The sequence below is a fragment of the Palaemon carinicauda genome, chromosome 3, assembly GCF_036898095.1.
Source record: "Palaemon carinicauda isolate YSFRI2023 chromosome 3, ASM3689809v2, whole genome shotgun sequence".
Lineage (NCBI taxonomy): Eukaryota > Metazoa > Arthropoda > Malacostraca > Decapoda > Palaemonidae > Palaemon > Palaemon carinicauda.
Window position 1 is genome coordinate 124,923,251 of NC_090727.1, and position 72,089 is coordinate 124,995,339.

The 72,089-nt window shown below is 40.9% G+C and overlaps 1 protein-coding gene across 1 annotated transcript; it reads left to right on the top strand.

The window, feature by feature from the left end:
• Nucleotides 1–30,883: 30,883 nt before the first annotated feature.
• Nucleotides 30,884–32,335, top strand: LOC137637866 (uncharacterized). Its single transcript, XM_068369977.1, has one exon. The coding sequence runs from the start codon at nt 31,386–31,388 to the stop codon at nt 32,043–32,045; it is 660 nt and encodes a 219-aa protein (XP_068226078.1). The 5' UTR covers nt 30,884–31,385; the 3' UTR covers nt 32,046–32,335.
• Nucleotides 32,336–72,089: the final 39,754 nt, after the last annotated feature.

The window sequence follows — 72,089 nt, forward strand, 5'->3', positions numbered from 1 at the left end:
AATATAGGCTAAGCTTTGCCTCTACCTACATAACTTTAACTTACTAATAGATCCTCCTGTGGAAAATCTGGTAGCCGTTGTGGTCTTAAAACTCCAGTAGAAGCAGGGCCAAAGGGTCAAAACTTCCCACTCTCGCTGTCTGTGGCAAGTGGCATAGGGCTGTTAGGCTTGGCGCCTATAAGCCAAGTTGTTTACTAAATAATAGGTATTTATTCTTGGTAACTGGCGAAATAAGCCAGTATTCAAATAGGGTTAGGAATCAGCTCAAATAAAAACTTTTAGGATTCCACTGAGTTTGCTTATTACCCCCAACCTCCCTACTTGCAGGAATAGATTGCTGGGCCGTCTTGGTGCGTGAACGCAGTAAGAAGGCTCCCCAACAGCTATTTGTGCAGGCTAGTACATAGCTAAAAATGGGTTAGTTTCAGCACTGCTCTAGCAATAGGATAGTTAGCATATCCCCCATATAACTAACGAAATTGTGTTCCATTTTTCAGATTCTGTATTTCGTCCTTATAACTCCTACTATAACTTTGTTTGGGGCCCTAGGGCTTAAAGGGTTGGACAACCCCACCAGACACACTGTCTGTCTACTCGATCTTTGATCAACTCCTTACCTTTCTTCCCACAAAGGACTTATCCTGGAGACCTGTTGATGAGCTAACAGAAATAGAGTTAGAAGCCATGGCTTCTGGAGAGGTGGAGATGCACCCTGACCTACAGCCATGCCCTGAACTCATCGCACAGGCCACGAACAGGAAAAGAACGACCCTGGATATTGACACGGATGAACACGATAACCAAACCTGGACAGAAGTAAACAGGAAAAAGAAGCTGCAAAGAAGGAATCATGCAAGATTCAACGATACAACACCAACTCAGCTACAAAGGAACCCCAACGGACAGATCAACGACCAGCCAGCCAGGGAAAACAAGACTTATTTCTTCAGAGTCCTGGCAGGAAACTCATCGGAGGCCTTCAAGGCAATTGCAGCCTTCGAGCAAAAACACAAGAACATACAACTGGTTGCTAAACCAAACAGGACAGGCCAGTGGACCATATCCACCAAGGACTCACGTGCTCTGATCACTCTAAGGAGCACCTCTGACATCAAGCTGCAAGAGCTCAAAGAAGAGGAAAAAATTAAGAAAGCAGTTGTGGTTGGCTACCCAACTGACATGATGGAAAGCCACCTGTTGAAACTGCCTAACATCACAGCAGCAGAAAGAATGAAGAACAAGGCAGGCTTCCTTACCAAAGCCATTCTCGTAACATTCAAGGGACCACACCCCAAGAGAGTGGACCTAGGCATCTTTGGCAGTTTCAGGGTAAATAAATACTACCCTGATCCCCTTAGATGCTACAACTGCCAAAGATTTGGACACCATAAGGACCAGTGCCAAGCCAAGGTCCCAACCTGTGCAATCTGCAGCCAAAAACACCCCACCCAGGAGTGTATCGACAAGAAGGCTGCAGGAATACCGACTGTTCCTAAATGCACCAATTGCAAAAAAGGCCACACAGCAATGGCCTGGGGATGCCCTGAAAGAGTAGCAAGGGTAATTGCTGCCCTCCCCAAGGATAAAAGGGACCCATCAAGAGGAAGAGCGGCCCACAAACCTTTACCTAGGAAAAGGTTTTACACACAGGAGGAGCTGAGGAAGCACTCAAGAACTAGGTCCACCTCTAGAGCCAGGTCCACATCAAGAGCTCCCAAACCTACAACCCAAGGGCCAAAACCAATGCCCAGGACTATCTTCATTAAGACCACGGTCTTGAGAACCACCCTGACTAACCTAGTCACACAGGCAGTGACTGGAAAACTAAATGAAGAAGCTATTGCAGCTAGCATTGAACAAGTCTTGTTAGACTTCGCCTCAAAGACAAAGTCCTCCCAACCCCGCTCTCATGCTATCCAGCAGATCACCTCTCACTCCTCACCTATCACTCAATCACCCCAATCACCTGTACCTTCCACATCCACAGCACCAGAACCCACCCCTATCATCCCATTCATTCCAACCATCACTCCTTCATCCACTCTCACCCCATCCATCTCATCCACTTCATCCACTGAGGTCAAGGCAATTGCCTTTGCCTCCAGGGACCCAAGACAGTACTCTTCGACATACAACCAGGTATAAGAGTTCTAAACTGGAACTCAGCCGGAGTAAGACCTAAAATATCCTCCCTAATTGCAGTATGCAAAACAGAGGACATAGACATTATCCTGCTACAGGAAACACACTTAACAACAGAAAGGAAAATCAAAATACCAGGTTACAATGCCTACACAACACCACAGATAGGCACAGACAGAGGCCTAGCCACACTAGTTAAAACAAGCATACCAACAAAAGAGTCTCCTTTGCTAGGTTAGGGGCGGACACAGGAAGCTTTGCTTCCCTAGTCCATGTTGGAAGGATTCTGTACGAGATGATTCCTTCCTCTAGTGGCCTAGCAGACTGTCCTGTGTTGTTTTTCTCGGGCTGGAGAATGAGTTTGTTCTGGTTGGGAGGAGGTTAGCAAGTATTACCAATCTTCCTCCCTAATAGACAACTCTTGGTTAGGATGAGCTTCCCTAACGGCAGTGTGTCTCCTGCTAGAACGAAGGCTATAGGACCCTTATCCCTTCCCCACCTCTCTTTCTTTTATTTTCTTTTAGCCGTAGTCCTACTTCCGTACCTAGTATAGGTTAGGATGGAGGACAGGCTCAGCTCTCTGCCGGCCGGCACTACGTGTAGGCCGGCAGAGACCCTTTATTCTTTGCAGAGTAACCCCAGACCTCCCTTGGTCTCTCTTCCATGTCCGTCGGTAGAGCCCGGCAGACTATGAATTCTTTGGAAGCCTGAATGTTACATTCTCCCCTTCCATAAGTTCACTCTTTCTGGATGGAAGGTCGAATGGCATGCCACCCTATAACCTTACATCCATACTTTTTCTCTGACTTTTGTGTTGCACCCCTATCCCGGCTGCCGGCTTGACAGCCGACAGCCGGGAAGGTAGAGGTTCTCTGATTCTTGGCTACTGTCGGTGGCATGGTTTTATTACCTTTGCCAGCCGGCAGTGGAATCACAGCCCGAATTTGCTGGCCGCTACGATTAGCGGCCGGCAGCCGGGTTTTAGTGTTTTCAGCCGTCGGCTGGCAATGATTGCCGGCCGGCACACAGTCGCGAATCAGTGGGCTGCCGCCTATTAGTTAAAGATAGTATATCTTTGATCTATAAAGGGGTAGTTGCCGGCCGGCACGTACCGGCTCGTGCTGGTCGGCACAATAACATGCGATGTACAGTAGTTGCTATATTCGTAGTGTAGTACACACTGCATTAGTAGAAACTCCTGTACAGAGTTTGTGATAACACTAATGTTCTTCATCATACTTAATGTTATCTTGTACAGCCTTTTGTTGAGTCCGTACTTTATATAGAAAGTGAGTTCTTTCTGTATTCCTTCAATCCCGTATATTAAAACTACACATTAAATTTCCATTTAGGAAATTACATAAGGTATTCTAGTATAGAATTAATATGACAAATTCGAAGATAATTTGTATTTTTCCTAACCATACAAACCTTAGCTATTTACACAGGGTTTACCTTTTAGCGCAGCTGAAATGGCGAGCCATTAGAATTTAACGAGGGTGTATTACCCCCGCGCTAGTTAGCGGGGGGGGGGGGGGGGTAGGGGAGTGGTAGCTAGCTACCCCTCCCCTTTCTCACACACAGATGAATGCTCACTTTCACTTAGAGGCAGGACTTGTCTTGGGGGACAGGGCTGGCGGGCAAATGTGTGTAAATAGCTAAGGTATGTATGGTTAGGAAAAATACAAATTATCTTCGAATTTGTCATTGGTTCCGTAACCGAAATACAAACCACGCTATTTACACAGGGTGACTTACCCCTTAGGTAGGGTGGAAAGTCCCCAGCCATACTGGCTTTGGCTTTACCCGGGGACTCAGAATCCGAGTGAGTAGCACTCGATAAAAGGAGTCCCTGCACCTCACAAGTTCCTTGCTTCAAGGAACCATGTGGCCTACGTAAGCTTGTGTGTGAAGGAAGAAGTGTGACCCGTCCTAGGCAGTTGACCTGGAGTTCCAGAAGGAACTCTGGGTTAGGACATTCCCAATACCACCTCGTCAGGGTATGGGGGACGCGACAGTATTGACTCAATACTCGGAACACAAGGAAGCATGGTTTACCTGCAGAGGTTCGAGGTCAGCTATGCAGAGACCAGGATGCTGCTTCCCCGTAGAGGGGATGATGAAGAAAGAAGTAAGGGCCAGACATACTTCTTTCGTTCATGCAGACTAAAACCTGATAACAATGCCCTCAACCTTCTGCTACCTGTCCAAGAAGGAGCCTGAGGTTAGACCAGCTGTTGTGTAGCCACCACAGAGCGATAGAAAACGTATCGAGACTCCTGTGGGTCACGCCCTGCAGGAAGCGGGCTGCGAAGGTCATTAGACGCTTCCAGACTCCAGCTTGTAGCACCTGCGTCACAGAGTAGTATTACTCGAAGGCGAGGGACGTTGCAATGTATCCAACATCGTGCTGTAGGGCGACGTGACAGGGGAGGGTCTGGAGACAGGTCGAGATGAATGTCCTTGAGTCCGGGCTGAAGAGGTATACTGGTGACTCTCCCCCATGTCCTCCTTGTGCTCCCAAATCGGCTGCAACCGAGGACAAACTGCAGCTGTTCCCAGCGCTAACCTCTCGATTCCTTTACTGGCAAGAAAGAGAAGGTCTTGGGACATCAGATACAGAATGGAGACTCGAAATCTTGAATGAATCGGACCGAAGGGCCGGGACCCCCAGATTCTGAGTCTAGCCAACAATTCAGGAGCGAGCCTGAATGTTGCCTTCCCCTCTTCCTTAGAAAGGGGGGAGTCGTAAGAGACCAAGAAGATTGCTTACACACTGGCCGTGGCCAGAGTGAGCAGGAGACCCAAGGCGGAATACAATCCGAGGCCTGTCGTAAAGGGTCTTGAGAAGATCTCATAAAGGACTAAAAGTCTGAGCCATGCTCCAAGTTGGAGGTCTTCCTCCGACTAGGGCAGGGACGATCGTAGCTTCGCATGAGCGAGGATAGATCCAGCGGGCAGGAAAAAGTTATTCCTTTAAGCCTGAAGGTCAGGGAAAGGCTGAGCGACAGGCTTCATTGCCGAGTGCGGAAAGGAGTTTCCTCCCGCCGAAAGGCAATAAGACCGTTATTGCTGGAGAAGAGGCCTCAAGGGAAGAGGTATATCTCCCACGGCACCAACCACCTTAGACTCTTTACTTTGCCTGGGACACCCCTGTGGATGACTATCGCAGATGACGCGACCTCCGTACCGCGACTGTAGCGGGTTGTCTCTTCTTAAGGAGGAGGCGTAGTGTCTCCAGGCATGAAGCCGAAGCGACGCCTCGGTTCGGGAGAGATGTCGCAGTGTGGTTGCTTGAGTAGTCTGCGCCGTGGGAGAAGCTCTCCCGGGAGTTCCGTCAGGGGAAGCAGAGGGTCCAGAAACCGTTCTGCGCATAGTCCCAGTGGAGCTCTCCCATTGAAAGGTTGACAGACAACCTGGTCTTGTTGAGACCCATTGTCCACAGACAAAAGGGAGGGAAGACGCAGGCGTAGAAGTTGTCACACCATCACCGGAATGCATCTTGCCAGAGTTTCGGGGTCTGAGACTGGGGGGAAGAATAGCGGAAGCTTGAGGTTCCAAGCTGTCGCGATCAGGTCCCCCAGACCAGTACTTGCTGGTTACCCAAGGTCAAAGACCCCCAGGTACACTCTCTCTACGAGGCTCTGCTCGGATAGTCTGAGAGAACATTCCCCTGCCTGGAATGAGAGAGCCGATGGTGGTATTGAGAGAATCTCAATCATCCCGGTATCTCTACTGCAAGATGTGACGGTGTGAAAATGCGTCCCCTGCTGGTTAGAATATGCCAGAATCATGAAGTGGACGCGCACGGGGCGACTCGGCAGGAGCTGTAGGATCTGTAGAGGGGCCAGACTAAGGCCCCTAAGCCTGCCTGAATGATGGAGAGGTATCCTTCAGGTCTTGACCATAGGCCTGGACTGTAACATGCCCCCCCCCCCCCCTTTCCTTTGACGAGTCCGAGAACAGCATCAAGAATTTGGGGAAAGGACGAGAATATCCACTACCATCAAGAGGCTCCATAGGTCAACACCCATTGCAGGTCTAATAGTTCCGCTGGTCCCATAGGGGCCAGGAAGTCCGGTTAAACATTGCCTGAAGCCACCGGAACTTAGATCACCCCACGTGGAACTTATCCTGAGGCGACCGTTCGGACTATAGACGGGTCAATGAGGAAAGGAGAACCAGGAAACGTTCCAAGGTAGGGCTGAAAGCTCTGCTTAACTTAGAACAGGTACTGCGACTCTCCTCAGTCTTGCCACAGTCAACCGAAAGGAAGGCTCGGAGGATGTGGTAACAGAATCTGGCGTCCCCAGGTGGTCACCCATCCAAGTACCGATGTTGCTTAACCTCGCTGGACGGACGAGAAGCGGGGTTTCCAACGTGGTAAGGCCGTTGACTCAATATCATGGCCAGATACTCCAGATGTTGAGGCAGAGGAAGAGAAGGCTCCAAGCAAAATACCATGAGCCCACACTCGTGGTAAGCATCCGGAAGCTTGTCCCGGCGCTGAAGAAGGTCGAACCCGAGCCTACCGGAGTTGACCAGCCCTCCAAACAGCAGAGGAGGCGGAAGCCTGCACCTGAGCGGCCAAGAGGAAGGCAGGGAGAGTTTTCTGGGGAAACAAACCTGCTATGCCACGGCGGGATAGCCACACTGCATCATAAGCAGGAATACTTGCAGTCTAGGCTGAATTCGACGAGCACCCTGGAATATGGAAGGAATGGAAACTGAAAGTACCCGTCCTTCCGATCCAGGGTTTAAGGAGTCCTGTCGCCTCGTTACCAGCCTGATCGATTCTGCTGGTCTACGCTGGCCGAAGTTTGTTTGACAAACTTGATCAGGGCTGAGAGGTCGACTAAGGACATCCCCTCTCAGATCCTTTCTTACAAGAAAGGATCGACTGAGGAGGCCGAGGGTGAAGACGTCGATGATCCTAAGGAAGACCTTCGCCTAAGGTATGGATCATTCTGCCCAACCGGACAACTCTGCTGACGCTATGGCATAGAGGTTCAGAGACACTGAATTCGCTGACAGAGACGGCAGGCGCGATATCCTTGGCTGATCACAGAGATTGTGCGGGAATGGGCATCGGGAAGCTGTCATTCGGATGAGTAACCTTAAGCATTCTCCCAGAGAAAAACCTGCAATCCTAGAGTTCGTGAACTCCTTTTAGGACTATGCCCCCCCGGGGGAATCTCCCGTGCCATCTGTTCCTGACAGGAGGAAACTGCAATTGGACACCTTGTCCCAGTTGTCGTAGCCGATAACTTAGGCCGACGTGATTGAAAGAAAAGGGCGCTGGAGCCCTGCAGAGTCTGGAAGAAAGCGCCTTGGAGGAGTGGAAACGGAAGTCGATTTCCTCCGCACAGCCGCTGTCTAAGTCTCTGTCCTTGGGCACAAACAAACTCTTCTTAAGGATGGAAGGGTGTCTGAGGCCGTCGACCTCCACAGATGAGACACCCGAAGGAAGCCCTCAGTCAGCGCGTCCAGATGGTAAAACATCGAGCTTGTCCGCAAGTTAGATACTTAACGACGAAAGGCCAAGGTGCCTGAGCTCGAGAGGAGGAAAGTACCCATGCTCTTCCTGTAGCTTCCTTGAACCAAACCTCGGGCCGTAACCGAGGGAAAGAACCTGGTAAGCTCCCAGAGGAAGGGGTAAGCAGTCACCCCTTGTCCGATGGAGAAATCTCGAAAGGAAAGCCCCCCCGCCAAAAATCCTTCCAGGGAATGCCGGGGAAGGGCTAACCAGGTTCAGGAAAGAGGATTGTTGCTCAGATCTCCCTTAAGTTTCTCCTATTCTTGCAAGTGCCATGCTCTGCGTTTACGGGGTGAGGCCGTGTTCTGGAAATACGCTCCAGAAGAACTCGCCAGGCTGGCCATGCTGCGAAAACCCCATTGGGAATCCCATTGGGAATGGCGGGCAAATGTGTGTAAATAGCTAAGGTATGTATGGTTAGGAAAAATACAGATTATCTTCGAATTTGTCATTTGTTCCGTAACCGAAATACAAACCACGCTATTTACAGAGAATGACTTACCCCTTAGGTAGGGTGGAAAGTCCCCAGCCATACTGGCTTTGGCTTTACCCGGGGACTCAGAATCCGAGTGAGTAGCACTCGATAAAAGGAGTCCCTGCACCTCACAAGTTCCTTGCTTCGCAAGGAACCATGTGGCCTACGTAAGCTTGTGTGTGAAGGAAGAAGTGTGACCCGTCCTAGGCAGTTGACCTGGAGTTCCAGAAGGAACTCTGGGTTAGGACATTCCCAATACCACCTCGTCAGGGTATGGGGGACGCGACAGTATTGACTCAATACTCGGAACACAAGGAAGCATGGTTTACCTGCAGAGGTTCGAGGTCAGCTATGCAGAGACCAGGATGCTGCTTCCCCGTAGAGGGGATGATGAAGAAAGAAGTAAGGGCCAGACATACTTCTTTCGTTCATGCAGACTAAAACCTGATAACAATGCCCTCAACCTTCTGCTACCTGTCCAAAAAGGAGCCTGAGGTTAGACCAGCTGTTGTGTAGCCACCACAGAGCGATAGAAAACGTATCGAGACTCCTGTGGGTCACGCCCTGCAGGAAGCGGGCTGCGAAGGTCATTAGACGCTTCCAGACTCCAGCTTGTAGCACCTGCGTCACAGAGTAGTATTACTCGAAGGCGAGGGACGTTGCAATGTATCCAACATCGTGCTGTAGGGCGACGTGACGGGGGAGGGTCTGGAGACAGGTCGAGATGAATGTCCTTGAGTCCGGGCTGAAGAGGTATACTGGTGACTCTCCCCCATGTCCTCCTTGTGCTCCCAAATCGGCTGCAACCGAGGACAAACTGCAGCTGTTCCCAGCGCTAACCTCTCGATTCCTTTACTGGCAAGAAAGAGAAGGTCTTGGGACATCAGATACAGAATGGAGACTCGAAATCTTGAATGAATCGGACCGAAGGGCCGGGACCCCCAGATTCTGAGTCTAGCCAACAATTCAGGAGCGAGCCTGAATGTTGCCTTCCCCTCTTCCTTAGAAAGGGGGGAGTCGTAAGAGACCAAGAAGATTGCTTACACACTGGCCGTGGCCAGAGTGAGCAGGAGACCCAAGGCGGAATACAATCCGAGGCCTGTCGTAAAGGGTCTTGAGATCTCTTAAAGGACTAAAAGTCTGAGCCATGCTCCAAGTTGGAGGTCTTCCTCCGACTAGGGCAGGGACGATCGTAGCTTCGCATGAGCGAGGATAGATCCAGCGGGCAGGAAAAAGTTATTCCTTTAAGCCTGAAGGTCAGGGAAAGGCTGAGCGACAGGCTTCATTGCCGAGAGCGGAAAGGAGTTTCCTCCCGCCGAAAGGCAATAAGACCGTTATTGCTGGAGAAGAGGCCTCAAGGGAAGAGGTATATCTCCCACGGCACCAACCACCTTAGACTCTTCACTTTGCCTGGGACACCCCTGTGGATGACTATCGCAGATGACGCGACCTCCGTACCGCGACTGTAGCGGGTTGTCTCTTCTTAAGGAGGAGGCGTAGTGTCTCCAGGCATAAGCCGAAGCGACGCCCCGGTTCGGGAGAGATGTCGCAGTGTGGTTGCTTGAGTAGTCTGCGCCGTGGGAGAAGCTCTCCCGGGAGTTCCGTCAGGGGAAGCAGAGGGTCCAGAAACCGTTCTGCGCATAGTCCCAGTGGAGCTCTCCCATTGAAAGGTTGACAGACAACCTGGTCTTGTTGAGACCCATTGTCCACAGACAAAAGGGAGGGAAGACGCAGGCGTAGAAGTTGTCCCACCATCACCGGAATGCATCTTGCCAGAGTTTCGGGGTCTGAGACTGGGGGGAAGAATAGCGGAAGCTTGAGGTTCCAAGCTGTCGCGATCAGGTCCCCCAGACCAGTACTTGCTGGTTACCCAAGGTCAAAGACCCCCAGGTACACTCTCTCTACGAGGCTTTGCTCGGATAGTCTGAGAGAACATTCCCCTGCCTGGAATGAGAGAGCCGATGGTGGTATTGAGAGAATCTCAATCATCCCGGTATCTCTACTGCAAGATGTGACGGTGTGAAAATGCGTCCCCTGCTGGTTAGAATACGCCAGAATCATGAAGTGGACGCGCACGGGGCGACTCGGCAGGAGCTGTAGGATCTGTAGAGGGGCCAGACTAAGGCCCCTAAGCCTGCCTGAATGATGGAGAGGTATCCTTCAGGTCTTGACCATAGGCCTGGACCGTAACATGCCCCCCCCCCTTTCCTTTGACGAGTCCGAGAACAGCATCAAGAATGTGGGGAAAGGACGAGAATATCCACTACCATCAAGAGGCTCCATAGGTCAACACCCATTGCAGGTCTAATAGTTCCGCTGGTCCCATAGGGGCCAGGAAGTCCGGTTAAACATTGCCTGAAGCCACCGGAACTTAGATCGCCCCACGTGGAACTTATCCTGAGGCGACCGTTCGGACTATAGACGGGTCAATGAGGAAAGGAGAACTAGGAAACGTTCCAAGGTAGGGCTGAAAGCTCTGCTTGACTGAGAACAGGTACTGCGACTCTCCTCAGTCTTGCCACAGTCAACCGAAAGGAAGGCTCGGAGGAGGTGGTAACAGAATCTGGCGTCCCCAGGTGGTCACCCATCCAAGTACCGATGTTGCTTAACCTCGCTGGACGGACGAGAAGCGGGGTTTCCAACGTGGTAAGGCCGTTGACTCAATATCATGGCCAGATACTCCAGATGTTGAGGCAGAGGAAGAGAAGGCTCCAAGCAAAATACCATGAGCCCACACTCGTGGTAAGCATCCGGAAGCTTGTCCCGGCGCTGAAGAAGGTCGAACCCAAGCCTACCGGAGTTGACCAGCCCTCCAAACAGCAGAGGAGGCGGAAGCCTGCACCTGAGCGGCCAAGAGGAAGGCAGGAAGAGTTTTCTGGGGAAACAAACCTGCTATGCCACGGCGGGATAGCCACACTGCATCATAAGCAGGAATACTTGCAGTCTAGGCTGAATTCGACGAGCACCCTGGAATATGGAAGGAATGGAAACTGAAAGTACCCGTCCTTCCGATCCAGGGTTTAAGGAGTCCTGTCGCCTCGTTACCAGCCTGATCGATTCTGCTGGTCTACGCTGGCCGAAGTTTGTTCGACAAACTTGATCAGGGCTGAGAGGTCGACTAAGGATATCCCCTCTCAGATCCTTTCTTACAAGAAAGGATCGACTGAGGAGGCCGAGGGTGAAGACGTCGATGATCCTAAGGAAGACCTTCGCCTAAGGTATGGATCATTCTGCCCAACCGGACAACTCTGCTGACGCTATGGCATAGAGGTTCAGAGACACTGAATTCGCTGACAGAGACGGCAGGCGCGATATCCTTGGCTGATCACAGAGATTGTGCGGGAATGGGCATCGGGAAGCTGTCATTCGGATGAGTAACCTTAAGCATTCTCCCAGAGAAAAACCTGCAATCCTAGAGTTCGTGAACTCCTTTTAGGACTATGCCCCCCCGGGGGAATCTCCCGTGCCATCTGTTCCTGACAGGAGGAAACTGCAATTGGACACCTTGTCCCAGTTGTCGTAGCCGATAACTTAGGCCGACGTGATTGAAAGAAAAGGGCGCTGGAGCCCTGCAGAGTCTGGAAGAAAGCGCCTTGGAGGAGTGGAAACGGAAGTCGATTTCCTCCGCACAGCCGCTGTCTAAGTCTCTGTCCTTGGGCACAAACAAACTCTTCTTAAGGATGGAAGGGTGTCTGAGGCCGTCGACCTCCACAGATGAGACACCCGAAGGAAGCCCTCAGTCAGCGCGTCCAGATGGTACAACATCGAGCTTGTCCGCAAGTTAGATACTTAACGACGAAAGGCCAAGGTGCCTGAGCTCGAGAGGAGGAAAGTACCCATGCTCTTCCTGTAGCTTCCTTGAACCAAACCTCGGGCCGTAACCGAGGAGGGAAAGAACCTGGTAAGCTCCCAGAGGAAGGGGTAAGCAGTCACCCCTTGTCCGATGGAGAAATCTCGAAAGGAAAGCCCCCCCGCCAAAAATCCTTCCAGGGAATGCCGGGGAAGGGCTAACCAGGTTCAGGAAAGAGGATTGTTGCTCAGATCTCCCTTAAGTTTCTCCTATTCTTGCAAGTGCCATGCTCTGCGTTTACGGGGTGAGGCCGTGTTCTGGAAATACGCTCCAGAAGAACTCGCCAGCCTGGCCATGCTGCGAAAACCCCATTGGGAATCGTGGTCGCAATCGCCCTGGAGCTCGCGCGACGGTAATTCAAAGATTTTTCGCGTGGGCGAACGTGGAAGCGCCCATACGCGGTAACGCAAACAAAGGTGAGCGAAGGAGCACAGAAGGAGGGCGAGCGTGGTAGGAAGGGCGAGAGCTGGTGGTCGGCGAGCGATAACCCATAGACGAGCAATGGATACTGCAAGAAATAAGCCGACGTTTGTGCGATGGAAAACCGTTGGTTCGCGCGTGGGCGAACATTGGAGAGCATGGGAGCGGACGCGCATGAGCGTAGACGTGCAGGCACGTGGGCGTGTGGGCGCGCAGGAGAATGGTCGCGCGGGCGAGCGGTCGCGCAGGCGAGCGGTCGTGAGGGTGGGCAGGTGGATGAGCGCGAGTCCGAGGCGGAGAACGCAAGCGTTAGCGCGATGGCGAGGAAACGCGCTGCCGCGTGGGCGAGGAAGACCGCTGGCGATATGGATCAACAAGCGATCGGTGGTGAGCTGGTGAGCGCTAACGCGCAGGTTGGCGATGGCGCGATGTGTTATGCCGACGCGATGGTCGAGCAGCATGCGCAGGTGAGCGATCGTGCGTTGGCGAGCAATATGCGAAGGTGAGCGATCGCGAGCAGCATGTGCAGGAGGGCAATCGCGCGATGGTGATCAGCATGCGCAGATGGGTGGTAGCGCTAAGGCGAGCAGCCTCTGCAGGTGGGCGATCGCGCGATGGCTATCAGCATGCGCAGGGTCGTGCGATGGCGATCAGCATCCGCAGTTGAGGGTCGCGTGATGGCGATCAGCATCCGCAGTTGAGGGTCGCGCGTTGGCGATCAGCATCCGCAGTTGAGGGTCGCGTGATGGCGATCAGCATCCGCAGTTGAGGGTCGCGCGATGGCGATCAGCATCCGCAGTTGAGGGTCGCGCGATGGCGATCAGCATCCGCAGTTGAGGGTCGCGCGATGGCGATCAGCATCCGCAGTTGAGGGTCGCGCGATGGCGATCAGCATGTGCAGGTGAGCTAGTAGCTGGCGAACCATGTTCCTACAGAAGAGTTGGAGAACGTTGGCGTGCCGGCTGTAACACACGCGGGCGATCCGGAGATCGCCGTGAGACAGGTGATCGCTGGTGAGCTGATAATCGCTGGCGAGCTGATGATCGCTGGCGAGCTGATGATCGCTGACGAGCTGATGATCACTGACGAGCAGAAGGCTACGCGGTGAAGCCTGCGTATAGAAGAAGAGTCCTTGACCCCGACCTGAACCGAAGTTCTAGATCGCGAGGGCGAACGTGGGCGCACAGGGCGCGTAACAGGAACCAACAGGAACAGCAGGGATGATCATCATGAAAGCGCTGACGAACAGGAGAGCGCTGATGAGCAGAAGAGCGCCTGTGCGTTAACACTGAGCAGGAGCAGAAGAGAACACAGCAGAAGGGCGCGCAGGGAAACCCTGACACGCAAGGGAAGAACCCCCGTGGGAGGCAACCCTTTGCCCCGAAGGGATCGTTGTCCGCCGGGAGACTGATGTCCGTCGGAAGACCGCTGTCCGTCGGGAAGACCGTTGTCCGTCGGGAAGACCGTTGCCCGTCGGAAGACGAGATCAGACTGCTGTCCATTTGCACCAAAGCGGAAGATCGAGAAAAAGGAGTTGTAGGCTGCAAACGGAGATTCAAAAAGGCGCCTCAAGCACCCTTATAGGGAGATGAGAGGCCCTTACGACGAGGCGGACGGTGGGCCTTACGGCGAGGGAGGCCAACAGCAACAGCAACAGAAGAAACCTCCGAAGAGGAGTCTCTATGAGTGTACTCTCTCGCGAACGAAAGAGAAACACTTCGTAGAAGAGACTGGTCAGCAGTGACCTAAAAGGAGCAATCCTCCAAAGAGGAGCTCCTGCAGTTGCCCAGCCCCTTGAGCGAAACTGCAGGTGTGACCGCTCAGCACCAAGAGCATAGTCCCACGAAAAAAAGGCAAGAGGAGAACCCTCCATAAGGGGAAAAACTCAAGCCTGGACAGGAAAAACTTCCCTCGGAAGGAAAGTTACCTGCCCAAGGAGGCAAGCCTCCTGAGAGTTCTAAAATGAACTGGAGAGCTGTCCGTCCTCACGGGAGTACTTCCAGTAGAAGGAGACACGCCCCTGACGAAAACACAAGGGGGGAGGCAGCAACAGCCGAATCCCCAGGACTCAATAAGACAGCTCACACCGTTGCCATATAACAGAAACGAACTAGATCGGTAACTGTAAAAAAATAAAACAAAAAAACATTAGTACACATTCATTCCCCCGGGAAGGCTCCGAAGAGGAATCCCGAGGGAAAGGAAACAAGAATTACACAACAGGCACGTGCCCTCACAACCACTTACACTCACGGAAGGAGAGCTGTAACCAAAACAGAATTATAACAATTATAATTATGTAACTATGTAATTTAAAAATGAATGAACACTAAAGAAAGAACGAAAACCCCGAAAGGAATCGTTCTACAAAGCTGAAAAGTCAACAAATACAATTAGATTCATAAACTAATTGAGACAAACGTACGGCGTAGCAACCCCCCCACACGGAAAGGAAGCTACAAGGGCGTAGTAACACGTAGTAAAAGGAACGACCTCAAGAGAGAGAGAGAGAGAGAAAGACATAAGTCAAACTCGATCGCCACCCATAACGCCGTGGCGGCCAACTGCCGAGGACACCACGTAGATATCGTACACTACACACACAAATCTGAAAAGGAAACTTACTGATTTCTATACTCAAATATGTATACAAACATGAAAACATGTTTACATATATATTGAGTAAATGAAAAGTAAGCGATTAAGTAAAGACAAAACAAACAATGGCTGCCAAGAGAGGACCAAGACAGAGACGTCTGTCACAGTCCGAGCCAAAAGTGAAAGTGGGCATTCATCTGTGTGTGAGGGAGGGGAAGGGTAGCTAGCTACCACTCCCCTACCCCCCCGCTAACTAGCGCGGGGGTAATACACCCTCGTTAAATTCTAATGGCTCGCCATTTCAGCTGCGCTAAAAGGTAAACCCTGTGTAAATAGCGTGGTTTGTATTTCGGTTACGGAACAACTTAGTTTTAATATTTTGGGAGGTTACAGCAATTGACTGAACAGGAAATACAAGTATGTGTCTTTCCTTCTTTCTTTTATAGCTTTTCTATATAAGCTAAATGTTTCAATATAAGTGAAAAGCCTTCACTTAATACTCATAGATTTTTCTTCTCTTTACAGGAGGACCATCCGAAGTGCAGGAGTGTGTTCTGTAATGTACGCAGTAAGAACTTCTGTGGACATCATTATTGCAGGAGGCACGCAGCATGCACAGCCTCCAGAGGTGTTCTCCGCTATTGGGACGCTCAGGTTTGTACAGTTTGTTGTAACCTGATTACCGAGGCTTTTGACGACCCTGAGTCAATGGAGTCATGGGATGCTGCCAGGGAAACGTTACGATCCTGGGCGAGGGGTTTTCAGAAAAACACCTCAGGCCCCTACCTTCCTAATGAGAAGATGAGGGCCTACCTTTTCCCTAAAGCATCGGCTGATACAATCATCCCCCAGCCTCAGGTGGAGATACCAATTGCCCTGAATCCGGTAGATTCTGAAGTCTCAGCCGTCCTTCAAGACATCAAAGTGGACGATAGGATGTCGGAGGTGTCGGATTCTACTGAGAAGAACCTTCTAGAAGAAGGTCAGGAGGAGGAGCTGTTTCAGACTCCTCAAGTAGAAGAGCAAGAAATCGACGAAGTGTCGGTTACGTCGGTTCCGGACCCAGAACCGGTTCCTTCTACATCGTCTGCTATCCCAGATGAACTGGGAAGGACTCTTTCTTCCATTGTTGAGATGAACCAACAAATTCAAAGGAAGAATGATGAGAAGGAAGCTGCAATGAAACTGGAGTTACGTAGACTTGCAGCATCACGTGGGCCCCAGAAGCGGCTCATCGTGAAGGATCTTCCCTTGTGCTCAAATACCAATCCTTGGAAGTATGCCGAACACATGCCAATGACAACCGGGGAGATCGTGATCTCAGAAAAGTTGGGAGCAATTCCCCTGGAAGAAGTGGAATTTTGGCCCAACAAAGATTTTTATCCGGACTGCTATGCCCGCCTTAGGAAGGAGCCAGCCTTAAAGGAGGAGACGGAGCCGGAGGTCATAGTTTTTGACCATAGTAAAGCTCAGACGTTACTATCGAGCTCGATGAAAGAGAGGGGCTTCACTAACTCAAAGGTGCCCGCCTTGAGTAGAAGCTTCCCTCCTTTGTGGCCTCTCCTACCAGAGCCTTTCCCTTCTTGGAAAAGGGATATAAGGCTGTCTTAAATGCGGTGGAGGCAGGGAAACCATGCCCCTCCTTGGAGGAGTGCAAGCCGTTATCTCTGACCTTGCCCTTGGACCAAGAAGACTGGAAGGACGTACACCTTACCTTCTCAGTCGGGAAACTAGAAGCTGATATTGCTGAACGCCAGTTCGGTGAGGCGCTTCCAAAACTGTCGGAGGCTCTCTTGTGTAGAGAGCAAGAGACAAAGGAAAGACTTGCGGCATCGATGTCGTTGCAATCACACTAGAAACGATGGCAAGTGACCCCAAGAACCAGGACATGTTCATGGTTGTGGCCAAGGAAACTGATCTCCTCTCGTATTTGGGGTAAAGACCTCTTTCCCAATGAAGTGGTTAAAGAGGTAGTAGACAAAAGGCCTAGGCCATCCTCTCGGCCGGCTAAACTCTACCGACAGCAACATCAACAACAACTTCCTGTGACCGCGGTGCCTCAGACGGTGGCACAACCTCCAACCACGTACCAGCTGGTACCTCAACAAACGGCGACAAGTGTCGCCAGTTCTTAACCCAGCCTCCGAAAGGCAGACTTCTTCCTTTCGTTCAAGAGCCAGAGGAACAGCCAGAGGTTCTTCTAGACGCCCTTCAAGAGGAAGGGGATCCAGGGGAGGACGCGGTCAAGGAGGCAAGGCCTCAGGTCCACAACAGCAGAAGTAGATACTTCCAGTAGGAGGGAGATTACAGCTTTTTAGGGATCGCTGGACCTTCGATCCCTGGGCCCACAGCCTAAATAAGAATGGACTAGGTTCGAGTCATTCTAGGCATATGCTGTGTCTATAGACTTGTCTGACGCTTATTGGCACGTTCCAATTATTCGCCACCTCTCCCCCTACCTAGGCTTCAAGTTACTTTGATAACTTTACGCCTTCAGAACCATGCCTTTCAGGCTAAACATAGCCCCAAGGATTTTCACGAAGCTCGCGAACGCAGCCGTCCATCAGTTATGCCTAAAAGGGGTCCAAGTAGTAGCCTACTCGGACGACTGGCTGGTGTGGGCAGCATCCAGGACAGTATGCATGCAAGCTTCTAAGATAGTGATCCAGTTCCTGGAACATCTGGGATTCAAGATCAACATCAAAAAGTCTCGTCTTTCTCCAGCTCAAAAATTTCGGTGGTTGGGAATCCACTGGAATTTGGAGTCACATCGACTTCCCATTCCTAGTAAGAAGAGGAAAGAAATAGCAGGATCTGTCAAGAGACTATTGAAATCCATACGGATATCAAGACGCGAACAGGAGAGAGTGCTGGGCTCTCTACAGTTTGCTTCGACAACAGATCCAGTGCTAAGAGCACAGATTAAGGATGCAACAGGAGGCTGGAGAAAATATGCATCAAACGCGAAGAAATGGCACCTGTCAGCAGTTCACATTCAAGAGTTCCGCAATGTGACAGCAGACGCTCTATCTAGGTTTACACCTATAGAGTCAGAATGGTCCCTTGACGCAGGATCGTTCTCCTTCATCTCGAGTCAAGTCCCAGAGCTGCAGATAGGCCTCTTTGCGACGAAAGACAACAAGAAAATAGTTCGTTACGTGTCCCCTTACGAGGATCCGTTAGCGGAGACAGTGGACGCTATGTCCCTGGGCTGGATCAGATGGTCCTGTATCTATCTGTTCCCTCCGCACACCTCCTTTTGAAGGTCCTCAATATGCTGAGATCCTTCAAAGGGAAAGCTGGAATAGTGGCCACAAGTGGCCAAATAGCGTGTGGTTCCCTCTGGCATTGGAACTACGATTAAAATTCGTTCCGCTACCGGATCCATCCCTGTCTCAGCGAGTACAGAAGTCGACTGTCTTCGCTCCATCACAGAAAACACGGAACCTACATCTCATGATTTTCTCTCCTTAACGATGAGAAAAAGATTCGGTGTTTAAAAGTCGGTTTAGACTTTCGGAGGAAACCAGAAGACATTATGAGGCTTCAGGGAAGAAATAGCTATCCTTTGTCAAGGTGAAGAAACTGAAAGAAATCCCGACAGATTCCTATTTATCATTCTTCATTCTCCTTCATGAGCAAGGTTTAGCAGCCTACACAATTCTATTGTTCAAGCCTGCCTTGACAAATCAGATACCATATGCCTTACAGGTCGACCTTTCTAACGACGTTCTTAATGAACTAGCCCTTCAGCGCTTCCAAAGACCATTTGCTTGGTCATTAGATATGATTCCTCATTGTGTATAAATAATGAACAATGAGGAATGGGCTTATAAGGTTTTGAATTTAAGTCATATTTATGTTTGTACTCGCCTTGGGGACCAGAGTTAGTGAATAGTGGCTCTCTCTACAGAGGAAGGCCACGTCCAGTTCTTGGAGGGAGAACTGATTCTATTTCCAGACCCAACGTTTCTTACCAGGAACAAGCTACCCACCAACAGGTGCGGTCCCTAAAGAATCTGCCCTCCGGAGGAAGAGGCATCTCTATGTCCAGTGGAGTGCCTAAAGGTCTATCTTCATAGAACTTCAGACTTTATGGGAGGACAGCTGTTCAGAAGAAAAACCCTGGGTTCAAAGTTATCTATAACTAAGGGCGAAATTCACCCGTGTTATTCGCAGAACGGATCCAGACAGTACACCCGTTAGTCATGATCCGAGGAAAGTTGCCTCCTCCATAAAATTTCTTAATTATATGGACTTTGAACATCCTTGTTTGCACACCGGCTGGTAGTCATCCAAGGCGTTCTTTATGCACTATGCGAAGCAAGTGGAGCAACTTATGAGATCTGTGGTAGCAGCAGGTAGAATTCTTTAACCTTCTGTTTTAAGTCTGTGAGGAACAGTGTAATTAATTTGGAACGATTAATTAAGAGGTTGCGCGTGTAGTCACTTTATGTTACTACACGCTGAGCGATAGGTCATGAAAGTGTCCTTACAAACTGTTCCATTGACATCGGTAATCTATAGCATAATACGGACACTTGTGCCAAGCGTTTTTTACGCTAGTGTATGTAAACAGTATACAGACTATATCATTATTATTAATAATTCTATTGAAGTGGCAAATCTGTTTCCTAGTAGATAAAACAATATTTTCTGTTGACTGTTTTTCTTTATGCTTTTATGCATATCATCCACATTATATAAATTTTATAAATGTGATCTGATATGTTCGTTTATTAAATTTTAATAAACTAGTTCATAGTTCATGTCTTTTCGCCCACACTCATTTTATTAGAAATGTACTGAGCATTAAGATTAAAATATGGATATTTTTATCATGGTATGTCTTTCGAGACTGTTCCCTGATTCAAGCAAAAGTCCACTCACTCTAACCCTTCCTTAGAAGGGTTGACGTGGTACCCTAACGGGTTGGTGGCAAAGAGGCAAAATTTGTTTCTATGCGGATACAACCATTATCCAATAGTTACTAAGAGTGGTCACTTTGGGGAAGGTGTCACAAAATCATTCTGACTTTGGCGACTCTTATACAAACTTTGCTTTATAATGTATAGGGCGAGACCACTATACAAGCTTGTCATTTTGTCATCCATAAGTTTTTATGTACTCCTCGAGACTTTTCCAGAGTCTAGTATGACTCATCCCTGTAGGGGGCAGGAAGCACTAACATAATTCATGCTTAGATGAAATGATCTATGACGGTAACATCAATAGGTCTCTAGGTCTAGACGGACCAGGAAAATACTTTCTTGAGAGTACGGCACTGATTGGGAATCCACAGATAGAGTAATGCTCTGGTAAACTTCCATCAGGACGACATGGCCTGAGCCCAAAAAACGGATTTTGAGTGAAGCGAAAAATCTATTTTTGGGTGAGGTAGCCATGTCGTCCTGATGGACCCGCCCTTCCTTTTATTGTAAAAGGGCTGGTTAACCCCTCCCTATAATACAGTATCTGTACCACCTCGTATATCGCTACAAGGAATAAAGAGGGCGCTACCACCTTCATCAGATACACACTGGAAACGTAATAGGAGAGATGCCTTATGAGCGGCTCTCTTTTCATTCTCGTTTCAGATTCTTGTCACTATTCCCCCTCGAAGCGTTAATAATGTTCGGGGCGAAGATAGCTATGTGACGTGTCAAGAATACGTCCTCTGATCTTATCCCATATCCCTGTGAGATTATTTAGGGATATTCGCTCCAGGAGTTAGAATTCTGGATACCTTACGGTAAAATTCTCTGGGAATATCACTGTAGTCAAATATACCCTCGAAATCTACCTTATAGGAACTTCCATCAGGACGACATGGCTACCTCACCCAAAAATAGATTTTTCGCTTCGCTCAAAATCCGTTAAGTATTGACAAATTTTTCATGAAGATATGATTTCAGTCGTCGCTATGGCTGAGTTTTGGAAATTCTGAGAATTATACGTGGACGAAATTGCTTTTTTAGTCTATGAGGAAAATTCTAAATAACATAATCTTTCGTCTCGCAATTGACCAGCCCTTCTACAACGTAAAAATTTTAAAAACAGAAAATGGCTATGTGACCAAATATGGCTATTTTCTAGGCCGCCGATTCCATTGACTGTACTGTACTGTTTTTTCGCTGTTTTCGTTTGGACGACTTAACTATTTGACAACTCACCGCACACGTAACTTACGTTTACAAAAAACAATAATTTACATTAATGTAATTATGTACTGCACAATATGTATAAAATCTAAGAATCAACAAAGTCTACATATTTTATACAATAATCACTAACCATTTTCATACGAAGTTCTCCGCAGCCTTGAAGAGTAAAGTATGTACTATATACAAATACAAAATTTTCTTACATGAAAACTTGATTCTGCTCAAAAAGGACCAAAACAAGAGATACACACGTGAGGAGAGATGATGTAAGATTGACAGTTGAATAAGTGACACATGAACTTCCAAAACACAATATAAAAGAGCAAAATCATTTTTCTAGATATCACTAAGATAAAGCTGAAGTTGCTTCAATATATCAAATTGGGAAGAAAGATTCTGGAAGGCAACCAGTTTATTATTTTGTCATGTCAGTATTAATGACCCTTAATTAAACTTTTTTTCAATTGTCCTGACTTATATTCGGAGAATACCCCCCAACAAAGAGATAAAAAAATGTTTTCCACAATTACTGTTAATATAACAAAAATATAAGAAAATTAATGGCATTTTACCAGTCGTAAGAAAGTACAGATATTTTCTTGATTGTCTCCAAATACAACTTTCGCATCCCTACTTAATATCACAATATTTACTATCATTATATGACATTACAACCAGAATTATAGTTTGCTGTCTGATCTGACATACCATTATAATTCACCCATTATAGGAAAAGCACACAAGTGTTTTTTTTTTTTTTTTTTTTTTTGTCTTCTAAAGATAAGACCACTTCAATTCACTCGAAGTGATTAATATGTGAAATCAGAAAAAATCAGACTATATTAAATATTAAAATCTAAGGAAGAGTATTTTTATGGAAATATTCAATAATAATTACATAAAATTGCATAACATTCATTCAAACAATATTATATGAAAATAATTCGAATAATAATAATTTTACATCAAAACAGTTTTATGTCTAGTTTTAAGAAGTGTCAATTTCTTGGTCTTCTCACTTCCAGGTTCTTCGTTGCTCACTTCAAACACACTGATTGTGGAATTCACACTATTAGGCCGGGAGAAAACTAGCCTGGGACTTCCTGTCGGCCCAGTCCCCGGCCTGGACCCTGGCCATGAGCAGCTGGTACATGGGGTCGCTGATAGCGGCGTGCCTGACACTCGCCTCATCCATGACGCAGCTCTCGTGCTCTATTGCTGCCAAGACGGCGGCCGCAATGGCGTCGGTGAGGTCTTCGTCGAGGTCCACGTCGTGGGTGCTGGAATCGGCTTTCAAGGCGGGGTATCGTGACAGGTAGTCTGCCGCACTGTTACGCTTCCCGGGCAGATACTTGACCCTGAATCGATACTGCAGGGTTCTCTCCTTCAGCCTGAAGAGAAGGGGCTTGGAGATTTCTGTGAGGGCCCGATCCCCCAGCAACTTGGTTAACGGGTGGTGGTCCGTCACAATGGTGAGGTTGGGGCACCCCAGCAAGAACAGCCTCGCCATCTGGAGACACCAAGCTACCGCGAGGGCCTCCCCCTCCTCGGCAGCGTAGCCAGCTTCGGTGGCGGTGAGATGGCGGCTGCCGCATAGTGCCAGGCGCCACCCACCCGTGCAGCAAAAGGGCGTGGTGGCGGAGCTGCATGCGCAATACTGCTGAAGGATTACAAACCCTATGCCCTCTTTGCTCCAGTCGGTGATCGCTGCTGTGGGGCGGCTCCTGTCGTAGTAGGCCAACCCGTCCTTTGCTAATTGGCAGATCATGTCCTGGGCATGATGGAATTTAGTGCGGGGTGCCTCGTCCCAATACACTAACTTCCCAGTTGGTTTCTTGAGGAGCTCCCTGAATGGGTTCATGATGGGGGCTGTTGCGAGGAGGGGCGCCAGGTGGTTGACGAATCCGTACCACGCCCTTATGTTGGTGATAGAGGGCTGACGTGGCATCGGTAAGTGATTGATAGCCGCAAAACGTTCCTCTGTTGGCTTGTAGGCCTCCCAGTCCAAGTTGAAGTCCACAAAGTCCACTTCTCTTCTTGCGAACTGGAATCTCTCCGGCTTCAGGGTGACACCCTTAGCGCATATTTCGAGGAAGTTGTAGGTGTGCCAGAAAGCCCCTTTGATGCTGTCGTTGTAGAGCAGGGTCATCTACGCACTTACATTTCCTCTAGATGTCTTGTATGGCGTCGTCGAATCGTTGAGTATACGCATCACCGGCGGAGCAGTGCCCCAAGGGGGTACGAAAGTAACGAAATCTCCCCCAAGGGGTAATGAATGTGGTTAGGTCACGACTTTCTTCGTCTAGCTCCATCTGGTGGTATCCCCAGTACGCGTCCGCCACGGTCTTGAATGTGTGCTTAGGTACCCCGGACACCATGTCGAATGGGGTGGGGTTGCGGTGTGTCTCCCGCAGGCAGGAAGCGTTGAGGCGCTGGTAGTCGACTGTACGGCGTGACTGTCCTGACTTCTTGGCGACGACCACCATACTGGCGCACCATTCGGTCGGCTCTCTCTCTCTCTCTCTCTCTCTCTCTCTCTCTCTCTCTCTCTCTCTCTCTCTCTCTCTAATGTTGAATTAAGTAATGCAATGATATTTTCTGTGAGGGTTCTTTAATTAAAAAGTGATATACTAAAAATGATCACATTATATGAGTGAATCAAGCACTCTGTGATTGGTTAACTCATAAAACCATAGTGGATGGCTAGTGTAAGGTTTGGGAGAGAGAACCAATGGACTGAAAGAAGTAATGTTCATAAATGCTGAACTGCTGCTTACCAATTATTGCTCTGCTATCTTAAGAAAATTAATTGTTATTGGACTTATGAAATGTGCATGGGTAAAGTTTTTCAGTCTGACCAAAATTTACAGCTTATTCCAAAAGTCATTATTTTAGCGAAAAACTCTTCTGGTAGAATGTTATATCGAATAACACAACAAATGGGTCTATACAACGTAGTTATAATTTCCAATTCATTGCCAAAAATATTATAATACTGATGAACGATATTGAATAGGGAGCCGAAGTCATGACGTCAGTTAATATGGCAACGGCCACCCTGGTTAAACACTGTTCAGAAATATCCTTGAGCGGGCTGGCTGCTTTCAGCATAACGCAGAGTTGATTTCCGACTACTCTGATGACAAATACATAAGGCGGGATAAAAACCACTAAATTTCAGATAATATACTGCCCTTAGCCTATTCATATGGGATAATGACTGGAAAAGTCTAGTTAAAATGTGGCTATGTTAGAACACTGGTAAAGTCCCAGGTCTGTCAGCCCATGAAGCAGTTGTTGTGAAACGGCACGTGGTAATTTGACATGAGACATCGGTTCTCTATCACTTTCAAATTAAATGCTTCCTTCCCAGTAACAGAACGTTTCCTCTGCCCTACCCAACCATTTTCGCCTTTAGAATCACACTCTTTCGATATATATATATATATATATATATATATATATATATATATATATATATATATATATATATATATATACGCTTATAGACGTAAAGGGCTTCGGTTTGATTTCGCCTGTCGTCTCTATCTAGAGCTTTTAAATCATTACATCTCCATTCACTATCTCCTACTTTACGTTTCATAGTCCTCATCCACGTAGGTCTGTGTCTTCCAACCCTCCTAGTGCTTTTTGGAGCCCAGTTGAAAGTTTGGTGAACTAATCTCTTTTGAGGAGTGCGAAGTACATACCCAGACCATCTACATCTACCCCTTACCATGATCTCATCCACATTCTAATTCGTGTAATCTCTCTTATAATATCATTTCTAATCCTGTCCTGCCATTTAACTGCCAACATTCTTTTGAAGGCTTTCCTCTCAAATCTACAATATCTGTTGGATAGTGTTTCATTGTCATACCATGACTTTGTTCATACCGTAACACCAATCTCACTAAACCGATATATATATATATATATATATATATATATATATATATATATATATATATATATATATATATATATACTGATTTTTAAAGGAAATTTCACGCAATTTCATTTCCGAATTTTACATAACCTACCCATTGTCGGATTTCTTTTTTTTTAATCTTTCATTTAACTCATATTCTGAAGATCCTTTATTAGAGACCATAGTCCTAAATATTTAAATGATTCCACCTCATTAATCCTCTTTCATTCCAATATTTCATCTTCCAATGCATATTCCATTCTCCTCATCTCTGTCTTTCTTCTATTTATCTTGAACCCAACTTCATGTGATATTCATGCATTTTGGTAAGCAGGTTTTGTAAGTCCTGTGGTATACTGCTAATAAGGACAACGTCATCAGCATACTCTAGGTTAGCTAATTTCCTGTTACTTATCCAGTCCAATCCTTCTCAACCATCCCCAACTGTTCTATGCATCACAAAATCCACAGGGAGGATAAACCACATAGGTAACCACGCACTCCCTTGCAGTATTCCACTGTTCACTGGAAATTCATTTGATAAGACTCCAGTAACATTAACTTTGCACTTGCTATGCTCATAAATATACTTGAATCAATTTTACATATTTAAGAGGAACTACATAATAATGTAGGACTCTCGATAAAACTGGTCGGTGCACATTATCAAAGTCTTTCTGGTATTCCACAAATGCCAACAAAAGTGGATTTCTATATTCTACACATTGATATACCACATTTCTTAAAATTAAAATTTGATCAGTACAACTTCTACCTTTTCGAAATCCTGCTTGTTCATCTCAGCTTTTCATGTCTTTCTCTCTAGTCTCTTTAGAAGGAGCATACTGTATATGTTCATGAGTGCTGACGTAAGTGTTGTGTCTCTGAAATTATTGCCATCAGTCAGATCACCTTTAATTGCCATTTTCACCAACACTTCTACCTCTCATTCATCAGGTTTTGGCTCTTCATGCCACATTCAATAAAATAATCTTTTTAGTATTCTGGGAGTCATATGATTTTCGGCCAATGCCAATATCATTTCAGTAGTCATTCCATCGTATCCATATCTTTAGTTTTTAAATGACAACTTCGAATTCAAACACACTAAATTCATTCATGGGCACATCAAGATTTCCCTCAACTTTAGGTATGTCAATCAACTAATTCGCTTCATATCCTCCATCCATGACCTCACTAAAGTGTTCCATTCAATGTTGCCTTTCTTCATCTTTTGTTGTTATAACAGATCCATCCCTCTTTTTAAAGGGTATAAGCTTCTTCTTTGCCCCAGTAGATACAGTATTTTATTAATATACCATAGCCTCTTATTGTATTCATAACTTCGTCAGTCTCATCTGCTTTCCTGTTTAGATACTTTCTCCAGTCATTCGTGGCTTTTCTTTTTACTTCACTATCAATACTGTAATCTTTAGCATTCTCTATCTTGTAATTTTCATTACCTTCTCAAAAACTCGCAACAATCAATTTATGTCTTCATCTTCTTTTCATAGTATTCCAAGTAGCATTTGATATATATATATATATATATATATTGGAGAGAGAGAGAGAGAGAGAGAGAGAGAGAGAGAGAGAGAGAGAGAGAGAGAGAGAGAGAGGACTCCTAGCTTGTGTTTACGAAAGATTTTTCAGTCGGGTCATATTATATTTCCAAACTAAACATCGATCTTTTTTGTCAACAAGTTGTTTGTGAGAATGGCAAAGCAAATAACACAACAAATATACCATATCATCATAAGTTAGAATATTTATAATGATAGAATCAAGATCTGCAGAAATTATACTGAATTTACGTTCATCCATAATTTTTCGTGGTTCCCCTACCATCACCCCCCTTACGGCTCTAACAAGTACTTCACCGGCCCACCGTCGTCCTACCCCCGCCAGTTGGCCTCCCTCCTAACAACCAAACTCTTCTATAGCTGAAATTCTGGAATCTATAGATATTGGGGGTGACGGAAGGGGACTGGAGACGACAGGACATTTGCTTTTGACTGTACCTCATATGTTGTAAGAAGTGAAAAACATTACAACCACTTAACTCACAAAGGACAGAATTCATATCCTTCGGGCTTATTCATGTCTATTATGCCCACACTGATGATCTCAAACATAAGATGTTCTCTGCAAAATGCATGCTAGAAAGACGTTACAAAGGCGTAAGTGACACTGGAAGGCTCAAATCATTATTAGACTTGCCGAAAATTTGTAATCCATAATCCATATGAGTAGACATTTCTGTGGTGTTACCTATGCCGTCGGCTTCTGCAGAGAGAAGCTTCTCTTTTCTGAAATTTATTAAGACTGCTCTCATCGTTGCAATGGACAATGGTAGATTAAACAATCTTGCTGTATTGTCAACTGAAAGTATGAAAGTTAAAAGACTAGATTCAGAGGAATTTTATAGATAGGTTTACAGAAAATCACAAGAATAGGAGAATATTGTAAAAGTGAGTCGTGTCCCAGTAGTCTGTTGCTTCATCGCATATAATGTATGGCAAGCAATTTATTTTTATTTTGATACTTTTTACAGTATATATATATATATATATATATATATATATATATATATATACTGTATATGTTGAAATGACAACGTCCTACAACGCTTACAGCAATATTATCATCTTTGTATAAATTTTTCTGTACATATTATTTATTCAGTCCGGCAAAGAATCATCTGCCCTTCATTTCTATATACAATTCATTATCATATGTCAAGCGTGGGCTTTCATATTTATTGTAATGATAACTGTAGAAGACATGAATGTCCCGCATTTTTCACCTGTTCGCGGTCGGTCAGTCACCTTGCTACTTTGCCGTCCGCACAGGTCAATGTATTTAGCCCGTGTCGGAAATAAAGCATAACTCGTCTATGGTCTGTCATCTCGAACCCTCAAAATGTAATTTCATTCATCCATTTAATTTTTTGATCAAGAGTACCTATTACATAATAGATTTATGAAAGTTATTTTCTTCTTGAATTTCCATGATTATATTTTACAATTTATATACGCACATGAATAAATGCCTTTAGAATAGCTCACTTTATGTTTTTCAGTTTTACATCTGTAATTCTACCACTTTTGTAATTACATATGATAATAATGTACCTGAATGTAACAAACAAACTTCTAGCTACGCCACTGACGCGCACGCAGTCAGCTGCTCGGCTTCATACGTATCAAGGTTTATGATACGCATATTGTATACGTTTGTACACCTCTCTTAATAGTAGGGACCTTGTTGTGAGAGACATCGTTATCGATTTTAAAATTCTACGTAGATATTGCGAAGCGCGTTTGTGTAAGTGTAGACCCTTTTAAACCTATATCTCCAAGATCTTAATTTCATGTAGTACTCTTTGCAACCCAATAGAGGTATGTTATTGCCATTTCTAATGAATCGTGGTAATGTAATATTGATCAGCTATGTTAGAAATTGAAGATAAAGAATATAGAAATTGACAAAACTCCACAATAACTGCATTGTCGTCACGTTTCGCTAAATTTTCGAGTAGTTTTTTACTCGATATATAATGCTATTTACGTCTGTCTTGGGCATATAGTTGGGAAAATAAATCTGACTATTTAATATCTCGAAATAGTTTTGAAACAGGAAATAAGGAGCATCAGCATACGTATGCGTTAATCGTCAGACATTAGATAACACGTAACCTATTAGGTCTACTACATACGTATGAATGAAAACCCAGCTACAGATGAATTTTGAAAGGAACTTATAACCTTTTACAGTTAATTCTCATTAACTTGCATAATGCATTGCGTAATTTTGACGCATCATGCCAATGATATACGCAAGAAAACTACATTTGCGTAGGAAAGTCTTGCATACTATGATCAATCCTTGACCTTCCGTCCACAAGAAATATAATGATATTGATTACTAAAATATTTTCTTCCATATTTTAAAATCCCATTGCTCATTGTATTATCTTTTGGTTGGTTTAACATATTAATTACTAATTGAAAAATTGCATCTTTAAACAATGGCTTTAAATGTTTCCTGCTATATTTGACTTCTAAACGTTAAACTTTCAAAAGTCAGTAACTGGTCTTAGTTTGATCTTGGGCTCAATTGGAATTTCCTTAAATTATTCAGTCTTTATTAATAGCTAAGTTCTTCAATTACGGAGATACAATTAAAGTACAGTATGGCAATGCAAGGTGACACACACACACATCTCCCTAAACAGCAAGAGCCTGGCGAGATTGTATATATATATATATATATATATATATATATATATATATATATATATATATATATATATATATACAGTATATAATGTATATATATACATACAATAATATACATATATATACACAATGATATATATTCAAAATAATATATATATACATATATATATATACATATATATATATATACATTTATATATACACAATAATATATATATATGTATATATATGTGTATATATATACAATAATAAACATATATATTTATACATATATATACATGAATATACATATATATACATATAGATATATATTCATATATATATATATATATATACATATATACACATATATAAATATACATATGTACATATATATTCATATATATTCATATATATATATGCATGTATGTGTGTATATATATATATATATATATATATATATATATATATATATATATATATATACATATATATATGCATGTATGTATATATATATATATATATATATATTCATACATAATATATATATATATATATATATATATATATATATTCATATATAATAAATATATATATATATACATATATATATAAATATATATATATATATACATACATACATATATATATATATATATATATATATATATATATATATATATATATATATATATGCCTGGACGTGCTTGTAAAAGTGAGACACCCTGTACACAAAATATATATACTGTACATACATACATACATACATACATATATATATATATATATATATATATATATATATATATATACATATATATATTCCTGAATTTGTTTGTAAAAGTGAGGGTGTCTAAATACACAATACATTATGTCCACACAGGGACACATTATTATTATTATTTTATTATTATTATTAATATTATTATATTATAATTATTTTTATTATTATCATTGTTATTATTTTATTATAAATATTATTATTATTATTATTATTATTATTATTTTATTATTATCATTATTATCATTACTATTATTATTATTATTTTATTATAATAATAATAATTATTATTATTATTATTATTATTATTATTATAATCGATATTATTAATAATATTATTAATATTATTATTACTTTTATTATTATTATTATTATTTTATTTTTATAAATATTATTATTATTATTATTATCATTATTATTATTATTATCATTATTATTATTATTAAAACTCTAGTTGGAAAAGCAGGATGCTACAAAACTTAGTTATCCAACGGGGAAAATAGCTCAGTGAGGAAAAGATATAAATAAACTATATACAAGAAGTAATGATTAAAGAATATAAAGAATTTTAAGATCACTAATAAAATTTAAATATATATGGCATAAATAAACTTCGAAGAGCAATACTCGAAATATATTAATTCCTCTTTTGCTTAAATGCCAAAATTTCTTCAACTTAAAACTTTTTCCAAGCCAGTCTCCTGAAGACATATATAGATAATAGAATGACTACATTGATAGATAAATGCATACACAAAAAGATAAGTGCACAGATAATGAAACACCAAACAAATAAAAGCTCGGTAAAAATGGACAAATACTGTACGCAATATATCTAAAGAAAAGTATTCGTTATCAAACTAAGCATTTCTTATAAAATAGAAAGTGGTACAGAAATAACTAACGTGAAAACCATCACTCTGTGACATACATAAACATGAAGTATGTTTAAGATTTGCTTACACTGGTAACCAAGGTTGAGCTACTTAGACCGTGAGCACAACGTATAGCAGAACTAGCGTATCCGTATGTTTCTTCTTGAGCGCAGAGAAACGAAACTCCACACCGAGTGAAGGGAAGGAAGTCCTAAGCCGATGAAATGTTTTCAGTTGTATTAGAGCGAAGCCCTGCGTGGGTGGGTGGACTAGTGCAAGAGTTTTCCTTGAGGCATTAAGTTCTCAGAAAGAAGTGGTGCTAAGTAATTAGATTTCCGGAAACGTTCTTAGTAACAGTGTTTAGGGAAAACCCTTCTTGCAAGTAATCGTTTCATGTTGACTTGGACGCTGAAAACTGCCCCAAACTTCAAAAGTATCGATCCCGCTGTCCCCGATGCCGACACCATGGAAGACTACTTGTCAAACGCGCTCGACTACCAGTATATGTTTGAGAAGAGAACGACGCCTTGGGAGATGGCCCAATGGGACCCAGACGAGTTGCAGTCCTTCAAGATAGATCTTGAGAAGGTCGATCGACTGTATCATATTTCCTTCCTCGACGAAGGCTGTGTCGGCCAGGAATACGAATTCATTGCTCGACTGAATCACAAAGGGAGGTTGCTCTACGTAGAACTCAATGCCGGATGTGACTACACTGGGTTCGATTGCCAAGGATATGGCATCATCTTCGTGAGCAGCGACGCCAACTTATTCTTGAACCTCGTCTTGACGAACAAGTGCAAAGAGGATCTCATTCATAAGTCTCTATCGGAGGACGGCGTCGAAACCGAAGAACTGTCGATAGAGTACAACGCCTGCAGCAGGATGTTCCTGAAAAATACCCCGATGTTGAAGTACCTCTGTCACATGAGCATTTACGAAAACAGGATAAAACTTGAACCACATCTTTCGACTTTGCCAAAAGTCCTTAAGAAAAGTGTAGATGAGTTCATCAAATTCAAAGAGGCCAAAGAAGCCTATGATGAGTGTTAGTTAAAGTGACGACGATTACGACAAAAACAAAATGTCCTAAAGCTCAGGTTTACTGTAAGTGGTCAACAATGAAAACAAGAGGTGTTTTAAAGGTGAAAACCAAGTACAAATAAATAAGAATCTCAGTCTTATACACTTTATCTGTTGTTATCTGAATGTTAGGCATCCAGCTATACTACATTGCCATTAGTGAGAATGAAAGGTTACAAATGTGTTAAGAATTTCGTATAAATTACAAGTTACTATGATTATGAGCCTCTGCATCGATTGGAAGGAGTCCTCAAGTGTAATTACAATAATATCACGTTGTCTTTACTAATATGTTCATCACAAATGCTTTACTTGTTTAGATCCGAAAATGGGAGACGTCTCTTTGTCGTCTCCGTATTGGTCACACTCGGTTGACACACGAGTTTCCGCTGAAGGGCCAACACCAACCGTATTGTGACGACTGTTTAGTACCTCTAACAGTAAGGCATTTGTTGACCGAATGCCCCAATTACAACAACTTAAGGAATAGATATTTGTTTGAGGCTCGAGGTGAGGATGGCAGGTTCATCCTTGCCAAGATTCTTGGAAATGATGTGTCCTATCATGCAAGTGGCATTTTTAGATTTATTTCAGAAGCAGGTCTTCTGAAAAATATTTAACTTTTATGACATTCAACTTTTATGATTTTAATTGAATACTCTTTTATTTTTTTATTTTATTTTATTTTTGTATAGATAAATTAAATGTTACCGGCGTCAATGACCTTAGATGTCAGGATGCTTGAAAACTTTAAATCAATCAATCAATCAATTAGAAAACGTGAGAGGGTAACTTTAATAAGCCTGGCAAAGGATAAATACTAATCTAAAATAATAAAGATAAAGTGTGAGAAGATTTATGTCAAGTCGACCCAATTGTTCAAAAGGGGCCACTGAACCTACTTTTCTTACAGTACTCAAGTAAATGTTTACACGTTTACTTCTTAACTTTAAAATGAGACTCCTCATGTTGATGGGATCTTCTAATAGTAGCTTTTTGGAAAATTTTGCTTGAAAGTTGACATATTGATGATTTAACTTTTCATAATACTCGTTGATTTTAACTCTTACTCGACAGTTTCTTTCAAGTCTCGTTCAAGTTTACTACAATATAGGTTATTATCTTTGCTACTGAAAGCAACGTTATCCTGGGAAGAAAAAATGGGACAATTTGGACCTCAATGGCTGGGAAGTAAGCTATACATGTACAAAATATAGCATTCCTCATACCAGTCACATTCTTGACAGGAACTATAAGGACATGGTAGGCCTACATGTTGCCTTCCAATGAAGTTGGGTATAAAGCATTTCATCTTATTAATATGTTGTTGCTGTATTTAAAAATAGTTTTGGTTTCCCTCTACCTGCAACTGAATTATAGGCTATGGTTCAGGTGTTGGGCTGAGGGATTTGTCTTTTCAGTTCCACCACTTTTCTTTCTTCCCTCTATTCCTTTCAGTTTATTTTCCATTTTGTCACATTTAGTATGAATTTATCTTTTATCTTTCTTGATTAATTATTTCTCTCTCTTCTCCTTTCATACCGTAACTTTAACTACTTTATTTCATTCTCTCTAACCTAAGTTCTTCACAGTAAAACAGGACACACACTAGACTTCTGTTCTCTCTCGCTACAGCTTGCACTGCACTTTCTCCTCAATAGTCCAAGCTTTAATATGTACCATAGAAAACGATACTTTTCCGAAGAAAACGAGAAACCTATCTGTTTACTTTGGATTGGTAACTATAACATTACAGACGACTAACATTTTAATGGTTACTTAACCTGTTACACTCAGTTCATTTTGGATACAAAACTTCGTTATTCTTTCACACATTTCCCTCTGTTCTGGAAAATATAATGATTTACATAGAATTTTTATGCATAATAAAAAGACTTATAATAAAAGAGACTGTTATGCAAATAGCTACACAATAAACACGTGTTTCTATCATTTGATACCATGGTAAGTAGCTGTCGAATAGTGTACATACGCACGCACAGTATTTACTATATATATAAACATATGAATATATATATATATATATATATATATATATATATATATATATATATATATATATATATATATATTCCCTTTGGATGGCTGAAAAAACCTTTGATAGTGTGCACCGGCCAATTTTGTGGGGAGTCCTGCGTAATTATGGAATTCCTCTTAAATATGTAAATTTGATTAAGTCTGTTCATGAGCATAGCAAGTGCAAAGTTAATATTCATCGAGTCTTATCAAATGGATTTCTAGTGAACAGCAGAGTATTCTAAGGGAATTTGTTGTCACCTATGTTGTTTATCCTCCTCATAGATTTTGTAATGAGTAGAACAGTCAAGAGATTGTGGAGAAGGATTGGACTGGATTGGTGATAGGAATTTAGCAGACCTACAGTATGATGATGATGATGATGCTGTCCTTCTTAGCAGAACACCACGGGATTTGCAATGCTTGCTTACCAGAATGCATGAAATATCACGCAAGGTTGGGCTGAAGATAAATAGAAGAAAGATAAAGATGATGAGAACGGAGTATGCAATGAAAGATTCAATATGATTGGAAGGAGAAAGGATTAATGAGGTGGTATCATTTAAATATTTAGGAACTATGATCTCCAATATAGGGTCTTCAGAATTAGAGTTTAGTGAAGGATTGTCAAGAGCAAATCAGACAATGGCTGGGTAAAGTAAACTTTGGAAATCAAATCACCTGAAATTACATATAGAAATCAGACTATATACCAGTTTAGTGAGATCGGTGTTATTCTAAGGATATGAGTCACGGCATGACAATGAAACAATCTCCAATAGATTTAGTAGATTTGAGAACAAAGCCCTCAGAAGGATATTGGGAGTTGAATGGCAGGACAGGATTAGACATGAAACTGGAAGAGAGATTACTCGAGTACCATATGTGGATGAGATCATGTTGAGGGGTAGATGGAGATGGTTTGGGCACGCTCTTCGCACTCCCCAAGAGAGATTAGTTCGCCAAACGTTCAGCTGGGCTCCATAAGGCACTAGAAGAATTGGAAGACCCAGGGCTACATGGCTGAGGACTATAAAGCGAGAAGTAGGAGATGATGAATGGAGAAGTATTGAATTAAAAGCTCAAGACAGAGACGACTGGCGAAATCTAACCGAGGCCCTTTGCGTCAATAGGCGTAGGAGGAGATGATATATATATATATATATATATATATATATATATATATATATATATATATATATATATATATATATATAAATTACAATCATTTTCACATATACGATTACTCGTAAGCGAATCCAGCACCAACAACAGTGAAAGTTGGGTAAGTGTTTGCCGCAGTTGGATGTCAGGATGACAGACCTCAAACTCGATCAATCAATTCCCGCCGTGGCGAAGACAGGAATATTCAAAGGAGTGTGACCTCCACAACTTTCATTGATAACCATTTAGAGAGAAATTCGAATATATGACGTGAGTTTACTATATCAAAATATAAAAAAGGGTTTAATACATAACAATGAAATAAAAATCGAGACTTTATTTCATTAAAATTATCCTTTTCTGTACGTTGAATCTTGCCAATTTCTTCCCTGAGGATCCAGGCCTGGCTATGCCACTGATTATTATTATTATTATTATTAATCACATCTCATCACCATCATCATTATCTTTATCATTACTAATTATTATCAATCATCATCATCATCATCATCATCATCATCATTATTATTATTATTACTATTATTATTATTATTATTATTATTATTATTATTATTATTATTACTTGCTAAGCTACAACCCTAGTTGGAAAAGCAAGATGCTAATAGCCCAAGGGCTCCAATAAGGAAAAATAGCCCAGTGAGGAAAGGAAATAAGTAAATAAATAAAGGATATGAGTAAAAATTAATAATGAAACATTTTAAAAACAGTAACATCAAAACAGATATGTCACAAATAAACTATAAAAAGACTTATGTCAGCCTGATCAACATAAAGAGAAAAAGAAAAAAAAAATTTGCTGCAGCTTTGAACTTTTGTAATTATGCTCTGTGAAATCCTTAAAGAATCCTATATAATTTCAGCATATTATTTGGATATATCTAAGATCTTATGGCAGATAAATTATAGTTTACGTGAAGAGGAAACATAATTAATTAATAGCAAATGCCCTTCATATGATAACAGTACAGTCAATTTCTGCAATATATACAAACAATATATTTATTTCAATATTGTTGCTCTTCTTAAAATATTTTATTTTTCCTTGTTTCCTTTCCTCACTGAGCTACTTTCGCTGTTGGAGCCCCTGGGCTTATAGCATCCTGCTTTTCCAACTAGGGTTGGGGCTTAGCAAGTAGTAATAATAATAATAATAATAATAATAATAATAATAATAATAATAATAATAATAATAATAATAAGCGTTTATTATCGTAGGACAAGGATTTTCCCAAGTAATTGATTACCTAAATGGAGAAATTTATCGAGTATAAACAGACACGAGGGGATGAATGAGAACATGAGATGATATAATGAATATCCATGGAATTAATGTAAATGAAGAGGTACGTATGCTTCTGGAAGACGTCCAGAGAATGAAATTATAACATGGAAATAATATTGATAATCACTAATATTAATATAATAATGATGATAGCAATGATAACTATTAGAAAATAATATTTATTAGATTTTGTTTTTCGAAAACAATGGCAATAAAAAGTGCATATTCACACGAAAATTTTCAACATTATTTTAAAGCCAATCGATACTAGCCAACCTTAAAAGAACTTATCCCATCTCACAAAAATATCTGGTAAAACTCACCCAAGTGACAAATGCCATAATACTCTTCAGTATTTTCTCTCGTCTTTGTTATTCAATCTCTGAGGGAGGCTGGAACCGGGACTATGAATCAGAAGAAAGAATGGAGCGAGGTATGTGGCACTACTACCACCATGTTTGGTCAACCGCTGGTGCCATGACGCCTTCTTCTTCTTCTTCTACTAATACCCAACTTGGCGCCACTCGACGCGCACTATGCATCCTCCCTCGGTTGGGTGGTACTGTATCGGCCCTGGGGGCTGGGTGGTTCCATAGGGACGGGAGAGGAAGTACTGAACAACCCCGTCACCTTCCCATCCCCTACCACTGATTCTCCTTCAATCCAGCGAGGGAAACATCAAATTCTTTAATAAAAACAAGGATTAAATCTTGTTGTTTTGCAAAATTATTCAGCCGTTTTATGAAGACTTAAATAACCCATGACGACAGTAGCCTTGACTTAAGATAAACTAAGAAAAAATTGCTGGAAAAATATTTTTGGGTGGCGTCGTCGAAGCGGCCATGTTTTCTGCACATCAACATTACTACCGCGGGAAACCCAAGATCCAGAGAGACCACCTTGGGGCAGACGGGTAAACTTTTTTAGACCTTCAGTGGGAATAAGAATTTTATATACAATACCTGTGCGTATTTCAGAACATTTCCGCGTAGGACACCTGCAAGATTTGGCAAAAGTCTGGGTATCTCCGAAGACTCGTATAGATCGATCGAGAATATTGATGTGAAAGGAATCAATTGAAGGCTGCTTTAATTTTTTTTTTAAAAATGTCCTTATCGAAGAAACAGTATATAAAGGGTGACATACAGTACATATTTGTATATATACATAAACATAAACACATACACATGCACAAACGCACACATACACACACAAATATATATATATATATATATATATATATATATATATATATATATATATATATAAAGGGTGACACACAGTACATAATTATATATATACATATACATAAACACACACATGTACACAAACACACACATATACATATGTATATATACACACACTCATATATATATATATATATATATATATATATATACATATATATATATATATATATATATATATATATATATATATATATATATAAAGGGGTGACATATAGTACACAATTGTATAAATATATAAACACACACGTACACAAACACACACACACACAAACATATATGTATATATATATATATATATATATATATATATATATATATATATATTCATATGTAAGCATATATAATACACACGCGAACACACACACACATATATATATATATATATATATATATATATATATATATATATATATATGGGTGTGTGTGTGTGTGTGTGTGTGTGTATGTAATGTCAAATTTGCGATTTGTTTGAGGTTATGCCAAATGCTCAATCTCATTCTTACAATCTTAGAATATTTGAAAACCAAATATGAGCAGGGAATTTCAAAACCGTGAAAATTAAGACGAGCCTTTAATAAGACTTCTTGAGATGCATTCAGTATGAGAGAGAGAGAGAGAGAGAGAGAGAGAGAGAGAGAGAGAGAGAGAGAGAGAGAGAGAGAGAGAGAGAGAATTCATATTAAGATTGTCAAGTTGTTTTCAATAAGATCGAGAGAGGTGACCCATAAAAGAAGTATGGAGTGAGAAAGAATCACTATGCAAAAAGCCTTAAAATTAGCGTCTTACACACACACACATACACACACATACATATATATATATATATATATATATATATATATATATATATATATATACACACACACACATATATATATATATATATATATATATATATATATATATATATATATATATATATATATATGGGTGTGTGTGTATCTATATTTCCTCAATTATAGAAGCATTAAAAAGGCACAAATATATCTTCTTTGCAATGCACTCTTAAGTTACTGAGGGTGTACAATATCTTAACTGTGACTTTTATTTATGGAACTGAAAGTGAGATGACTTAGCACCACTTGAGAGTTGTACAAATAGCACCGTTTTCTTCTTCTTCTTCTTCTTCTTCTGTATACTGTCTGCTCTTGCGCTAACAAGCGAAGAGGAGAGGAGAGAAGAGAAAGAAAGGAAGAGTGTGGCTCATCTCGCCAATATATTATGGAACTGAAGTGTTGGCGGTGTGGCGCCATGTCTATGAAAGTGCGCAAGCGCGCGCGTGCTCTAGTGTGTGCGTGTGTGGTGCGACGTCCTTGGGGGATGCCTCTCTTCCTCATTCTTGTTACCTGACGTCAGCCCCACCTCCATATCTGCAAAGGGCCACATCTCGATTTCATGGAAGACGTCTTGCCTCCCTTGGCAGGAATATTTTCGCATAAGAGTTTACCAATCGGTTCGTTGGCGTTAATTATGACTAATATTTGAAAAGATAGCGAATATAGGGATTTTTTTTCCTGAACTATACAAATATATATCTTTAGTCGTTAGAGTTTTTGAGTTATGCATTTCTCATGCAAAACATAAATGGATTTGATTTGTTTGTTTACGAATGCACATTGATATTACACGCGTAGATAACTTACGAAAGTAAATGCAATTTAATATAGATTATCTCAAACATTAATTAGGCTAATGCATAAATTAACTTCCAATTTCTCTTATATAAATTGCCATTCTTTGATGATCTGGTGATTAGAAATAAGTGAAAATTCTGACAGTTTCCCACACCTGAAATTTGGACGATCACATAATACCCGTTTTTTTAATACAGGAATTTGTGTCAAATACTCGATATAATATATAATAATAAATCTTTATTTCCAATTTAACATGTGTTATTCATATTAGCAAAAAAAAAAAAAAAAAAAAAAATACCTTACCAAAAGTGTCAGTTACCATATCCCATGATTCTACAGCCAGACTAAAAGCTTTTGGAGATTTCATAACAGTTATAACGTAAATTTGTATATTACGTCTTGTGTTTATGATAAAAACAATATGACAATACATTTGCTTACAATATACTGCAATATCTTGGTTAAAGATAGAATTTTAGAATTTAAGCATAATTTATCTTAAAATACGCGACTTTTTCGAAATTTACGTAAAAATATTCTAATGAAAACCGCTATAGCCTAACCAAAATAATTCTTTTTCAAAGAGAATAATTCCAAGTAGCTTCTAAAGGAATTCCGAAACAAATAAATAAAAATATTACTTTTATGTGGTAATATTTACATAAAGAACGCTACGGATCAAGCTACATTTATCACTTTTGCTGGCTTCATTTTTGCTGTCCAAGAAAATATTTTAAGACTCAAATTGCAAAAAAGAAGAGAAAAAAAAAGAAATAAAAAAGAAAAAAAAGAAATAAAAAAGAAAAAAATCTATACAACTTTTAGAGTAATTGAAAATATTTTTTCCTGCCACCAGTAATTAAAAAAGAAAAGAAAAGGAGTGGCAGGCTGTAAGTAAACCCTAATAAACTTTAGTCTTGAAACATCAGTGGTTGTAGACGCTAACCTACGAGCACAGATAGCGAATCTTAATTGTTTTCCGCCAGTTTTCAATTTTCTTTATGGCAAATAGTATCATTTTACATTACAATTAATATGTTTTTAAACAATAGATATTCGTACGTTTTGCATCTAAAAATAATGTTAAATGTAAATAAATTTCTGTTATGTCTAAGCTTCTGAATCAGACCATAAGTGAGGCTACACATCAGTTTGGTAATTGTTTGGACGTTGGATCCTGCTTCAATTTCGTTAGTAATTAAAACTGAGCAGACCGTATCTTTTATGCCTTACTCTTGTAAAATATATACAATACCCCAAGCAGAGTACAAAGGCATTTTGAGTGATATATAGCATTCAAATAGTTAACAGCTGTATGAAGAGGATTGGCCTCCTGTTCTTTCAAGTGAAATCTTCATGATGGGCGTATTCAATCTCGGGCGTTGAACTACCACACCAAGGACAAAGCTTGGTTCAATGACGGTCGTAGACGTGTCTACTTTGAGAAACAGGAGGTTCATCGTCTTTGGAAAATGAGTCGATCTGAACCGACTTGGAATAACCACACTGAGCTAAGAACTGGAGCTCAAGAGAGTTTATGCTTCAACTGAAAATTCATAGAAATTGACCATAAAATTTTATTTATAGTACAACTCGGGAGCATAAATGGTGGGACTAACCTTAATTTTAGACTTTTTGGTGCAATCTAAAGTTTCTACTTTGGTTAAACAATATAGTCCCGTTATTCACTGATAGAATGAAAATGGAACCTTTCAGGTTGATACACAGTGAACAGAACAATGGCGATCTTAATCTGCTCCATTCAAGTTTTATTTAAGCTAAACTGATTTAAGTCTTTTCATCCGGTGAAATCAAATTTATTCTACATGACATTGATTATGAGGGTGTTTACAAATGGGATTTTCCTTTTCATTAAAAAAAAAAAAGACAGCTTATCTATTAGCTCCATGGTTATTATCACTTTTTTATAAGTTAGGAAAAATAGCTTTCTTTGCACTATTTGGAAAATTGGTAATGTTATTCTCCTATCTAGCACTGCCTATTGCCATCCAATTTCTAATATCCCCCAGTTATCTCGTTCTTTGATCACCCGTAGGCAAAACGGCTGTATGTATACGCTGATAGTAATCACCTGTTCCCTACTTTAAGTTTGGCTTCTGCAATAACCTTGGAGGTTCTGATGCTCCTCATATAACTTCGTGTGTTGCGCAGGTAGGCGTCTCTGATTCTGGTCATGATGTTCGCATAGGTAGTAGGTTGGACTGGGCACCAGCCACCCGTTGAGATACTACCGCTAGAGAGTTATGAGGCCTTTCTGACTGGCCAGACAATAATACATTGGATCCTTCTCTCTTGTTACGGTTCATTTTCCCTTTGCCTACACACACACACACACACTGAATAGTCTGGCCTATTTATAACATATTCTCCACTGTCCTCATACGCCTGACAACATTGAGATTAGCAAACAATTCTTCTAAATCCGAGGGGTTAACTACTGCACTGTAATTGTTCCGTGGCCACTTTCCTCTTGGTAGGGGTAGAAGACTCTTTACCTTTGTAGGCAGCTCTTCTAGGAGAAGGACATTCCAAAATCAAACCATTGTTCTCTAGTCTTGGGTAGTGACATAGCCTCTGTACCATGGTCTTCCACTGTCTTGGGTTAGAGTTCTCTTGCTGGAGGGTACACTCGGGCACAATATTCTATCTTATTTCTCTTCCTCTTGTTTTGTTAAAGTTTTTATAGTTTATATAGGAGATACTTAATTTTATGTTACTCTTCTTGAAATATTTTATTTTTCCTTAAGTTTCCTTTCCTCACTGGGCTATTTTCCCTGAACATACATACATACATACATACATACATACATACATATATATACACATATATATATACACATATATATATATATATATATATATATATATATATATATATATATATATCTTAATATCTGAAGAGGCAAAACCTGATGAATGGGAGTTAGGAGTGTTGGTGAAAATAGCCAAAATAGGAGACCTGACTGATTGCAATAATTACAGAGGAATATCATTTACGTCCGTTTTTATGAAAATATATAGTATGCTTATCATAAAGAGACTGGAGAGAAAGCTTGATGAAAGCTGAGAGATGAACAAGCAGGATTTCGAAAAGGTAGAAGTTGCACTGACCAAATTTTTATTTTGAGAAATGTTGTACAGCAATAGAAATCACCTTTTGATGGCATTTGTAGACTATGAAAAAGCCTTTGATAGTGTGCACTGGCCAATTTTATGGAAAGTCTTGCCTTCTTATGGAATTCCTCTTAAATATGTAAATTTGATTATCTGTTCATGTGCATAGCAAGTGCAAAGTTAATGTTAATGGGGTCTTATTAAATGAATTTCCACTGAACACTGGAGTACTACAAGAGAATGTGTTTTCACCTATGTTGTTTATCCTCCTCATGGGTTTTGTAATGTGAAGAGCAGTCAGAGATTCTGGAGAAGGATTGGACTGGATTGGAGATAGGAATTTAGCAAACCCAGAGTATGTTGATGACGCTGTCCTTGTTAGCAGAACACCATAGGATTTGTAATGCTTGCACACCAGAATGAATGAAATATCACACGAAGTTGGACTGAAGATAAAAAGAAGACAGAGATAATGAGAACAGAGTGTGCAATGGAAGATGAAATATCACTGGAGGGAGAAAGAATCAATGAGGTAGAATCATTTAAGTATTTATGAGGCATGATGATCATTAGAATTAAAATTTAGTGAAAGATTGAAAAAGCATATCAGACATGGGCTAGGTTAAGTAAACTTTGGAAATCAAATCGCCTGAAATTACATATAAAAATCAGACTATATATCAGTTTAGTGAGATCGGTTTTACTCTATGGACATGACTCATGGTGTGACAATGAAACAATCTCCAATAGATTTAGTAGATTTGAGTACAAATCACTCAGAAGGATATTGGGAGTTAAATGGCAGGACAGGATTAGAAATGAAACTATAAGAGAGATTACTCGAGTGCCATATGTTCATGAGATCATGATGTGGAGTAGATGGAGATGGTTTGGGTATGCTCTTCGCACTCCCCAAGAGAGATTAGTTCACCAAATGTTCAGCTGGGCTCCACAAGGCACTAGAAGAGTTGGAAGACCCAAGCCTACATGGCTGAGGACTATGAAGAGCGAAGTAGGAAACGATGAATAGAGAAGTATTGAATTAAAAGCTAAAGATAGAGACGACTGACGAAATCTAATCGAGGCTCTTTGCGTCAATAAGCGTAGGAGGAGAGGATGATGATGAATATCAGTATTTTCTCTACCTCGAGATAAGAGACCCAAGGGTGAATCAAGTTTTATGATAATAGCTTCTGGTCGGCCAGGTAATCGAAACCGTGCCTAATAAACTGAGGTTACAGTGAGCTAGCCACTGAAGCACAAAGATTCCCCATTGGGTGTCTGATCCCGAGTTGAGAGAATCCAGATATTAAGAGACATATATGGCTTATATAAATATATATATATGAAAACACGTACAAATGTGCAAAATTATCCTACATACTGTATATATATATATATATATATATATATATATATATATATATATATATATATATATATACATACATAAAGTATATATATACAGTATACATATATATATATATATATATATATATATATATATATATATATATATATATATATATATATATATATATATATATATATATATATACTTCAGACATATTAGTGGAACCAACCTCGCAGAAGTGTAATGAGAAATTGCATGGCAACAACAGTTAGAAAACCAACCAAAGAGGGCTATGACAAACATAATTGAATGGAAGAAGATTGGGTATTTAACGACGGAACTATAACAAGAAGAGATAAGTCATGGTTATTTGGCATTTGACCAATGATGGTAAAATCTTTGTTGTCAATATTTTATTTGCATATTTTGCATGATTACGAATATTTGAATGTTCAAGGTTGGATATTCTGCAACCTGTTTGATAACTAACACCTCTATGGGAATCAAATCTAACCTTCAACAGCCTCTTGGTAGATTCTATGTAGGTCCCAGAGTTACACTTTGGGCAAATATATTTATGTAGAACACCTGAGGACATATAAGGACTCAATCGACCTTTGAAGTGGGAAAGAGAGCCAATTGTGAGAGGGTTCTTTTATCATTTGACTCACTTTATAACATATTTTTTTGAAATATTTCCGGATCTATTAAGTCAGGCTACGTCTTTGCAATTCTTCCGTTCCTTTTTATCATAATTTCTCTAATTCAAAAAACCCATTTATTCCTCTCACCCATCCATACGTCTAACATTTGTCACCCATTTATACTGTGACGGGCCGAGAGAGGAGTTGTGAAATCAAAGGCAGATTGGAAACGACTGAGTTATATTGTTGTGGAACACTCTCCTTATATACAAAACCTCAAGGCAACAGGACATGACAAGTTCACAAGACAGACAAAATCACAGAGGAAAAACCAGACTTGAATTTTCATGTTCGTTTTAGTGCGAGGGAAGAGCGAAGATACAACCATAATATATACAAAAGGAATTATGTACAATTGTGTGAAACACGGTTGGTACATGGCTCCCCCCCTAAAAATTACATACTGTACATGTTAAATAGGGCGCCCTGATCTAGAGAGGCGAACTGTAGGCGGGTCATCTGGCAGAAGATAAGCAGGTTTTAGACGATCAATGGAGACCCAGTCTTCTTTGCCCCGAATGTTTAGGAGGAATGCTTTCGGACTGCGTCGGATCACAAGGTAAGGTCCCGTGTAAGGGGGCGTTAACGGTGGCTTGCTGGTGTCGTTGCGCAGGAAGACGTGCGTTGCAGAGTGCAAGTCCGTTGGTATGTGATGCTTCGCTGGGGGCTTGTAAGTCTGGTGGCACGGAGTAAATTTTGCCACGACGTGACGTATGCGCTGAAGATCGTCGGAGGAGGTTGTAGAAGGAAAAAACTCGGCAGGGACGACCAACGGGTCGCCATACACCATTTCGGCTGCCGAGATGTCGAGGGCGTCTTTAGGAGTGGTCCTTAGTCCAAGGAGGACCCAGGGAAGCTGAGTAAACCAGTTGCAATCCTTGCAGCGGGACATCAAAGCTGCTTTGAGGGTGCGATGAAAACGTTCAACCATTCCATTGGCAGCGGGGTTGTAGGCCGTTGTGTGATGTAGGGTGATGCCCCGGAGATTCGCTAATGACGTCCATACTTGAGAGGTGAAAGTGGTTCCCCTGTCAGAAGTAATATGCTCAGGGATACCGAATCTTGAAATCCATCCAGAGAGTAAGGCAGATATACATGAGGCGGACGTTGCAGTTTCCATGGGAATGGCTTCAGGCCAACGAGTGGAGCGGTCGATGACGGTAAACAGGTAACGATGTCCTTGTGATGTGGGTAGGGGGCCTACAACGTCGACGTGAATGTGTGCGAAACGACGCTGAGGTTGAGGAAAGGTGCCCACTCCTGAATCCGTGTGTTGATGTACTTTGGAAGTTTGGCAAGAAGTACAGGCACGGACCCAATCCTTAGCATCCTTAGAAATGCCGTGCCAAATGAACTTTGCCTTCAGCAGCTGTGCAGTAGAACGGCACGAGGGATGTGAAAGGCCGTGGATGAAATCAAACACCTGTCGGCGCATGGGAGCAGGAATCCAAGGTCGCGGTCTACCAGTACTGACGTCACAGAGGAGGGTGGTGTTGGAGTTTTCGAGGGGAAAATCCTCCCAACGGAGGGACGTGCAGGATGTCCTACAAGCTTGATACTCTGGATCCTGTCGTTGGGCTTCAGCCAGGGCGTTGTAATCCAATCCCAGTTGAACGGCAGCCAACGTGTTTCTTGACAGGGCATCGGCAACGGGATTCATTTTCCCAGGGACGTATTGGAGGGTGCAATTGTATTCAGCCACGGCGGAGAGATGTCGGCGTTGACGGGCGGACCAGGCGTCAGACTGTCGAGTGAAGGCGTGCACCAGAGGCATGTGGTCTGTGCGAATGACGAAGGGCGTACCTTCTAAGAAATGGCGAAAGTGACGGACAGCCAGGTGCACCGCCAGCAATTCTCGATCGAAGGTAGAATAACCCGATTCTGCCTTGGACAGTTTTCTGCTGAAGAAGGCCAATGGGCGGGGCCAGCCTTTGACCACCTGCTCGAGTACTGCACCAATAGCGACGTCGCTGGCATCGGTGGAGAGAAGGAGAGGGGCGTGTGGGATAGGAAAAGTGAGAGCCGCAGCAGTTGATAGGGCCTTCTTTGCATTGCAGAAGGCCGCTTCTTGAAGGGAACCCCACTTCAAGTCCTTTGGCTTGCCCTTGAGGGAGGCATAGAGGGGAGCAAGAGTGGCGGCAATGGCTGGCAGAAAGCGGTGATAATAGTTGATCATGCCCAAGAATTCCTGCAGAGCTTTGACGGTCGAGGGCGTGGGGAAATTCTGAACGGCTGCTACCTTCTCAGGGAGGGGATGGACTCCTTCAGGAGTGATACGGTGCCCTAAGAACGACACTTCGTTGGCGCCAAAGGTACACTTGTCGTACCGGACTACAAGGCCGTTTTGTTGCAGGCGGTCGAGCACGATGCGCAGGTGACGGAGGTGTTCCTCTTTTGAGGAGGAGAACACAAGTATGTCGTCCACATAACATACACAGAAAGGGAGGTCCCCTAAGATGCCATCCATGAGACGTTGAAACGTTGCCCCAGCATTACGAAGGCCAAAACAGGAGTAATTGAAGGTGTATGTGCCAAACGGAGTGGTGATGGCGGTCTTGGGGATGTCTTCTGGGTTCATAGGCACCTGATAATACCCCTTCAGGAGGTCGAGCGTAGAGAAAACCTTTGCTTTGTGCAGATAGGAGGTTACATCGGCAATGTTTGGGAGGGGGTAGTGATCCGATTCTGTTTGCATGTTCAGGCGCCTGTAATCCCCGCACGGACGGAGGGAGCCGTCTTTCTTCAGAACGATGTGTAAGGGTGACGACCATGGGCTGGAGGCCTTTTGGCAAAGCCCATTTTCTCCATTTCGGCGAACGTCTGTTTGGCGGCTGCCAATCGTTCCGGTGCCAGACGTCTGAATTTTGCGAAGACTGGGGGTCCCGTCGTCTTGATATGGTGATAAATACCGTGCTTAGCAGGAACCGTGGGCGTTTGGCGAAGTTCTGGACGGAAAACTTCCGGGTACGACGTGAGGAGGTGGGCGTAGGCATCCGTGGGTGCGCTGATGTGGAGAGCGAGGTTAGAGGGGGCGGGTTGAAGAGGTGTCGACATGTACGAGTCCGCGTTGACCAATCGTCGGTGTGCGACATCGACCAGAAGGTGGAAATGAGAGAGGAAATCCGCACCGAGGATTGGCATTGTGACGTCAGCAACGAGAAACTTCCAATTGAATTTACCGTTTCCGAACGATAATGTGAGGCTCTCGTAACCGTAGGTGGGTATCGCAGATCCGTTGGCAGCTACCAAGCGGACATCGGAAGATGTAGACAGACTACGTTGTGCCTTGAAAAGTTTCCTTGGCAAAAGAGAACGACAAGCACCCGTGTCTACCAAAAATCGCACGCCCGTTCCTGCATCCTGTAAAAAGAAAAGATTAGAAACATGGGAGGCCACCGCCACAAGCGATGGCCTACTTACACGTTTTTTGGCCACTGACAATCTTTGGCACATTTCTTCGCGGTTGCCCCGAATCTGAAGTGGTAGTAGCAAAACTGCGGTGGATGGGAGGTAGTAAGTGGCTGTAGAAGACGTTCGTTGGGGCGCGAGCGATTGGTGGGTGGTGGGCGGCTTTGTCGCCGCTTCGGCACGTCACGGGGTAGGCGTGTATGTCCTACGGCATTCATGTCAGCTTGGGTTGACGTTGAATAGGCATCCTCGTCGTCAGGGGTGGAGGCGTTGATGGAGGTCTTGAAGTGGCTGTCCATAAGGGCGTCGGCTTTGGTCATTAAGTCCTTTATGGGTAAACTATCGACATCGGGTATGGCAGCGCGCACAGGTTCAGGGTAAACGGCGTATCCAAAGGGCACGGAGTAGGTTCACCTCACGAGGAGAGCCGTCTGCGGCAGGTTGAAGGCGAGCGATACTGGTCATTTCCCTGAGGGCAAGCGAAGCCCTTTGGTCCCCTAACGGTTGTTGCGAGAGCTTAAAAAGCTTTGCTATACGGGCGGCTGGCGACGGCGAGTACTGCTGCAGAAGGTATGATTTGAGGTCGCCATACGCTATTGGGGTGTCTCCTTGTTCACAAAGCCAGTCGGATATTTCTGGGAAGGTGTCCTCGGGTATCGCCGCGAGAACATAATCCGCTTTGGTGGTTGAGCGAGTCACGCCCCAGATACGAAACTGGACTCTGCGCGCTGAAACCAAGCAAACGCCTCTCCGCTGGCAAACGATGAAAGTTTGAATGGAGAGGCCGTAGCGCCAACTGCCGTAGAGTCCGTCATAGTACCAACGATGGAGGGGCGAGGGGGTGGGGGTGGAAGGCGGTGGAAGCGAGTCGACTTCCGGGGTCACCAATGTGACGGGCCGAGAGAGGAGTTGTGAAATCAAAGGCAGATTGGAAACGACTGAGTTATATTGTTGTGGAACACTCTCCTTATATACAAAACCTCAAGGCAACAGGACATGACAAGTTCACAAGACAGACAAAATCACAGAGGAAAAACCAGACTTGAATTTTCATGTTCGTTTTAGTGCGAGGGAAGAGCGAAGATATAACCATAATATATACAAAAGGAATTATGTACAATTGTGTGAAACACGGTTGGTACAATACATATAGAATCACTTGCGGCAGCTTAACAATAACTCTCTCACAAACACAGTTCAGTATCACCTAATTATTATTTTTACACTCGTCGGGATTTTAAGATTCCTTGAATTCTGAAGATTTAAATACAACCCTTTTAATCATAAAGAAATTACTCTCAATACTCGAGCTGTGTTGCAGTTTTGGGCGATGTCACCATACTATTTTAAATATTTGGCAATAAAATATGAATTTCTTCAATCAAAAGAAAGTTGATAGGTATTTAGGATCATATTTTGCAATCTAAACAACAGGAGTTGAATCAAGGACAAACTCATGCCACAATCCACAGGCATGAAAGAGATGAAAAATAAACGAAAATAAAGCAAGACACCAAGAAACACCACTAATACAGGAAAGGTGTAGGAAATTGTGTCACCATCCACAACTTATAGAAACTGGTTCAATAGACAAAATTTGATGGGGGTGGAGATAAAGGAAAATCATGCCACAAGTCGAAAGTCAAACTAACAGACAAATGCCAGACTCTGGAGATATCAAAGTGACAAACAAATGCCTGACTCTTGGTATATTAGGCTGACAGGCAAATGCCAGACTCTGGAGATATCAAAGTGACAGACAAATGCCACACTCTTGGTTTATCAAGCTAACAGACAAATGCCAGAGTCTGGAGACATTAAAGTGACAGTATATGCCACACTCTTGGTGGGACAAGCTGACAGCCAAATGGCAGTCTCTTGGTATGTCAAGCTGACAGACAAATGCCACACTCTTGGTGGGACAAGCTGACAGCCAAATGGCAGACTCTTGGTATGTCAAGCTGACAGACAAATGCCAGAGTCAGGAGATATCAAAGTGACAGACAAATGCCACACTCTTGGTGGGACAAGCTGACAGACAAATGCCAGAGTCTGGAGATATCAAAGTGACATACAAATGCCAGAATCTGGAGACATTAAAGTGACAGACAAATGCCACACTCTTGGTGGGACAAGCTGACAGAAAAATGGCAGACTCTGGTATGTCAAGCTGACAGACAAATGCCCGACTCTTGGTATGTTAAGCTGACAGACAAATGCCAGAATCTGGAGATATCAAAGTGACATACAAATGCCAGAATCTGGAGACATTAAAGTTACAGACAAATGCCACACTCTTGGTGGGACAAGCTGACAGACAAATGGCAGACTCTTGGTATGTCAAGCTGACAGACAAATGCCAGAGTCTGGAGATATCAAAGTGACAGACAAATGCCCGACTCTTGGTATGTTAAGCTGACAGACAAATGCTAGAGTCTGGAGATATCAAAGTGACATACAAATGCCAGAATCTGGAGACATTAAAGTGACAGACAAATGCCACACTCTTGGTGGGACAAGCTGACAGACAAATGGCAGACTCTTGGTATGTTAAGCTGACAGACAAATGCCAGAGTCTGGAGATATCAAAGTGACAGACAAATGCCACACTCTTGGTGGGACAAGCTGACAGACAAATGCCAGAGTCTGGAGATATCAAAGTGACATACAAATGCCAGAATCTGGAGACATTAAAGTGACAGACAAATGCCACACTCTTGGTGGGACAAGCTGACAGCCAAATGGCAGACTCTTGGTATGTCAAGCTGACAGACAAATGCCAGAGTCTGGAGATATCAAAGTGACAGACAAATGCCACACTCTTGGTGTGACAAGCTGACAGACAAATGCCGGACTCTGGAGATATCAAAGTGACATACAAATGCCCGACTCTTGGTATGTTAAGCGGACAGACAAATGCCAGGATCTGGAGACATTAAAGTGACAGACAAATGCCACACTCTTGGTGGGACAAGCTGACAGGCAAATGCCAGAGTCTGGAGATATCAAAGTGACAGACAAATGCCAGAATCTGGAGACATTAAAGTGACAGACAAATGCCACACTCTTGGTGGGACAAGCTGACCAACAAATGCCAGACTCTGGAGATATCAAAGTGGCAGACAAATGCCACACTCTTGGTGGGACAAGCTGACCAACAAATGCCAGACTCTGGAGATATCAAAGTGGCAGACAAATGCCAGAATCTTGGTATGTCAAGCTGACAGACAAATGCCAGCTGTTGAGATATCAAAGTGACAGACAAATGCCAAACTCTTGGTATGTCCAGCTGACAGACAAATGCCAGACTCTGGAGACATCAAAGTGACAGACAAATGGCAGACTCTTGGTATGTCCAGCTGACAGACAAATGCCAGACTCGGGAGACATCAAAGTGACAGTCAAATGGCAGACTCTTGGTATGTCCAGCTGACAGACAAATGTCAGACTCTGGAGACATCAAAGTGACAGCCAAATGCCAGACTCTTGGTATGTCAAGCTGACAGACAAATGCCAGACTCTTGGTATGTCAAGCTGACAGACAAATGCCAGACTTTGGCGATATCAAAGTGACAGACAAATGCCAGATTCTTGGTATATCAAGCTGACAGATAAATGCCAGACTCTTGGTATATCAAGCTGACAGACAAATGCCAGACTTTAGAGATATGAAGAGTAATGACAGACTATGACCTCAGGACCTCAGAGCAGAAAACAATGAAGACTCCAAAATCTTGCCATGACAACACTACTGGTAATCGGAAAAGGAGTTTAATTGAGACAGGTACGCCGAAAGGGGATGAAGCTGGAGGCGGACATACCTTCGGAACAAGTTGATACTCGAAAATTTGATCAAAGATGATTATGCGTAGGATCAATATCGCTCATAGAAGAATTGTCAACAAAATTAAAGAATCCTCGAGACGTGAAGAATCTTCAAAGGCAAATTTTAAAACAGAGGATAAAGTCCCATATGGAATGAAAATAGAAAAATGCCACTGATAACATGGTCCATCACAATTGAGTATACTAAGCATAATCCAATACACGCATAATAGTCATTTTTAGATATCTAAAGAAACATAATGCATTTAAAGTGAGTATTATCCTTATCATCATCATCATTATCATTATCATTTGACTAGAGAAGGATTGGTTATCAAAATTATTGCTGCTGTTAATGTTATCACTGTTACAGAATAATCCACGAACTTGCGTAGCTTGTATCCCAATGCTTGAGTAAAAAAGAAACTCACAATCTTTCTCTCTCACTTGAAATTGCAAACACTTCCCTGCTTTTTGTGTGTTTATCTTGAAATATGCATACGATCGGGCAATAAATGTCGTGTAAAGAATAGGTGAGGAACTTAAAATAATTTTATATGCAAAGATCAACTGACTAAAGAATATAATAGTCAAGTGAGCTTGAGGAACCTAATCTCATCCGGTGTCTTTGTAGTTGTATCTTTCATTACCTGTAATTCTCTTAAGAAAAAGGTAAGAAAAAAAAGAGAAAGCAGTCTCGTATAATACAACGTCCCTCCTGAAACGACGCGAAGGATACGAAATGACTCTGGACATCAAAGTTCCATGAACACATTTGTGATTGTGCTCGTGTTGGGTTCAAATGAAGGATGCTTAGGAAGGACGTCACTTACCATAGTTACCTTCAGATATTCTTCTCAAATTTTAGCAGAAGGTAGATTTTGGGTGAACGGGGGGGGGGGGGGGGAGACACCGACGGGAACATTCAGAGGGTTATTCTTACAATACGAGAGCCTTTGAAAACTGCAATCAGTAAAGGATAAAAAGTAATCTACAGGTTGCAAGCATGTTGATAAAAATGATTTTCACTCGTGACTTGACTTCAGTTACTGCAGGAGAGAGAGAGAGAGAGAGAGAGAGAGAGAGAGAGAGAGAGAGAGAGAGAGAGAGAGAGAGAGACTACACCAAGTCAAGAATGAACTACCTTGAAATTCCTGGACCGTAAGACATTCAACAGCCCATATACGATCGTCCCTGTCACAACTAACAGGGACTTATGTCCTGCCGTCCTCTTCAGCAGACCAAGCCTTCAGAATTAGTGTTGGATCTTCTCAATGGATACCGATGGCTCCTTTTAGGACACAAAATACATCTTAGACTCGCAGGAAACGTTGCCTCCCAACGAGGTTCGATTACAAAGTTTCTGAATCCTTACTTCGAGCTCAAGGAATGGGATATAATCAACACAATCAGAGGATAAGAGTCACAGTGTAACTTCTCCCGATATGATGTCCTATAGCCCCCTACCCCCTTTCCTGCCACTCCCCCAGAGGTAAAAAAAAAAAAAAAAATCTGCTAACGGGCCTCCCCTTGAGTCAAACTGGCAGTGGAATGCGCACCGAGCTGAGTAGTCCAAAAGTTCTTTAAGGCTGGATTCCAGGACAGTCGATCTATTGCCACTTCGAAAATAGAATTTTTTTCTTAAAGAATATATTCAACAATGTCGCTTTTCTTTTCAGTACCGTTATTTTTTTTTAGTGACTGGTTGATGATTCGAAACCGATGATGAAATAAATAATTTTATGCACAATTTCAATTACTTGAAGGAGTAGTCATAAAGAGAAAGAGGGCACCTTTAGCCCAAAGTACAGTCTATATATCAAAAGAAGTGGCAACCGAAACTACAGAAAAAATAAAGTATTAAAATAAATTTTTAATAAAATAAATTATCCCTTCTTATATCATCAGAAGCTTGGATATTCGAATGTATCGAGAGAGAGAGAGAGAGAGAGAGAGAGAGAGAGAGAGCGCTTGCGTGTTGCTAAATAGTCAATTTGTAACCTCGGATGTACTAAAGAAAATCAGGACTTAGAGAGAGAGAGAGAGAGAGAGAGAGAGAGAGAGAGAGCACTTGTATGTTGCTAAATAGTCAATTTGTAATCTCGAATGTACTAAAGAAAATCAAGACTTAGAGAGAGAGAGAGAGAGAGAGAGAGAGAGAGAGAGAGAAAGAGCTTGCATGATGCTCAATAGTCAATTTGTACCCTCGTATGCAATAAAGAAAATCAGGGCTTTGTGAGAGAGAGAGAGAGAGAGAGAGAGAGAGAGAGCTTGCATGTTGCTAAATATTTAATTTGTAACCTCAAATGTACTAAAGAAAATCAGGACTTTGAGAGAGAGAGAGAGAGAGAGAGAGAGAGAGAGAAACCTTGCATGTTGCTAAATAGTCAATTTGTAACCTCAAATGTACTAAAGAAAATCAGGACTTTGAGAGAGAGAGAGAGAAGAGAGAGAGAGAGAGAGAGGTTGCATGATGCGAGATAGTCAAATTGTAACCTGGAATGTGCCAAAGAAAATCAAGGCTTTGAGAGAGAGAGAGAGAGAGAGAGAGAGAGAGAGAGAGAGCCTCCCTGATGCTAAATAGTCAATTTGTAACCTGGAATACACTAAAGACAATCAGGGCTTTGAGAGAGAGAGAGAGAGAGAGAGAGAACTTCCATGATGCTAAATAGTTAATTTGTAACCTGGAATACACTAGAGAAAATCAGGGCTTTGAGAGAGAGGAGAGAGGAGTGAGGGGAGAGAGAGAGAGAAGGTTGCATTGATGCTAAATAGTCAAATTGTGACCCAGAATGTACTAAAGAAAATCAGGGCTTTGTCTGTGTGTGTGTGGTGTGTGTGTGAGAGAGAGAGAGAGAGAGAGAGAGAGAGAGAGAGAGAGATGATTATTACAATAAACTAAGAAAGTATTACTGCTTAAACCATCACTACTCCTTAACTTATGCTTTTTCATAACTTTGACGGAGCTTAATAAACACTGATAGAAATCATGTTTTAGCAATTCTGAAACCGACCTTCAGGGGCGTGGGTGAGAAAAAAAAAAGAACAACAAAAATAGGAAGAAAAAAAACCGTCAAAATACTTTAAATGTTATTCGCTGCTGATCGCCTTTGAGAATGACCTTGACGGCCAATTCATGAAATATGCCAGCCAAGGGCAGAGTAATCTTAGAAAAAAAGAAAGACGAATAAAATATTTTTAAACGAACTCTACACCCACAGAAATATTTCTTCCACAATCGGTAGATATGGCAATGATAAACTTATCTAACCGGAAGGTTATTCCGCTACCCTGACCTCAAAACGGACGAAAGGCCATTATTATCATTATCATCATTACTGTTTCCGTTCTCTTGTTCCTTTGTTTCATTTCGATTTCCTCTTACACGCCAACATACATGAGGAATTAATCTACTTTATTTCTCTTTTTTTTTTATTGTGAAATCATTAGCAGTCCCTTGCGCTACAATAATAATAATAATAATAATAATAAATAATAATAATAATATAATAATAATAATGCCAGACAACTCAAATTTGAAAATCAATCTGTATAAGACCTCGAAAAAAATGTAAGCAAGCATTTTGACTGGAAGGGTGCTGGAACAAGAACTGCACAAAGGACATGGAGGGAGGAGGAGGGGATTAAGGGAGGGACTGGCAGAGAGAGAGAGAGGAGAGAGAGTGATGAGGGAGAGAGAGAGAGAGAGGGCGGTTCAAATGCTGCATGATCCTGCTCCGTTGGAATTTCAACTATGTTGGACCCCAAGGTCGGGAGGCGTCCGGCTCCAGGCGGTACAAGGACGCACCGCTTCCTCTACACCTGTCACCTGTCCACCTCCCTCACACCCCAACCACCTTATTCTCCCAATATCCTCCCCCCCCCCCCCATGGCCCCACTCAGCAACTGTCCAAATTATGATAATTGTAGATACGGTCAGCCTAGAAGGCTTACCTTAACGATTCAGTATGATTTATTGAATTTGGACGGGAAACCATTTGGCCAATTGTAAATCTCCGGAAGTTTAAAGTTAAGAGAGGTAGGTAAAGCAAGGGTGGAAGAGAGGCAGAGGGAACGGAGGTAAAGTAGAAAATCGTGAGGGCAAGAAAGCAGATATATATTAAAAGTTTGGTTGTTGTAAGGGTATGATCATTATGGCCTTGTGCCGGTACTGGCACCTGAGAGCGGGCATTAGATAACGAATTTAATAGAATAAATCATATTTGAATTTGAGGTAAAAGTGTTGTTTTTCGTAGAAGATTTTGTCCTACTAATAACTAAATGATTTAATCGACTTGCACAGTAGGCTACTTCCTTTCATGCCTTTCCTGAAATGTTATTTTATTTTTAATATTCACGATACCAGGCAGTTCTCAAAATTCCAAGAATAATAAATATCACGTTCGTGAATAAATATATACCGATCGTGACAAAAAAAAAAAAAAAACATTTCGGCGATGCAATGCATACAAAGGGTAATCCAGGCCAACTAGCTGCACATTAACACATTTGGAACATTTCCCACTCACAATTACTTGTTTGCTTGTTAATTCAAGAATAACAAAAGCATGACTTCAACCTCAACTTACTATTTTTAAACTTCTGCTGCCAATTGGCGAAGGCAATTCTTCTTCAATTCTGTGCAAAATATTTCTAGCAATTGCTCTTCTGACCATATAATTCCACACGTTGACCATCGGTAATAGTCGGAGTTGCGTTAGTCCTTCAACCCATGATTATCGTCATTGACCTTGCAATGTTAAAATTCCATTCTAACCCTGACAAGAAACTTTTCCTCTATTGCCAATGCTATCTCTCTCTCTCTCTCTCTCTCTCTCTCTCTCTCTCTCTCTCTCTCTCTCAGCAATACATAGGGCTGCCACTTCCAAATTCCATGTGATGTGAATACTCTCAGCACATGATCCGGTGTCTGTAATTATGACAATGACGCGGTGATAGGTGAGCGAGCGCGCGCACGCGCAGGTGGCATTGACAAAAATTCCGACGGAACAGACAAAAGAAGCAGAACCAATAAGAGGGTGAAATAACACAACACACGGAAGATATCCCTTTCACAACAAATACCTAAGTTCCAAAAGTTGTCTCTGGATTCATTTAACGTAATGAAGGGTTCTGCATTTTAGACACATTAATTGGGTACGTGTACGTGTGCACTAATATATTCTCCCCTTTAAAGTAAAGAGGAAGTGTTTGGATATATATATATATATTATATATATATATACATATATATATATATATATATATGTGTGTGTGTGTGTGTGTATGTGTGTGTATTTTTGGTCATGCTCAACGGCATTGCCAAACGTATAACTACTTGGTCTCGGCCCCCGTCCCGTAGGAACGTAGGGGAGAGAGTAGTAATTTTTGACGGGTCGCATAAACTTATATATATATATATATATATATATGTGCGTGTGTGTGTGTATGTGTGCGCGCGCGTGTGTATGTGAGAGGCTATATGTGAATATAAAAGTTTATTTGTGGATTTGAAGAAAATAAGAGTTTTATACTTATAATTTTTAAACTTCCGGCGTGATTGAAAATAAAAGTTTTGGTTCTATATGTATAAAACTTGGCATCTAATTATGTAATTTGCTAATTCTAAATAACAGACGTAGAATCGCCAAGTCTGAGTTTCAAACCAATAATTCTCCTTCCACGAATCATTGTACTTTTCTTTTGGAATCACCATCTATAAAAGGGAAAATTCCTTATCTTATCATAATAAAAAAAATATATCATTAGTGATGGTGAGAATAATGCCTTGAGAAGGAGGATATTGGCCAATGATTAGATAGCCACTTCTCTGAATCTCTTCATTGCAGCATTAACTTTCAGATGATATTTAAAGAAAAGGAACAAATGAAGCAGTAAATGAACAATTCAAGGAAAGTCTGATAAATAAAGAAATTTTAATAACTTCACAGGCGTTACAAAATCACCATGTCTTATATCTGAATGTTCGCTTAACAAGAGATCATTATCACAGATAATTCTATCCTTATCCTGAGTTACCGCGGGTTCGGTTGCACTGATGACGTCACGAGATACCGGTGGAGTAAACAAACAAGGCCGAGGAGACCCTCCCACTCGAAGCTCCTCCTCAAGTATCAATCTGTGCATGACGATGGGCAAACAGACTGCACTCAGGATGCATTGTCATATGTAATACAGGGACTAGTTTCCTGAAGGAGCAGACATAGGGAGGGAAAGTGTAAAACTACATAGAGAAATTAACATAAAGAAATGTTTTATATATACAATATCTTCCTTCTCTGTATCTCTTGACACTTCTATGTAAGGTCGATGTTTCTCACAGCTTTCTTCCACCTAGCTCAGTAAAACAAACAAACAAATACACACACGAACATAGTTTATACCAACAAATGCAGCCGTTTCTAGTCCACTGCAGGACAAACGCCTGCGAGATGTCAGTTCATGTCTGGGGCTTGACCAGTTTTCATCACCTCGCTCGCTGGCCAACTACGGATTGGTGACGATTGGAAATTTTCGTCGGATCACTCACAGCAAACCAGCCTAGTATGGGGGCCCTAACTATTACAGCTTTGCAGCACACGGCGATAGGAAAAGCTTTTCACCACATTAAGGTATCTCCACTCAGAAAGGACACACACACACACACACATACATATATATATATATATATACATATATATATATATATATATATATACACACACACACACACATATATATATATATATATATATACACACACTTGCATGTATATGTATATATACTGCATACATATGAGAGGCGATGCTAGCCTGAAGAGAGCCGTGTGGGTGGGTACTGGGTAGTGGTTGTAGCAGCAGGAGTACATGACATCACGTGGAAAGATGGCCCTCGAGGGTGGTGGGTGGCGTAATCAAAACGCAGTGGCGACAGGGAGTCGTCTTGGTAGATTCTACACTCACACACATACACACAGCGGCCTTGGGCTTATGCAACACAAACCCTAAGCTGGTATACAGTAACATCTATCTATCTATCTATCAACAGAGATTGAGAGAGAGAGAGAGAGAGAGAGAGAGAGAGAGAGAGAGTGAAATCAGGTAAAATAATTCTGTTCGTGTTATATGTCTTAATTTTTTTTTCAAATAAATTCATCATTCTTTGAAGGACTGACAATTCTCAGGATATTTACTTTGCTTTCTTTGGAAGAGATCTTCAGACGTATCTGCGAAAAACATATTCTCTAAAATTTGTTTTAATTCCAGATAATAAACGCTGTTCCTTGAGTCAATGCTGTCAAGACTATTTTAGTGATTACAAACAATTTCCATTTACCAATTCCTTGAGTTTCATGTCAGACGCGAACAGATGAAAGGAACGAAGAAGAAATTTAATTCTGAGGATGTGGCAGTGATATAGGCAACATCAAAAAGGTGAAGGGCTATTCAGGAAAATAGTGAAACAAAAGGCATCGATATGAGTTGGAGAGAAAATATATTCCAACTAGAGTATTATTCCACGCCTTGTTGCCTGCACGAGAGAGAGAGAGAGAGAGAGAGAGAGAGAGAGAGAGAGAGATGGGCGGTAGCACAGTGCATAGGAGCAACATGAGAGTGACCTTGCCTTGATGTATCTGGGCATTATACCGGGGACCTCTCTCTCTCTCTCTCTCTCTCTCTCTCTCTCTCTCTCTTTGTCAGATCCACCCCCGCATGAATACTGTTTGGCTACAACATTACCTGTTCTCAATGCATCTGCACCCACATGCCTCAACTGAATGAAAAAAAAAAAAAATAGGAAAAAATGAAAAAAGTCACAGGCGAGCAAGTATTTGCCTCCTTGGTATACTCCTTTGAAGAGTACAAGTTGTAGCCTCCCTTTAATTACAGCATTTCGGTAAATTCTCTGAAAATATTTTTGTTTGCTCAGCATTATTAAGTGGTTTCCCCAGACAAAAAGTGGTTTCAGAAAAAAATAGCACAAGCTGCAGTCACATTCCTCCCTTATCTGCAGATGCAGTCGTGTATAAACTCGATGTGCAGTAAAACCTACATAACATTGGTAGTTCTTCAGATCTGCACTCGGCTTATTAGAAGAACATTCAACCATCCACATACACTGCACATGCAACCTTGACCAGCATTTAAGAATTATATACATTTTCACTAACTGTTTCCTTTATTATTATTACCATTTTTATTAACAGCTAAGCTATAACCCTGGCTAGAAAAGCTAGAATGCTAAAAGTCCAAGGGCTCCAACAAGGAAAGTAACCCAGTGAGGATAGGAAATAAGAAAATAGCAAATAAACTGCTTTAGTAATGAATGAAAAACATAACATATTATGAGATCAATAACAACGTTAGAATAGACCTGTCATACTCAAACTATAAAACATTTGCTGCAAGTTTGAACTTTTGAAGTTCGACCGATTCAACTTCGAGATTAGGTCACAGCTGGAATAAAACTTCAGAATACTATGTAGTATTGCGCCTTATGATGGAGAAGGCATTGCTGTTAGAAGTAACTGCATGCTTAGTACTATGTTCAGGATGGTGCACTCTGGCTAAGATGTGAATAAAAAAGATGGTCAGAATTTTAAAAAAATATCATGCAACATGCATAATTAAGTAATTGAATTACGGTGCCAGAGATTATTATCTAGATCAGGAATAAGAAGTTTAATAGACCTTAAATTTTGTCCAACAAATTAAGTTGAGAGTCAGCAACTGAAGACCACATAGGAGAACAATAATCGAAACAAAGCATGATGAAAGAATTAAAAAATATCTTCAGGATAGACTGATCACCGAAAATATTAAAATACTTTCTCTATAAGCCAATTTTAGTGCAACTGAAGACGAAACAGACCTGATGGGTTTCTCAAAAGTAAATTTGCAATAAAAAAAAACCACACCTAAAATTTTAAAGGAGTTACATATAGTTAAAGAAACATTATCAATATAGGGATCTGGATGTTGAAGAGCCACTGTCCTCGACCTACTTACAATCATACTTTGAGTTTTGTTAGGGTTCAACTTCATGACCCATAATTTGCACCATGCACTAATTTTAGATAGATCTCTATAAGGGTTTCAGAAATTCCAGATCTACATTCAGGGGATGGAATTAAAGCAAAGAGAGTAGCATCATCTGCATATGCAACGAACTTGTATTCTAGGTCAAACCACGTACATCATTGTATATATTATCTTACATATATGCACTCTTTACATTTCATAAGTTTTCTAAGTTACAAATGCATGCGCAGGAGTTGCGCTGTCAGCATGCACATGATCAGTTTTGTCGTTTCTCTTGGCACGAGCTGCATGCCTTGCAGAGTACCATTGTACATAACCCGTTGCTGTGTGGAAATAAAGCAATCTACAACTCGACTCTGGATTTTATTTCTCCATCCCTACAATCATCTGTCTTTATCTACAAGACCTCATCTCATATCACCATGGTGCAGTGAGTAGCATCGGTTGGCCGAAGACAGAGTGGCCTTAAGGGCACCTACAGCTGGTGTCATGTGTGATCCATCTGCCGTGCGTGTCACTGAGGTGGCAGGAGGTTGTAGCTCATTTCTAATGATTTGAAAAAATTCCAAGTGATAAGGACCCATCACTGATACATCGACTCCTGTGAATGACAGCATCGTAATCTTAGATGTCTCACCCTTGCAGGTGAGGCCGAGGGATATAGGTGCCTAGCAACAACTGGAGGGCTTGCTAGAGGGGGGCATGCCATTGGGCGGGCTGGCCTGCTAGGCATTCATCTGCTGTCAGCAACATCTGTCGTAGTGGCCCACTCGGCCACGGTGTCTACACGTGGCTTTTTTGGCAAGACCCTTTGCACTTTGTTGGCAAGACAGTTTGAGGTTTTATGCCAGTGTCCCTTGCCACAACAGTTTCTGCACGCGCTTTCGGCAGTTGGACACTTCTGCATAGCCGTGCTTCTTTGTGCAGAAAAAGCATGAAGTGTCTCGTTTAACTTTGCTGCCTTGTCCTTTGGTTTTTTGTAGGCAGAGACACTACACAATTTAGAAGGAGCAGCAGGAATGGCAGTGGTGGGTGTCCTTGTGGCCTCACAGGAGCGACATTCGTTGACTATGGTACCCAATGAAGCTGAAGTGTCCTGACTCTCATGATGATGATCATCTTCAGCTAATTTTCTTCACAAGCTGCAGACTGGCCAGAGTAGCTACGTGCTTGAGTCTTATGTAGAAATTGCTGAAGCTTTCCCCTTCCCACTGCTTGCAGGAGAGCAGGCCTCTGTGACACGAAGCATCAATTCGCAGGTTCTTGACGTGTTCCTGGAGAACATTCAAGACTTCCCCCATGCTCCGATCTGTGTCTGGTTAAGTGTGTGATCAAGTATTCTTATATCACCACATGTCATGTGTACTGTAAATAATATGAAAAGTAATGGGCAGAGAACACTACCCTAAGGAACACAAGATATCACATTTCTATATGCGATCTATTACTTAAAATTTCAATAATGATGCTAAGAAAATACTCATCTAGTTTTGAGCTCTTGCATTTCTTAATCTGTGACTCACATTCTCTCTCATCCTCCCATCATTTGTTATATCCAATCCAAGATACTTATATGAATCAACCACTTCCACTCTTCTAACATCCATACCAACATTAATTATTCCAACTTCCTTGTTTTCATTCACTCATTACCTTACTCCTGCTCACATTTACTATTAATTTTCTCCTGTTGCAGACACATTAAAATTATATAACTAGCTTCTATTGTTCATCATCACTGTCCCTAATAGGCGTAGCATCATCTGCAAACATCATTTCAACATGCCATTCACAACCTTTTTTTTAATCCCACAACTCCACGCCTGTATCCACTCCATCCCTACAGATGTTGAACAACAAAGGGAACATATTACCCGTGTCTCAACCAATTTCACTCGCCTACATACTTTGTCAAGAACTTCTACTTATTCTATAGATCATCATCAAATTCATCGTAAGCTTTTCCTAAGTTCATGTACGCTGCATATCCCTTTACCATTTTCAAACTTTTCACATAACAGTTTCATAATGAGCACTTCATTAACACACCATTTTTATAGCAAATCTACACAATTTTTCTTCTATCAGTTTCTCTGTTACCTGCCTTACTTTCTAAATGAAAATGGTATCATAAACTATCCGTGCGTAATGCCCTTACAATTCTTACAATCCCTTCTACCTTCATACAAGTGAACAATTATTCCTTTCACCCGTTTCTCTAAGACCTTCCTCTCAGCCAAACAGACCATACAAACTCGGGTTACATACTTAACCACATTATCACCACCATACTGCATCATCTCACTTCTAATCCCATCAACTCCTGGTGTCTTTTCTTTCTTTAATCTCTTAATTGTTTTTCTTATATTACCAGCAGACACCTTTAAAGGATTTGCAGTCTTAAGGTGTGTCCACACGGTCGGACACTGTCCGTCGAACACCAACTGTTACCAGTTAACAATGGGAAGCAGAAAGAAGAACTGGTGACGTCAATAACGAGTACCAAGTGGGTGTAAATCCAGTGCCCATGCTCGCACTCTCCGAAGGGACATTATGGTTGGAATTATACTTATTTACCAGATGAACTTTAGCTGTTGGTTAATTAGGTTTCACTTGCCCTGTAAATATGGCTATCTGTAATTCTGTTACTGAAGAAAGCTGCCATTGGCATAGAAGAGAGGCATAGTTTTTACTCAAATTTTACACGAAGAATCAAGCTTTTGAAACTAAAGCAGATGTTTCCAAAAACAGAAATAAACGTGCAGCGGCAATTAATAAAATAACGCCAGAACGACAGAGAAGTGGATTGTCTGTTACTGGTTTAGAAATAAGAAAAGTGGTGGGCTGGTGCAAGATGCATTTGCACACCTAAGTTATGGTGTTTCGAAGATGAAAAAAGGACAGAATCTGTTTCGATTATGAACATCCAAATCTCTCATATGCCTGAAGAAGTGTTTGGTCATGAGGTCAGGAAGTAACTGTGTGTATGTATGCATGTATATATATATATATATATATATATATATATATATATATATATATATATATATATATATATATATATACATATATATATATATATATATATATATATGTATACATTGTCCAGGCGTGTTTCTGGAGAAATGCACCCCAACATACTTGTGTCCTCTTTACTAATAAAAGGTTTTATTTTCTTCGATAAAACATACGTGTTTGGGTCCATCTGTATATATTGTAGTTTCTAAAGTTTGATTCATAACCAATTTGAGGTTCCTTTGAAATGGTTGAATGGCTTCTCTTATTATGTCTCTGCAAATTCCACTGTCTTTGACAAATGACATGAATAATTAGGCAGCATAATGCAATATATCTGCTTTTATCTTATGGTATATCATGCACTGCATTTGAACCAGACACCAACTACTTTTTTCTCAAGCATAGAATAATAATGATATACAAAACCTGTGTATTGCCAGCGGACATCAGCTTCGATTATTGTCATCCAGTCTTTGCCAAGTGAACGGAGTAGAAACTAATCAAGACAACTTCATCTGGTACCACTGTTTGTTACCATATCAACTTCCCTCGTTTCAACGTTTATGACGTCATAATCCTTGCTTTATGATATGGTAACAGTGTTTGTCCGACAGACACTGTTCGTCTGTGTGGACGCACCTTTACACTAATCCTTTCTTGTCTTACTTCACTCTGCTTTAACCTTCTTTTACTTTCATCATTCAATAAACATTCAAAATTCAGACTCCATAAACCCAGGACTGCATTCCTGTCCAATAGCTACTCTCCACTTGTATATTAAATTCTGAGATAATTAATTCAGTGACTTTTCTCTCTGCATTTGACTCCATGTAAAGAAAAAAAGCTTTTAATTCTCCATTAGGTTTTCATTCACCTTCTCTCCCCTGTTTTGTTAACTGACTTTTTTTATCTCCATTACTTTATTCTTGACTACCGAGTCCCTCCTCCAGTATGCTTGTCACTACTCTTCTCTTTTATCATGGAACTGCAGCTTAAATAAGATCCTCTTTTGGTTTACCTTTTATCTCTCCATTGCGTAATTTATCATTCCTATTTGCACTTCTCATCCTCCTATACCTGCAAACCTACCCATCAGTTTGTCAATTTTCTCCTGTTTTTCGTAATTATTTTCACAGCTACATTTTCACACTTTCCTCACTAACGCATACTTATCCTAATGATGGCTTCAACTAAACAATGATCAGAGGTACAGTTAGAATCAAAAGAATGCAGACACTCAAGGGAAATCTTTCGTCAGATGTCTATAGTGTTCCCATGACAAAACAGACAAGGTGTTGCTCTTCTTACTACTACTATGAAATGGACGAATTATTCTCCAATCTTGGCGAATCAAAGACAGCAAAGGGCTGTCTTCGTTAGCAAAATCATACAAAAGTTACAAATTGAGTTGCCATATTTCAATTCTTTATCATCTTTTGACGTCTCAACTATCCACTGCAAATACAAAACACCTACACACACACGCACAAACATACACTACCACCTACATATATATTATATATATATATATATATATATATATATATATATATATATATATATATATATATATATATATATACAGTATATATATATATATATATATATATATATATATATATATATATATATATATATATATCATTATTTTTCAATTACTATTTTCTCGTAGGTGGAGCCAAGTACACACTCTCCAAGGAAATGTTGCGGGGTGGGGTAAGGGGGGGGGGGGGACTCCTCTTCACCACTCCTTGCCCCGGCCAGTCCAACACTGAGGATATAAGGAAGTCATCTCTGTTTTTCGGGGTATGGAGAGAAGTTAAATGAGGATTCTTGATACAGTTTGTAAGCTATTGCATCATTCATTGCCCCAATATTATTTAATAGCAAATATTTCTAACCGTATTCATTATTAGATGATTTGTAAAAGATAGCACCAGTAGAATAAAGTAGCTGGTGTTGTTGTAAGTTTGATAAGTAACGATATTTTAGTATCAACATTGCATAATAGGTAATCAGTGATGAATACAATATTGATGACTTCATAGCACCTTGAATACAATCAGAATTCATTTCGTATCGAAAATAAATTATACTGAGGTAAATGAAGACGCTATTACAGTCTGGCAAAAGGTAACAAATTTGTCATAGTGACAAATCATATAAAAAAAAAAACAAGCTTTTTAATCTCTGAACGACGTAATTTTCCGAAATTTTGTTATGAAACGATGATATACCTATTTCCCCAAATTTATTCTCCTCTAAATTGTCGATAAAATACATTTGCGGATGGCATAAGCACAAAATTATTCCCCATGCTAATACCCTGACTGCATGCTATGATTATATAATGGCCAGTAGCTTTACCTTGACAAATTATACTGCCTCTAATCAATTTCATGCAAAACGTTCTCTCAATCCTGAGTCAAATAGGCTTAACTCTGTATGATAACGTCCCTATTTACAGTGATCAAGTGCCCGAATTAGCACAGCTATATGGTGTACGAGTATGTGGGCCTTTGGACCGGATGAATTACTCCAAGTAGATGGGCGCTTAACGAGCGAAAAATACATTATTGTCCGTGAAGCTCTAGTTCGGAGTGTTAGGGCAATAGCTATCCATACCAGCTCCTAAACCTATCAAGGTAGTAGTTAAACTATAATTTCTACAGATGGTGCAGTAAGCGGGAAAGGGAAAAACCAAATATTAAAATATCTCGAAAATAAATGTTTGACTGTCCTCTTAATCACTAAATCACTCAGCTGAGGAGCGATACCCTTGGATTCCTAAATATTTTCCCTTAGTCTTTAGATTTTATTTTCTGAGCTTTTTCTTCTATCCTCTGACATGTCTTGTTAGGTCTTTATTCTTTAAAATTTGTGCTCCTATCTTTCATTCTTTAGGCATTTATTCTTTAACATTAGTGCTCTCCTATTTCATTCTTTAAAATTTGTTTTCGTTTCTTTCATTCTTTAATCATATATTTATGAAACATTCTAATTTTTTTTTCAAAAACAATGGCCTTCCCCACAGGTACTCGTCTTATACCATCAATATTAGTTCCTAGCTTCTCACTATCCCTCCAGAAAAGAAATCTCTCCCGAGCGGCAGCATGAAACACCTTCGCTTGACCATTCCAACCTGGAACTATTTGATATTTGTGTAAAGCCAATACAAGATATTTATTAGCTGGATTCAGAAATAAGGCATTTGGAGCACTGTATTTCATTTTCCTTAATCTTCTATTTTACAATCTCCATCAACCACCCAGCCGCCCACACCCCCCCCCCCCCAAAAAAAAAAAAAAAACTTGCATTGTGAAACTTGCTTCCATGAATAAGTGGTGTTACTCAGATTTTTTATACAATATATATCTACTGTAATTCCTTTACCATTATTTCATTTAACGAAAATATTTTGGTTGATTTTAAAGCAAACGGGAAAACCTTTCTACAGAGCACTTAAGGTATATAGAGGACTACAAAATATAATGATCTAACTATATCCGTTGGTATACGGATCCTTAAGGAAGCAAATCCTCCAAACACCCAAAAGACAACGACTCGCTAATTAGAGCTATTTTTTTTTCCAAAATCACCCATTATTCGGAACAGCATTTAAATCCAACAAAATAATCCCGTAATCTTTATCCTGTGATAACTATCTCCAATTTTGCCATTTGGCCTCGATCATTATGAAGCCAATAAAGTTCTTGGGGGTAAAGATGGAATTACCAATGTATCAAAGATATTGCTGTATATGTTTAAAGTTTTAGTTCAAGTGTCAACGCTAACCATTCTTGGTCACAGTCACAGACGGCGAGACGGCAAAGCTCAACGAAAAATTAATGTGAAAAAAAAAATATAAGTAAAAAAAAAAATGAATAAAGGGCAAGTGGCTTACGGCGCATCCCCTTGAATCTGAATGACTTGGGAAATATTTTACAGTAAAGTTATCCCTACGTATTACGAAATGTTGCAATCTATGAATATCTGAAAGCTGAAAAAAAGTTTTTAGCAGTCAATCTAGCATTTGAAAAATAACGATGAGCTTTTAGAAGCATAATGCAATAATTTTTATTGATAACATTGCACAATGATGCTAAATTTTTTTTATATGCATAAATGTCTAAAAAAGGTTTATGGGTTGGTAGATTGCTTCATCAACTACAGTAAGCACAGATAATTTGACCTCTCTCTCTCTCTCTCTCTCTCTCTCTCTCTCTCTCTCTCTCTCTCTCTCTCTCTCTCTCTCTCTCTCTCTCTCTCTCTCTCTCTATATATATATATATATATATATATATATATACACACACACATACATATTACGGTCCCAGATCTGGGCACCAAATTTATATGGGCTCCAACAAGGAAAAATAGCCCAGTGAAGAAAGGAAGTAAGAAATAAATAAAGGATGAGAACAAATTAACAATAAATCATTCTAAAAACAATAACAACGTCAAAATAGATATGTCATATATAAACTGTAAAAAGACTTATGTCAGCCTGTTCAACATAAAAACATTTGCTGCAACTTTGAACTTTTGAAGTTCTACTTATTCAACTACCCAATTAGGAAGATCATTCTACAACTTGGTCACAGCTGGAATAAAACTTTTAGAATACTGTGTAGTATTGAGCCTTATGATGAAGAAGGCCTGGCTATTAGAATCAACTGCTTGCCTAGAATTACGAATAGAATGGGATTGTCCAGGAAGATCTGAATGTAAAGGATGGTCAGAATTATGAAAAATCTTATGCAACATGCATAATGAACTAATTGAATGACGGTGCCAAAGATTAATATCTAGATCATGAATAAGAAATTTGATAGACCGTAATTTTCTGTCCAACAAATTAAGATGAAAATCAGCAACTGAAGACCAGACAGAAGAACATTAATCGAAACAAGATAGAATGAGAGAATTAAAACACTTCTTCACAATAGATTGATCACCGAAAATCTTGAAAGACTTTCTCAGTAAGCCAATTTTTTTGCAATGAAAGAAGACACAAACCTAATGTGTTTCTCAAAAGTAAGTTTGCCGTCGAGAATCACACCTAAAATTTTAAAAGAGTCATACAAAGCTAAAGAAAAATTATCAATACTGAGATCCGGATGTTGAGAAGCCACTGTCCTTGACCTACTTACAATCATACTTTGAGTTTTGTTAGGATCCAACTTCATACCCCATAATTTGCACCATGCCCTAATTTTAGCTAGATCTCTATTAAGGGATTCATTAACACCAGATCCACATTCAGGGGATGGAATTGATGCAAAGAGAGTAGCATCATCTGCATATGCAACAAGCTTTTTTTCTAGGCCAAACCACATGTCATGTGTATATAGTATGAAAAGTAATGGGCCAGGAACACTACCCTGAGGAACACCAGATATCACATTCCTATACTCACTACGGTGACCATCAACAACTCTTTGAGATCTATTACTTAAAAAATAAATAATAATGCTAAGAAACGATCTACCCGCTCCCAACTGTTTGAGTTTGTATATATATATATATATATATATATATATATATATATATATATATATATATATATATATATATTTGCAGAAGAACCACAGGGAAAATGAAAATACGAAATATACGCTTAAGTCCTGACTAGTTTCGTGATACTTCTTCAGAGGACTGATTTATTGAAAGAGGTTTCATTACATTTTATAGGGAAAGCAAACGTACGAACATACATATAGAGATTAAGAGAACAATGACACTCCCTTACCAGCTACCTGGGTCAAGTGGGCGGAGTCCCCAAGATCATTAGACACCTGCCAAAGAGGGTCATCTAGTGGCGGGTAAATTCTTGTTTTTTTGACTTTCAGTACAGTTTATATGAAAAACACGGTAGCCTTATCTATATAAATACATAAGCAAAACATACACATACATACATATACACACACATGTACATATATACACACATACATATATATACATACATATATATACACATACATACATATACCCATATACATATGTATATATACATATATATACATACAACATTAATATCATAAACATATAATCATGTATATATCAATATCTATATCTAGCATAACACTATATAGTGCCAATATACTTATGCGTACTATATAGAATAATTGTACCTATTAATGAATGGTAGCTTAGGCCTAAATATTAATTTTACAGCGATGTTAATTATTCACAATACATTCAATTCTACATTAAGTGGTTAATGTTTTTTATATAGCTTACAAATCTCTTTACATATAAAGGCGTCGAGTTTATACATTCCATGACCAATATTCAAGTTGTTTTCAAAGGTTTCCTTTATGAAACTGGACTCTTATGATGTTTCTTTCCACTAAGTTATTTGAATGAACCAATTTCTTTGCACCTGACCAATTAATGGTGTGATTTTTATCTCTAACGTGAGCAAAGAGTGCATTATTATCTTGAGCGTACCTGACACTTTTCTTATGTTGTTCAATTCTCTTTTCTAGGGCTTTACCAGTTTGACCAATATAGTATTTTTCACAAGCATTGCATGGAATACGATATACACATCCCTTGGTAATGTCAGAATTCTTTATTAAGGCTGTTTTTATTGTATTTTTACTTTTAAATGCTACATTTACATTGAAGTTTTTCAACAGTTGGGGAATTTCTTTAAAAGAATTACAATAAGGTAGTACAAGTAAATTTTGTGTGTTGTAGTTTTTTCTGTTATCATTACCGAAAAAAGTCTTTTTTGCTGTTCTTAGGGCATCATCTAACACAATTTCAGGATACTTTAGTTTTTTACCAATTGCTCTAATCCCATTTATTTCGTCATCAATATATTCAGGGCTGCAGACTCGAAATGCTCTTAAAAACATAGAAGTAAATACAGATTTCTTAACTTTGTTGCCTTGGTTTGAGTAGTAATGGACATATGCCGAGATGTTCGTTGGCTTTCTGTATACACTAAACTTAAGACTATTATTACATCTATGTATGCGACAGTCCAAAAAAGGTAGGGTACAATTATTCTCCAGCTCCATAGTGAAATTTATTGATGGTACCAAACTATTCAATCTAAGGAAAAAGTTATCTAAATTTTCATTTCCTGGCCACACACATATTATGTCGTCAATATATCGAAACCATTTTACATTATTAGGTATGATGTTATTTAAGATTCTGCTTTCAAAAAATTCCATATATAGATTGCTCAATACTGGGGATAAAGGGTTTCCCATAGCCATACCAAATGTTTGTGCATAAAATCTCCCATTGAATTCAAATTTACAATCTTTTATACATAGTTTGATTAAACCAAGGCAACAAAGTTAAGAAATCTGTATTTACTTCTATGTTTTTAAGAGCATTTCGAGTCTGCAGCCCTGAATATATTGATGACGAAATAAATGGGATTAGAGCAATTGGTAAAAAACTAAAGTATCCTGAAATTGTGTTAGATGATGCCCTAAGAACAGCAAAAAAGACTTTTTTCGGTAATGATAACAGAAAAAATTACAACACACAAAATTTACTTGTACTACCTTATTGTAATTCTTTTAAAGAAATTCCCCAACTGTTGAAAAACTTCAATGTAAATGTAGCATTTAAAAGTAAAAATACAATAAAAACAGCCTTAATAAAGAATTCTCCTGACATTACCAAGGGATGTGTATATCGTATTCCATGCAATGCTTGTGAAAAATACTATATTGGTCAAACTGGTAAAGCCCTAGAAAAGAGAATTGAACAACATAAGAAAAGTGTCAGGTACGCTCAAGATAATAATGCACTCTTTGCTCACGTTAGAGATAAAAATCACACCATTAATTGGTCAGGTGCAAAGAAATTGGTTCATTCAAATAACTTAGTGGAAAGAAACATCATAAGAGTCCAGTTTCATAAAGGAAACCTTTGAAAACAACTTGAATATTGGTCATGGAATGTATAAACTCGACGCCTTTATATGTAAAGAGATTTGTAAGCTATATAAAAAACATTAACCACTTAATGTAGAATTGAATGTATTGTGAATAATTAACATCGCTGTAAAATTAATATTTAGACCTAAGCTACCATTCATTAATAGGTACAATTATTCTATATAGTACGCATAAGTATATTGGCACTATATAGTGTTATGCTAG

Bases quoted from the DNA above. Each gene is read 5' to 3' on its own strand.
- LOC137637866 (XM_068369977.1), top strand. From the start codon at position 31,386: ATGTTGACTTGGACGCTGAAAACTGCCCCAAACTTCAAAAGTATCGAT.